Here is a 71886-nt window from a genome sequence, read left to right on the forward strand (position 1 = left end):
CAATCGGATGACGACTCGTCCTTGTATCGGGGTAAACTAGAGGAGGATGTTTGAATGTGCTGACAGTCGTAGCTGAAGAAAATACAGAAGAGGCCTGACACGCATCCCTGTGGGACACCAAAGGGGTGTGATGATGTGGGCCGGCTCATCAGAAGTGACACAAGCAGTTTGACATCATGCCCGATCTGCAGAGGTGCTTTCAGACGATACGGAGGTCAATGCAGATGGACGATCTCTTGGCTTGGTATTTGTACGCCTAGCCTAGGGAAAGTTGATGGAATCCCTGTAGACCCTGGCCAGTGGTAACTTTGTGATATTTTTATGCTTTTGTTGTGTTTGAATAGTTACATAAGGAGAAATGGTGCTTCATAAAGAGACAGTGCTTCTTTGTTTCAGCCCTCGGATGTTTCGCTTCGCTATTCACAGCGCTCCACGCCGACCTTTAGTCCAGTTAATCATGACTTTTGTTTTGCTGAATGTTCTCTAAACTTGGAAGAATAACAAATATTCAGCACGGGTTCATTATCACCGGTCTGGAATGTCGGCAGCCTTCTCTTTGTTCTGCTGGCTTCCTGGTGGAGTCGCAGTGAAAGTGTACTCCTGCAGAGGTCCGACTCACACAATGGACCGCCTTCCTGCCAGGAAGCTGCGCTGAAACCGTTTAAACCGCCAGACCATGTCAGAGGACTTTCTGTCCAAACCGCGTCCACACACAGTACAGTTCTACATGAAACATGAACTGATGATGAAAACTAATACATGTTCTCCTGTTGTATGTAGAAACATGTTAACCATGGTGGCTTCTCTGTCAGGGTTACCTAGGAGACAGCAAGGCCTTCATCGCCACTCAGGGTCCCATGGTGAACACCGTCAACGACTTCTGGCAGATGGTCTGGCAGGAGGAGGCGCCCGTCATCGTCATGATCACCAAACTGAAGGAGAAGAACGAGGTAAAGCTTTTCTGAAGCGGGACACCTGGAATCAGGAGTTGGGATGGACACAAATACGATTTATTTCCCGACAACATAAAACCATAACCAGATATTTCATCAGCTTCCTTTTGTTTGTCATGAATCAGATCTGCAACAACCAGCGCATTAAAACAGGACAAAATAAATTTGTTAGAAACAGCAGCAGAATGACAAAATAAAGCATAAAATTAAACTAAAATGACAAAATAAAGCATAAAATTCAACTAAAAATAGAATAAATTCTCATTTAAATAGTCAAAATGATGGAATCATCAGTTCCAATAAAAACAGGTTGAAGGGAAGGTTTTTGTTCTGGATTTTACCTCCAAAAAACAAAAAGTTTGTTTTGGTTGTAACTTTGGGAATAATAAGCTCCAAAAGGATCTCAGCCACGAGCCAGACCAGTAAACCCCCTAAAAACCAGTAAAAGAATCAGTAAAATCTCTTAAACTGATTTAAAGACGATACAGAAACATAAAAACTGGTCTTTAGTAGGGATGTGACGATATGCTTTTTGGGTGCCGATTCGATTTAAATTGTGATTTTCCCAATTCTTCAATAATTCTGATTTTTGTAGATTAAAACAAAAAAAAAACCTTTTTTGTCATTTTTCTTTATTTCGATTTGGATAAAACAACCCAGAAACCAGACCATCATTCTGCTGCTGTAACGCCCAAAAAGACGAGTAAAAAGATCAATGACAGGACTTTTATAATTATTTATATTTAATGTTTTAACAAAATTAAAATCGATTTTAAAATTGGGAAGCAAAAAATATTTGATATTTTTTTATTTGATTTCCCACCCCGAGTCTTAAGCCATAAACCCAGGTACGAACCTTGTCACAGGACCCCAATCCGGCCCCCTCGTTAGGTCCCGGAGCCCCGATCCGGCCCCTCGTTAGGTCCCGGAGCCCCGATCCGGCCCCTCGTTAGGTCCCGGAGCCCCGATCCGGCCCCTCGTTAGGTCCCGGAGCCCCGATCCGGCCCCTGGTTAAGTCCCGGAGCCCCGATCCGGCCCCTCGTTAGGTCCCGGAGCCCCGATCCGGCCCCTGGTTAAGTCCCGGAGCCCCGATCCGGCCCCTCGTTAGGTCCCGGAGCCCCGATCCGGCCCCTGGTTAAGTCCCGGAGCCCCGATCCGGCCCCTCGTTAGGTCCCGGAGCCCCGATCCGGCCCCTGGTTAAGTCCCGGAGCCCCGATCCGGCCCCTCGTTAGGTCCCGGAGCCCCGATCCGGCCCCTCGTTAGGTCCCGGAGCCCCGATCCGGCCCCCTCGTTAAGTCCCGGAGCCCCGATCCGGCCCCTCGTTAAGTCCCGGAGCCCCGATCCGGCCCCCGTAAACAAATCGATGCGACTTCTAGCCATTATTTCAGGACGTTACAGATGAGTGTTGGTAAAGTTGTCGGTTTCCACGCCGTCTGAGCCGCTCCTGACCCGCGGTTGTAACGTAACTAACGATGCGACTTCTAGCCGTTATTTCAGGACGTTACAGATGAGTGTTGGTAAAGTTGTCGGTTTCCACGCCGTCTGAGCCGCTCCTGACCCGCGGTTGTAACGTAAATAACGAGAAGTTACTGACGAGGAGTAAGTGGATAAATGAGGCCAGGACTTTGGGAAGCAGGAAGTCTCTGAAGGGACCTCTCTGTCTGTCCCTGCAGAAGTGTGTCCTGTACTGGCCGGAGAAGAGGGGCATCTACGGGAAGGTGGAGGTGTTGGTCACCAGCATCAGGGAGTGTGAACACTACACCACCCGCAGCCTCACACTGAAGGTAACGACTCCGATCTGCCCCCCCAGCTGGGGTTTTATCATCCATGAGAGTCCCGGGTCGGGACTGACGTCTCCTCCTCTGCCTGCAGTGTGGGAATCAAACCCGCACACTGCAGCACTACTGGTACACGTCGTGGCCCGACCACAAAACACCCGAGTTTGCACTGCCGCTGCTGCAGCTGATGGCCGACGTGGAGACGGACAGACGTGCTGCTGGTGTTGGACCAGTTATCGTCCACTGCAGGTACTGGTGGACGGACTGACGGCAGGATGGACGCGGCGGAGACGACTCCGTAACACATCTCTGTTTGCTCGCAGTGCTGGGATTGGCCGGACGGGGTGTTTCATCGCCACGACGATAGGCTGCCGACAGCTGCAGGTGGAGGGAGTGGTGGATGTCCTGGGCATCACCTGCCAGCTGCGGGCCGACAGGTAAGACCTGCTGGACCGGGCCGGAACCTGGACCTGGTCTCCAGGTGACACGTTGGATCTGTGAGCTGCTCTTGATTTTATGTCATCACATCAAGAGTTAAAAGTCCCCAGTTTGTCCACAAGATGTCCAGAAAGCTGCCGCAAGGCCACGAACAGGACTATCAGGGTCTACAGGTCCATGAGGTCCTGTCAGGGTCTACAGGTCCATGAGGTCCTGTCAGGGTCTACAGGTCCATGAGGTCCTGTCAGGGTCTACAGGTCCATGAGGTCATGTGATCAGGGTCTACAGGTCCATGAGGTCCTGTCAGGGTCTACAGGTCCATGAGGTCCTGTCAGGGTCTACAGGTCCATGAGGTCCTGTCAGGGTCTACAGGTCCTTGAGGTCCTGTCAGGGTCTACAGGTCCTTGAGGTCATGTGATCAGGGTCTACATGTCCATGAGGTCATGTGATCAGGGTCTACAGGTCCATGAGGTCATGTGATCAGGGTCTACAGGTCCATGAGGTCATGTGATCAGGGTCTACAGGTCCATGAGGTCATGTGATCAGGGTCTACAGGTCCATGAGGTCATGTGATCAGGGTCTACAGGTCCATGAGGTCCTGTCAGGGTCTACAGGTCCATGAGGTCATGTGATCAGGGTCTACAGGTCCATGAGGTCATGTGATCAGGGTCTACATGTCCATGAGGTCATGTGATCAGGGTCTACAGGTCCATGAGGTCCTGTCAGGGTCTACAGGTCCATGAGGTCATGTGATCAGGGTCTACAGGTCCATGAGGTCCTGTCAGGGTCTACAGGTCCATGAGGTCATGTGATCAGGGTCTACAGGTCCATGAGGTCATGTGATCAGGGTCTACAGGTCCATGAGGTCATGTGATCAGGGTCTACAGGTCCATGAGGTCCTGTCAGGGTCTACAGGTCCATGAGGTCATGTGATCAGGGTCTACAGGTCCATGAGGTCATGTGATCAGGGTCTACAGGTCCATGAGGTCATGTGATCAGGGTCTACAGGTCCATGAGGTCCTGTCAGGGTCTACAGGTCCATGAGGTCATGTGATCAGGGTCTACAGGTCCATGAGGTCCTGTCAGGGTCTACAGGTCCATGAGGTCATGTGATCAGGGTCTACAGGTCCATGAGGTCATGTGATCAGGGTCTACAGGTCCATGAGGTCATGTGATCAGGGTCTACATGTCCATGAGGTCATGTGATCAGGGTCTACAGGTCCATGAGGTCCTGTCAGGGTCTACAGGTCCATGAGGTCATGTGATCAGGGTCTACAGGTCCATGAGGTCATGTGATCAGGGTCTACAGGTCCATGAGGTCATGTGATCAGGGTCTACAGGTCCATGAGGTCATGTGATCAGGGTCTACAGGTCCATGAGGTCATGTGATCAGGGTCTACAGGTCCATGAGGTCCTGTGATCAGGGTCTACAGGTCCATGAGGTCCTGTCAGGGTCTACAGGTCCATGAGGTCCCGTCAGGGTCTACAGGTCCACGAGGTCCCGTCAGGGTCTACAGGTCCATGAGGTCATGTGATCAGGGTCTACAGGTCCATGAGGTCATGTGATCAGGGTCTACAGGTCCATGAGGTCATGTGATCAGGGTCTACAGGTCCATGAGGTCATGTGATCAGGGTCTACAGGTCCATGAGGTCATGTGATCAGGGTCTACAGGTCCATGAGGTCCCATCAGGGTCTACAGGTCCATGAGGTCCCATCAGGGTCTACAGGTCCATGAGGTCCCGTCAGGGTCTACAGGTCCATGAGGTCCCGTCAGGGTCTACAGGTCCATGAGGTCATGTGATCAGGGTCTACATGTCCATGAGGTCATGTGATCAGGGTCTACAGGTCCATGAGGTCATGTGATCAGGGTCTACAGGTCCATGAGGTCCCGTCAGGGTCTACATGTCCATGAGGTCATGTGATCAGGGTCTACAGGTCCATGAGGTCATGTGATCAGGGTCTACAGGTCCATGAGGTCATGTGATCAGGGTCTACAGGTCCATGAGGTCATGTGATCAGGGTCTACAGGTCCATGAGGTCCCGTCAGGGTCTACAGGTCCATGAGGTCCCGTCAGGGTCTACAGGTCCATGAGGTCATGTGATCAGGGTCTACAGGTCCATGAGGTCATGTGATCAGGGTCTACAGGTCCATGAGGTCATGTGATCAGGGTCTACAGGTCCATGAGGTCATGTGATCAGGGTCTACAGGTCCATGAGGTCATGTGATCAGGGTCTACAGGTCCATGAGGTCCCGTCAGGGTCTACAGGTCCATGAGGTCCCGTCAGGGTCTACAGGTCCACGAGGTCCCGTCAGGGTCTACAGGTCCATGAGGTCATGTGATCAGGGTCTACAGGTCCATGAGGTCATGTGATCAGGGTCTACAGGTCCATGAGGTCATGTGATCAGGGTCTACAGGTCCATGAGGTCATGTGATCAGGGTCTACAGGTCCATGAGGTCCTGTCAGGGTCTACAGGTCCATGAGGTCCCATCAGGGTCTACAGGTCCATGAGGTCCCGTCAGGGTCTACAGGTCCATGAGGTCCCGTCAGGGTCTACAGGTCCATGAGGTCATGTGATCAGGGTCTACATGTCCATGAGGTCATGTGATCAGGGTCTACATGTCCATGAGGTCATGTGATCAGGGTCTACAGGTCCATGAGGTCATGTGATCAGGGTCTACAGGTCCATGAGGTCATGTGATCAGGGTCTACAGGTCCATGAGGTCATGTGATCAGGGTCTACAGGTCCATGAGGTCATGTGATCAGGGTCTACAGGTCCATGAGGTCCTGTCAGGGTCTACAGGTCCATGAGGTCCCATCAGGGTCTACAGGTCCATGAGGTCCCGTCAGGGTCTACAGGTCCATGAGGTCCCGTCAGGGTCTACAGGTCCATGAGGTCATGTGATCAGGGTCTACATGTCCATGAGGTCATGTGATCAGGGTCTACATGTCCATGAGGTCATGTGATCAGGGTCTACAGGTCCATGAGGTCATGTGATCAGGGTCTACAGGTCCATGAGGTCATGTGATCAGGGTCTACAGGTCCATGAGGTCCTGTGATCAGGGTCTACAGGTCCATGAGGTCCTGTGATCAGGGTCTACAGGTCCATGAGGTCATGTGATCAGGGTCTACAGGTCCATGAGGTCATGTGATCAGGGTCTACAGGTCCATGAGGTTATGTGATCAGAACTGGTCCAGATTTGGTGTTATTGGTCACGTCGGTTGTCGTCTTGTTTCTGACCAGGTTTGGGGTTCTGTTGACTTTTCTTCTAGTCGTTTATAGACTGCAGATCTTTAGTCTGGGTGGAGCTCTGTAAAGGACGTTTTGTCTCCTCTCTCCGTTCAGAGGCGGGATGATCCAGACAGGTGAGCAGTACGAGTTCGTCCATCACGCCTTGAGTCTGTACGAGGCCCGCCTGTGTGTGGAAACGGGCCAATGAGCACTCGCCGCCGCAGGAGGCTTCGGCTTTAACTTGGACATGTGCGAACATGGCGTCCTCGGCAGGTATGGTCTGAGCTTTCGGGAGATCCTGGACCAGGTCTTTGAGTTTGATGAACAACCATTTTTGGATCGTTGTGGGCGGAGTCACCTGAAGGAAGGAGGAAAGGTAAATTTCTGCAAATGGAATGTATCCCTCCTCCTTCTTTTTGTCCTTTTCTTCTTCTTGCTGGCGGACGAGAGACGGAACTCGATGGACCGCTTCCCTTCTGTTTCCCAGCTGGCCGTCGGATCTGGTTTTAACCGAACTGGACTCTTCTGTCCGTCTGACTGGAACTGTGTGGAATAACTCTGTTTCTGTGTCTTAAATAATTCCAAAATGTGACGTTTCTGTTGGAAAATGACTGTTATCTGGTTGGTTAAGCGGTTTAAGCGACAGCTCCAGCATGCGTCGGATTACCTGTTGGTTAAATCAACCCTCCTCATCCTCACTAAAGTCAGGGAAACGCCACCGACACAGCAGGTTTTATATCCCATATATTTTGATGAATCTCATTGAAGTTCCTGAGATGTGCTCCAAATGTTCCCAAACTTTCAGGTCAGTTGTTTTCACTAAGAAGCTTCCTGTTTGGTTAACAATGTACGAGCGGAAAACGCCGAAGCTCCCGTTGGATTCACGTTTAATCCCGTTTTTCCTCTTGAACTCCTGGCAAAACGTCTGGAATCGCTACGTCTGCAAGGTGGGAACCAAACGGCTTCGTTCAGCAGAAAAACCAGCTCAACATGTTGGATCGGCAAACTTTGAAGAAATAAAAAGTTTTAGTGAAAGTCTTAGTTTTCCAGATCAAGTTGATTGGAAAAAAAAAAAAAAAAGGATAAATAACGAGTGTTCTTCATCATTTATCAGTCGGGCTTCGTCTTCCTCAACCAGCAGGTCTCAGATCAGCAGGATCTGCTCCAGTTTCCTCCAGAAACCAGAACTCTGATTCAGATCTGGTCTGTTTCTTGTCCAGCTCATGGAAATGGTTCCTGAAGGAAGATTCACCACCATCATCATCATCATCATCATTTAGCCTCGTTTTTAACTCCACATAACGACTGATCTTATCTGGTTGTCTTGTTAACTGGGGATGATGGGAGGATTACTGGGTTTTATTGGGGGAGATTTCAGCCTTCATCAGACTTATTAGAAACCTAGTCAGGTGTATTGATCAGTGCTGGACCCATTGCTGGTTTGACTGTTCTGAAGCATCCCAGATTTACTCTACCAGCTGATTTACTTTGATTACACTGGTTTACTGTTTGTACCAGCTGTTTGTGGTCTATACTGGGAGCTACTGTCCCTGAATGAGCTCTGCTGGGCTGTTCACTGGTGGGTCTAAAGACCATCCCAGTACAGAGCCAGTATACATATATGTACATATATCACATATATGATCATCCACAATAGGCACATCAGGAATCGAACTCCCAGTTTCCCAGTTACAAGCCGACTGCTCTTCCTCCTGAGCTACAACCGCGTGTCCTTTTGATTGACAGGTACCCGATCTCCCGCTTCAAGTCAGAAGAACGTAGAACCACCACGGTTTTTAGCCGGTTAACAACGTGACTTAGCTTTAGCCCGCTTACCTCCGTTAGCTGGTTAGCTCCTGTTAGCGCCGGGTTAGCTCGGTTAGCTCTTAGCTACAGAAAGCTTGGAGTTCGCTCGATGTCAATCATCCACCATGACGCTCACAGCCCCCCTCTCAGCTCCACCTCTTTGCCCATATTTGTATTTTCCGGGCGAGACGACAAGCATGCCCCTGCCAAGATGGTGACGGTAGGAACCGCCCACCGAGCTTCAATTCAGCTCTTCAGAAACCTACAGGTGACGTCACGGAGGCTCCGCCCATCTTTTCATGTACAGTCTATGGTCCTGATGCTTTGACGTCTTCCTCTGTCCACCTGCATGTCTCCCCTCATGTTTGTTCCTTCTCCAAACGTTTACCATGTTTTTCTGCTGGTTGGGACGACGTTTCCTGTCCTGCTCATAAAACTTGTCACCTGCAGGTTCATTTGCATATTACAAACAATTTCTTCTGTATTTTTCCTCGTCTTGATCTTGAAAATTTGCCATTCATTAAATCACTTTTTCTAAGTTGTTCAAAGATCCTTTTGCCAGACTGTTAACTCTGCCGTTCCTGATCTATTTTTTGATAGATCTGCAATCCCGTACTTTGCCAGGTGTTTAGAGCTGCTCGCTATGTAACGTGCTAAAAGCACCAAATCAAGCTAGATATCAGTAAGTTCCTCTTGTTTTTGTACAGAAAGCAGTTAGAGGCTGTTTTTAGCTTTAGTAGTTCGGTGTTAAACTGTATGCTTTCATGTTAATTACTCGCCATAATTAGCACGTTATGCTGTTGCAATATTTAGACTAAAAATCTACTAATCTGCTGCTAAGCTTGTAAAATAGTTTCTTTTTCTACGATGAAATAAGTGCAGCCCATAGAAGAAGTTATGCAAAATGTAAATGAAAAAACACTTATTTTTCCCCCAATGGGCCATCTTCAGGCAGTTGCATGATAAAAGGAATGAAAACTAAACAAAGCAAGCAACACGGTGATGGCAAATAATTAATACTAAGTAATAAAAACTCCTCCTTCTGCCTTGCAAAGGAGGTTTGATGCAGAGATGGAAACCAGAAGGAGACGTTGCAGACAGAAGAGGTCCACATGAACATAATATGGTTTCTTTAAAGCTTTTAGAAAAACTCATGAATCCAATAAAACCAGTTGTTTCCAGCCTTTCAACGTAGAATGAATGCATAGATCAGTTTACAAACAATACAATAAAAGCATTTTCTGCCGCTTACGGTTTACACTCGTTACCACGGTTAACTTTAGATTCCCTGCTTCTCTGATGAATTGCTTTTTACCAAAAATGTGAACTAATTTGTCTGAATGGTGCCGTCATCTCATGATGTGCTGTTGTATCCAGTGACTATGTTACTTTGGTGCATTGAAGTAATAATGACTTTATTTTTATACTGTTTTTACATGTTTTAGAGGTTTTTAGTAAAAAAAATGTCAATGTTCAGCTTGTATGAAAGGTTGTTCAGCTTCAGGGAGTTGGATTAAAAAACTGCTTCATCAGGATAATTAATGGACAGAAAATCAGAGAACAGTCTGTTTAAGGCCGTAGCCTCGGTATGGAAGCCTGTTTCTGCCAATAGGAAGATGAATATGTACGTTAAAATACTTCAATACCAAAAATGACAGTTTCTCACATTATTAGACTTTTTCTAAATTTGGAAGTTTATCTCAAAATCTTTTGTTTCTAAAACAAATCAGAAACTAATTCTAGATAATTATACAATGTTGAACATTGTAAATCAATGACTTCTGAAATTTCATGTAATTTTTCATAAATAGACCTCAAATCCCGAAATGAGATGTGAAATCTTTATTTTTGACGTAGTTTCGTGTTATAATGTTGCCCATCCCCCTGATGTTGGTGGAGATATCATGATTTGGTTTATAAATTAGCTTAAGTAAAGTCAGACCGTCTGACTGATTGCCCGTCTGTTTATACGGACTTCTGAAGGAAAATCGGAAAGTTCCGATGTACTTGGAGCAAAATGTGTCGTAAAACGGAAATTCTGAGGTGCTTTTGTTGTCGTTGAGATTTCAGAAGTAAAGCCACAAACGAAGAACATTTATTCCGCATCTGATCTGCCCTGAGTGAGACTGGAATCAGATTTGCAGACATGTGAAAGTGCATTTAAACCTGATGGTGGCGGTCGCATTTCGGATTCCTTGCTGCTAAACTGGGAGCATTGTGATTGGACCATACAGCGAAAGAAAAACAAAAAACACCCTTTTCTATGTACAGATTTATTTTCACTTCTACTTAACTCGTTTCACACTCGTGGGACCTGCAAGTTGGGACTCGAGCTGTTTATCTGCACGTCCAACATGCCTCCTAGGACAATCATTACCCATCATTCACTTCAGCTTATTCAGGAACTGGACAAAGACCCGGCGTTGTGTTTTTGTGCATTAAATGCTGTTTCAGTGGTGATGCACTATGTGTTTGGACTGAGTGACGTCACGGCGAGCTCGGCCGAGCGTCCATGCCGTCTGCAGCAGCTCGTACAACAACGCCCTGCCTCTGACGTAGTATTGTGTACGTACAGTAGGATGTGCTACATGTCCTGTACTTTCCTGGTTTGAATGTTGACTCAACTTTAAAGGGACCCTAAACGGCTTCAGATTCCTCGCGTCATGTAGGAAAAATGAGTTTTTATGATGTGATTTGATGCAGAAGAACAGCAATAGGAAGTTCTTCAGCAGGAAAGCAAACGACTCATCATGGTGGAAGATTTTCCTTCTTTTAGGTGAACATGATCCAAATTTCTTCGAGTATTTGCTTCCACACTGAGCTCTTGTTGAAAATATCTAAAAGTTATGAATCGTTTGGCTTTTAAAATGTGCTTGTAGCCTGGTTTCTTCTGAGTGGTTCGATTCAGAAGCTGCTGATTAGTCCAGCGTTCCTGCTGCAGGTTGGACTGCCACCAGGCACGCAGGGTTTCGGGTCCTGCGCTGCTGCCTTACGTACGTAAATGTGGACGTCCGTTTCAAACATTGAAAGACATCACTGTCCCCATGTAACAGCACAGCTTTGGTGGCTTGCCTTAAAGCTTTGCCTAAAACCCAGTCCTTTTGGACCAAAATCACATTTTCAGGTGTTTGTTTATTTATTTGTGTATAATTTACCCAAAAAGCTGTAATTGAAGGCAGCAAGACAACTTTTTTGGCCTCTCTTCTTCAGATCTAAACCGCCTTTTGGATAAGAGGCAAGAAAGTTTTCTAGAGACAAAAAGTGGTCCTGGTTTTTTCCGTTTCAGCTCTTAGGGTTACCATCATTGGTAAGAAACAAACATGATACTCAAACTGAGGGTCGGGGCCCTCAATGGGTCCATGATATCAATGCAAGGGGTCACTAGATAATTGTAAGCATTATGAAGCCAACACCTCTGGTAATAAGCTTTAGGACACTTTATCAAAAGGAATTTCTGTGTAAAGTAAACCAGTAATGCTGAGATTAGCGCCTCATTTTTTTTTTTTTTTTTCTTTTACACATTAACAGCAAATTTCGCACCATGCAGTAATGAAAATCTGAATCTGCCATTGTAACAGCAACGCATGTTAGCTGTGGAGTTGTGGCTCTAAGGGTTTGAGAACTATTACATTACAATAGCAGGGTATGATTTTATTTCTCCATCAGTACAGCCATTTTTTTTGTTTCAGTTCCAACTTGAGACATCGAGCTCTGCGGTGACTGGTCAGGAAGATTTAAACATGGTGGACAAAAAGGCAATCAAAAGAAAAGATTCTTTAAATAAAACCAATGATAAAATTTCAGTCTTTAAGACCCTCAATGATTGTTGCAACATGTTTGATTTGTGGTATTCACATGTGTATTCAATTTGTGACAGTCATTGAATTTTTAAAATAGATTATGGGAAAATACCAAGATACAAATATTCATCTGATTTATTAAGACATGTACAGAAACTAAAAATATTTTATTCCATTATTTTATTCCCTGTTTAACTAAGAACATTTAAGAAACAGAAAAATGACTTGATGCTATAATATACGTACAGGAAACGCAGCATCACTATGATGTGAAGAACTGCTAGCGGTTCATCAAATGTGAGAAAACCTGTCACTCATCATGTGAAACCTAAACCAAATAACCTTAATCTGATTCAAAAAGCTGCTTATTCATCTATGTTGCAAAAAAGATGAAAATATTTGGATTATTTTGTCAATTTTAGGTGCTATAAAAGCTAAATTACCGAAGCAGCTTTAGCTTGAATTGGCGGCTAACACTGGAGTCTTTAATGTATTCTGTTTGCATGCTAGTTTCACTTGCTAATATGGGAAGCCACATATTTTTAAAATGTATGGTATCGGCCTATTTGACAATAAATCGGTAAATTTGCTAAATTGTCTTTAATTTAATTTTTTAAGTTTAGCCGAAATTTAGAAACTAGTGAAGTGATGCTAGCTATATGCTAATAGTTATAGCTTTCATGCTAGCAGTATGTGTTAGTCAAAGCTGCTGCATTATAATATTCTTTGTTAAACTTACAATTTTTCAGTAAAAAAACTTGCATTTAAGGAAATAATAAATCCCATTAGGGTCCCTTTAAATTTGTACCGTGTGGACGATACAGGTTGAAGTACACTTGATGCTTATAGTGTACATATGGTCTAAATAGTATATGTATGATACATGCCTTTTTAATGTACTACTAACCAACATGAATGTTGTTATTGTCCAGAACATTAACCACCAAGTAGTGCTGTAACTGTGTACTCTATCTGCATTTTATGTGTATATATATATATATATATATATATATATATATATATATATATATATATATATATATATATATATAATATATTAATTCTTGAAAATATTGTTACCTGTAATCTGTGCATTAAATACCCTGAACATGAAAACTATGGGCTTGTGTTGTCTTGGCAACGTTCTCTTTCTCCTCCTTTAAATGTTTTACTACGGCACATGTAACAACACATGGCTGAAGATTCGGAAGATTCATCTTCAGTTGAGCTGATTATATCATTGTTGACAGTGAAGTTGAGTCATTTGGAGCTGAAAGTGTTCCTAGAAACTACTACAGGAGGGTGAAAGAGAGAGGAAGGGAACAGGAAGGAAGGAAAGAGGTGTGGATGGCAAAATGTGGCTCAGACCAACTGAAACAGAAGAAGTTCGGCCTTAAACCTGCAGCGGTGCTGAACACAAGCGTCAGCTTCAACCTTTTCTGGCTCAGGCTTGGTATCTACAGGCCGCCAAGATATCTGAGTGGTTGCCTTGTAATCATAAGGTTCTGCTATTTATAAGAGATGGGGTTAGTCATGAGGAAATGCTTAAAGCGTCTGGAATTAAAAGTCAATCTGTTGGGTGGATCCAAAATTGTATTTCCTTATAGTTTAATGTGTAAATTACTGAGCTGGATATTTAATATGAAGGTTTCTGAATATTTAACAGTTATATTCTCTGTTCTATTGGTAATTTTTTATCAAAATTAAACATATTTAAAATTTTTGTTTTATTCATTCATTCATTCATTTTCTAAACCGCTTAATCCAATTCAGGGTCGCGGGGAAGCTGGAGCCTATCCCAGCTGGCTTTGGGCGACAGGCAGGGTACACCCTGGACAGCTCGCCAGTCCATCGCAGGGCCACACAGAGAGACGAACAACCACACTCACACTAACACTCATTCCTAGGGGTAATTTAGAGTAACCAGTTAACCTAACATGCATGTGTTTGGACGGTGGGAGGAAGCCGGAGAACCCAGAGAGAACCCACGGGGAGAACATGCAGACTCCACACAGAAAGGCCACTGACCAAACCCCTCCCCAGCCAAGGATCGAACCAGTGACCTTCTTGCCACCGTGCAATTTTTTTCCCCTTTTTTTTTTTTTTTTTTTTTTTTTAAATTTTTTTAAAATATCGTTTTTGAAAATATGTCAATTTGTTTCTGTTCTGAATTTTTGCACTTTGAACGTCAGTGTTGGGCGGGGGTCATGAAGAATAAAAGAATAAAGATGGTGAATACTTAATTTTTACTTTTTTAAAAATTTATCAATCAACATTTAAATAAGAAATCAAAGCTTTTAAAGTTTGACAAGGTGAAAGATCATCAGTGAAAAACTTACCTGGTTTCTATAGTGACCACTTTTCATCATATTTATCACAAACAGGCATAAAGAATCACTTTATCTGTAAATAACATTACATTTAAATGAGAAAAGCTGATGTTTATAGAAGTAATCTGAATAAATCCGATTCACACGACTTGTAACAGTAAAACTGAGGAAAAAAGATGCTTTAAACATGTTAAACTTTCTGTTCTAAACATGTTGGCGTGACGTTGTGAGATTTCTGTCATCTGTTTCTTCTCCTCCGATGGAAGGATGAATAAAATCTCTGGTGAAGGAGCTAAAAGGCGACGCTGCCACATGAAAGCAGCACTTTTCTCTCTTCCAAAGATCCAGTTTGAAAGGGACCGGATCAAAGCCGGCTCTATTTTTACCGTCTACCTCTGCTGTGGATGCAGCTAGGTGTGCTGCCGTCGCAGCTTCGGGCCTATTTATAGCCTCCATCCAGGCTGTTTGCAGTGACTCAGAGCTGCTGGCGTTGAGGAGGAAGTCCGTGAGCGATTCTCGAACCGACGGGCAGGAAGAGAGACGTACAGCTCAGAGGAAACAGAGGAAAGACTCAGTCTGGGGATGGACACGAGACAGACAAGCCACGACGGACAAAAGAAAGGGAATTTTGCTGGAAACTAAGGAATTATTTTATAACTAAACATCTTCAGTTCTTCCACACAAACTTCCTGAAAGAGGAAACAAAGGAGAGAAAACTTCACATCAGGCTTTAAAGAAGGAAACACTAAACAACTTCTTCACCTCTGGCTCAGGATTATGGTGGAGCCTGACCTGTCTGAGGATCTGAAGGATCAACATGCTGAGATGTAAAGTTTACGGTTTCTTCAGCTGCCTGTGGGTCACGTCTGTGCTGCTGCTGCAGGTCAGTACCGTCGCCCCGCAGAGCGCCGAGGACGGCGCGTAAAGCTCCTACTCTGCTCCGAAATGAGCAGAATGAAACCTTCCTCTGCTGTAGCTGCAGATGTTTCAGGTCTTATTTAAATGAAACTACTGTCTCATGCTGTCTGGACAGGGCATGAAGGCTCTGGATTGTTGTTGCTTTAGCTCGGAACAACAAGGTCCGTACCGACGTCACATCCAGATGTTGGTCAAGTGGCATTTTCTTCATTTAATCCATTAAGTCTGAACATACACTTTCCCAGGACCGCAGAAAATGTAGCCAGAGTCGTACTTCGGCTGTGTACCGTGTGAAAACTAGTAGATTAAACTCTGAAAGGACATGTAAACACATGAAATCAGTTTGACTGACAGGAACATCATCCGTTCCAGCCTTTTCTACGTTTTAGTGAACCTAAGACCTGTTTTTCTGTTTTCACGATGCACCCAAAGCTTCACCTTCACAGCTGCCAGACTGCATGTGTAATCCTGGTCTCTACAGAAGGATGTGACACATAGGACTCTGCAGACATGTGGATATCCACATGTGTGTTACTGTGTCAAAGTAAATTCTCCCGGAACACAGTTAAACATGTCAATGTTTATTTCCTCCCAAAGAAAAGCACATTAGTCAGTTAAACCCGGAAACTGTAGCTCAGCTCAACTAGGACAACTAAAGTAACCCTAGAACGAGTAAAGTAATCCCAGACTGAGTAAAGTAATCCCAGACTGAGTAAAGTAATCCCAGACTGAGTAAAGTAATCCCAGACTGAGTAAAGTAATCCAAGAACGAGTATAGTACTACTAGAACAAGTAAAGTAATCCTAGAACGAGTATAGTAATCCCAGACTGAGTAAAGTAATCCCAGACTGAGTAAAGTAATCCCAGACTGAGTAAAGTAATCCCAGACTGAGTAAAGTAATCCAAGAACGAGTATAGTACTACTAGAACAAGTAAAGTAATCCTAGAACAAGTAAAGTAACCCTAGAACGAGTAAAGTAATCCCAGACTGAGTAAAGTAATCCCAGACTGAGTAAAGTAATCCCAGACTGAGTAAAGTAATCCTCTGACTGAGTAAAGTAATCCAAGAACGAGTATAGTACTACTAGAACAAGTAAAGTAATCCTAGAACGAGTATAGTACTACTAGAACGAGTAAAGTAATCCCAGACTGAGTAAAGTAATCCCAGACTGAGTAAAGTAATCCCAGACTGAGTAAAGTAATCCCAGACTGAGTAAAGTAATCCAAGAACGAGTATAGTACTACTAGAACAAGTAAAGTAATCCTAGAACGAGTATAGTACTACTAGAACGAGTAAAGTAATCCCAGACTGAGTAAAGTAATCCCAGACTGAGTAAAGTAATCCCAGACTGAGTAAAGTAATCCCAGACTGAGTAAAGTAATCCAAGAACGAGTATAGTACTACTAGAACAAGTAAAGTAATCCCAGACTGAGTAAAGTAATCCCAGACTGAGTAAAGTAATCCCAGACTGAGTAAAGTAATCCCAGACTGAGTAAAGTAATCCTCTGACTGAGTAAAGTAATCCTAGAACGAGTATAGTACTCCTAGAACGAGTATAGTACTACTAGAACGAGTAAAGCACTCCTAGAACGAGTATAGTACTCCTAGAACGAGTATAGTACTCCTAGAACGAGTATAGTACTCCTAGAACGAGTAAAGCACTCCTAGAACGAGTATAGTACTACTAGAACGAGTAAAGCACTCCTAGAACGAGTATAGTACTACTAGAACGAGTATAGTACTCCTAGAACGAGTATAGTACTACTAGAACGAGTAAAGCACTCCTAGAACGAGTATAGTACTCCTAGAACGAGTATAGTACTCCTAGAACGAGTATAGTACTCCTAGAACGAGTATAGTACTACTAGAACGAGTAAAGCACTCCTAGAACGAGTAAAGCACTCCTAGAACGAGTATAGTACTACTAGAACGAGTAAAGCACTCCTAGAACGAGTATAGTACTCCTAGAACGAGTAAAGCACTCCTAGAACGAGTAAAGCACTCCTAGAACGAGTAAAGCACTCCTAGAACGAGTATAGTACTACTAGAACGAGTAAAGCACTCCTAGAACGAGTATAGTACTCCTAGAACGAGTATAGTACTCCTAGAACGAGTAAAGCACTCCTAGAACGAGTAAAGTACTCCTAGAACGAGTATAGTACTACTAGAACGAGTAAAGCACTCCTAGAACGAGTAAAGCACTCCTAGAACGAGTAAAGCACTCCTAGAACGAGTAAAGCACTCCTAGAACGAGTAAAGTACTCCTAGAACGAGTATAGTACTCCTAGAACGAGTATAGTACTCCTAGAACGAGTATAGTACTCCTAGGAACGCTGCTAGCTCGCAGATGGACATTCAGCTCCATCTGAAGGATTTAGTGTTATCTGGACGAAACGACATTCCCGTCGTGTCTCCTGTTCTGTTCAGGATCTCTCGTTCTGGTCCTCAGGACCTTCTGTCCTGCACGTCTCCGATGTTACCCGACCCCAGAACATCGATTCACCTCAACTGACCTCATCGAAGTGTGTTAAAGTAGGAAAACCTGTGAAGCATGCAACACTGAGCTAGAGTACAGTGATGGACATGGAGCCAGTAGTCCTCATGATGGAGAAACATGATTCTGGTCTGGTTCTGATGCTCGGCTCCCCTCGTGTTGTTTCTCTTTACTAACCAGGTAAACCATTAAGAACAGATTTATGTTTACCATGTTGGCCTGACCAGCAACAATAACACTGACTTTTACTGGTTGGAGAGGTCTCAGAGGAGAGACGGGATGAAGACCATGCTGGATTAGCCGTTGTTAGGGGAGATCAGACAGTCGAGACCAGAGATCCCCAACCCTGGTCCTGTAGGACCAGAATCAGGTGTGTTCCCTGCTGCAACACACCTGATTCAGATCAATGTGTGAGTCTGAGTCAGGTGTGTTGCAGCAGGAACACCTGGACAACCTGCAGGACTCCGGTCCTCCAGGACCAGGGTTGGGGATCCCTGGTCTAGACCACCCACCTCCTTGTTTTGGACCCCTGTCCCGACCTTGAATCTGGCTGGAAAACCTCCCGGTTCCTTCGCCATGGAAACAGAAGTTGCAGGTTCAAACATTCCTGCATGACGCGTGGAAAACCGTCCCATTTTCCTCTGAATGCATCAGCTTGGTGGCAGGAAGACCTCCAGGCTCCTCTGAGACTCCAGCAGAGGAACGGAGGACTCCACGTCTGGTCCGGTTCACTGATCAGACTGCTGGTGTTCACAGCGTTCATGAAGCGCTGCTTCGCCTGCTTTAGGTTTACTCATGACTCATGCACTGCAAAAACTGAAATCTCAGTAAGATTAAAAATCTTAAATTGACGACACATATGCTTATTTTTTTTAAATGTAAGATAATTCTTAGTTTTTATGCCAGAGAATTCCTCTTGTTTTAAGAGTATTTTTTACTTGTTTTGGGAATTCTTGACAAGCTTGTTCTGTTGGCAGATAATTTATCTGATTTAAACAACATTTACCTCATTTTTGTATCATTTTTTCTTGTTTTTTAAGGCTGAGTTTTTGCAGTGTATCGTGTTGTACTGCAGTACTGTAGTAGTTTATAGTGTTTTGTGAATACTGTGACTTTAGCAGCTTAGACACGCCTTCCTTTTCTCTCTCTTCAACTTCTTCTTTTCCTCTTCCCCCTGCCAGGTCCATCCATATCAAGACTGATGATGATCACAATAAAACATAAGAATAATAAAAATATTCAGATTATCAAGAGCAGCTTTATACATGAGACGTCTGCCTTGACGGAGCAGATCTGTCTGGAGCTCAGATTGTTGTTCTGTCTGCTGAGACGCCGGACAGGAAAGACAAAGTTTTCCTCCTGTCTGAGGAGTGTGTGATGCTTCATGTTCCTGATGTTTGTGTTGCTCCTCCCGTCAGGATGTGGACGCCACCCCTCAGGACCACGCCCTCCCCTGTAACGTCTCCGTATCTGAACCAGAACCCAGCCTGGACTCGGTTTCGCTGACTGTGAGCACATCTGGACACGACTGCCGCTTCACTGTGACGTCTCCAGACGGAGAAGCTGCTGAATGTGGAAGGAGTGGCGGAGACGATGCCATGGAGCGGGGAGAGGATGAGGAGGAGAGGGAAACCATCCGGCTGCTTGGAGACGAGCGAGGAAACGGGAGCACCACGGAGGTCTTCAGCTGCGTGCTGGACCACCTGGAGCCTGGAACCGCCTACCAGCTGCAGGTCCGCCTGCAGGGAGGCGGGGAGGCTGCAGACGTCAGCGTGCACACCAGTATGTCCAGTAAAACCCAGTCAGACTGAAAACTCCCAGCATCTCATCTGCTCGTCATTCATTCACGTCTTCCTGCTACTATCTACCTGCTCTCCTCACTGCAGCACCTCCACCTCAGCTGCATCCCAAACCTCTTCCTGCTACTATCTACCTGCTGTCCTCACTGCAGCACCTCCACCTCAGCTGCATCCCAAACCTCTTCCTGCTACTATCTACCTGCTGTCCTCACTGCAGCACCTCCACCTCAGCTGCATCCCAAACCTCTTCCTGCTACTATCTACCTGCTGTCCTCACTGCAGCACCTCCACCTCAGCTGCATCCCAAACCTCTTCCTGCTACTATCTACCTGCTCTCCTCACTGCAGCACCTCCACCTCAGCTGCATCCCAAACCTCTTCCTGCTACTATCTACCTGCTGTCCTCACTGCAGCACCTCCACCTCAGCTGCATCCCAAACCTCTTCCTGCTACTATCTACCTGCTGTCCTCACTGCAGCACCTCCACCTCAGCTGCATCCCAAACCTCTTCCTGCTACTATCTACCTGCTCTCCTCACTGCAGCACCTCCACCTCAGCTGCATCCCAAACCTCTTCTTGGCTTTATTCCAGCCATAGAGGATCATTATTTTCCTGCTTTTCTCATCACTTGTTGATCTTTGGCTGCTCCTGATTGGACGTTACCGTCAGTTTAAGCTCTCTGATTGGTGGAAAGTCTGACAGGAAGTGTCTTCATCAGAGGTCTCTTAGCAACATGGTAGTGATGGTGATGAAGATGTGATAAATACTGGTTTAAGTTTATTTGAAAGCTTTTGTTTGCAGAAGTTTGTTTTGTGTTTAACTGTTGATCAGACGTGCAAAGCTTCAGCAGGGCTGCAGAGTTTCTCTGTTTGTCAGTGATGCAACGTTTACCTGCGGGAGCTTTCACAGCTGGACGTTAACCGATGGATTCGCCCTCTAAAATAATCCTCTCTTGTATCATAAGTTGTCATAAATGTGCAGAAAATATCAAGCAAGAAAAATATTTTTCTACTTTATTTTCTAAACCATCTTCAGTTCTAATCATAGATATTAAATGTAATTTTCTCACATTTTTACCCTGTAAATGACATGTTTTAGTCAAGGTGCCACTCAGGTTTATCGTTTTATAACAAATAGTTCCTGCAAACTGGATTATTGTTTGATATATGCAACCTGCTGTGTTAAAAACACCAAAAATCATTTAAATACCTCCTTTTCAGACATGTTCTCTAAAAGTTATCATTTTTATTTTCCAGAAATACTTCTCATAGTTTCCTAATTTCTACCCTAAACCCCCTCCTGTATGCATTCCCTCGCTCTGCTTTACATTTACCATGTAAATATAAAGTATAAATACACAGAGCAATCTAACAAAGTTTAAATAAACTAGAATAAATATATAAAAACATAAACCTATTACCTTTAGAATTAATAAATTCAGTCATCAAAAGGTAAAAAAAAAATGTAAAAATGATCACAAAGTACATACAAATAAATACAAATATACTGGAGTTTTGGTCAGTATAATTTCCTTTTACATTAAATAAATACTTATAAATGTATAATAAAGCAAAACATGAGATTTTTAGATGTTCTTCTATCTTTATATTCAGAAACCTTGTTGAGTATTTTCTTCTTCAGGAAGTTCCCTGCTTGTCTTGTCCAGGAGCGTGTTGAACCGTTTCCACATGTGGTCATCAGACAAAAATGAGCTTTTTAATCTGGTGATTAATTTAGTTTTTCTGTGATTGACGGATTTTCCTTTAAATCAACCCCAAAATACTTCCATAAAAACTTTGTTGACCAGAAGTAGTGAATAAAAGCCGGTTTGGGTTGGACATGTGTGAACGATGGCACCAGATTGGTGGGGGGGGGGGTAAACAGGTTTACCTGTTCTCGTTTTGCTTCACCTGTTTAAAGTTTTGGGAGGAAAAGTACAAAACATGGCAGGAATTCAACTCATAAAGCGGATAAATGATCTGAGGAGTAAACGGGGGGCAAGCCCAACTCCCTTCTTTTGTTTCCATCATCGTTTGAAGTGAACGAAGCCCCCCCCCCCCCATTGGTGTTTGTGTGTCTGGGAGTTAATGTCATGAAGCTTCCCTCTGCAGCTCTGTGATTAGCTACAGGAACCACTGCCCTGCTGAGGGAGCGCGATAGAGCTGTAGGACATGTGGTGTGTGTGTGTGTGTGTGTTGTGTCTCCACGCTGGCTGACCTCCAGAACAGAAGTTGGACCGTCACCATGTATTTCCACGGCGGGCAGAGCTCAGGGTTCAGCCATTTCCTGCCTCCATTGTTTCTTTGTTCTGTGGGAAGAACTGGGAAAGGGCGTGTGTGTGTGTGTGTGTGTGTGGCGTTGGGAGGAAACCGGGTGTTGCTGCGCCCATTGCAGTCCTGACGGTAACCTTCTCAGCAGCTACAAAACATTCGCAGTGGAGCGTTGCTGCGTTCTTATCGGCGGAGACTCGGTCCACCTTCTCCGCTCCGGAGTCCTTAAACCCGATCCGTGTTGCAGCCGTCATGTCTGACTCGCGGTCAGCAGGAAGGGAACGCCGTCAGGACGTCTGACACGCAGCAGACTCTGAAACACCAACAACTAAACATGCTCAGAATTCCCGTTTCTCTAAAATGGGATCAGAAGATGTGAATGAAGGAATTCCAGAATAAAAGTTCCTGCTGGACTGAAACTAAATCTGGATCATCTCATGTCTGTCCATGAGGGCCTGCAGGTTTTAGATGCTTCCTGCTCCAACACACCTGATTCAACACCTTACTTAAAGCTGATTTTAACTCCTGTTAAAAGGGAGTTTTTTCCTTCCCACTGTCGCCAGTGTGCTTGCTCAGGATGGGAGATTGAGTTGGACTCAACTCAATCTGTTGGTTTCCTTATATAGGCTGTTATGAATTGGCCTTCATTATGTTTTTTCCTGTCTGTAAAGCGTCTTGAGATGGCATTGCCATGATTTGACGCTATATAAATAAAGTTGAATTGAACATATCTCCTCTCCAGACATATTGAGCCATTAGTCTGGTTCAGGCTGGAGCTGGAAACCTGTAAAACCTGCTGTTCCCACCGGTCCAGGAACTGGAAGTGGGCAGGCTGCTTTAAATCTAAACTCCTCGTTGATCATCTATATACTTTATTTTTAAGTTTATCAATAAATATTTGTTGGTTTTTACAAACAAAAATTGTTTGCTGATTGAAAAAAAAAAAATGGTTTCAACCAAGTGGCAACCTCCAGCGGTTAAAAGTGAAGTCTATGTGGAAGTGTATAAAACTGCAGTTCCCCCTTCATCCACTAGGGGCTGCAAAATAGAGCAAATCCCCATAGACTCCCATGTTAAAAAGACCAACTTCACAGCAGAAATAAACATGTTTACAGCCTGGTTCAAAAATCCATTTTAGGTTTAATAGATCAAGTTTACCTTCATAACAACTGTGGGGAGAGTGAATTTATTTCTAACTCACCCGTTTTAAAATAATTTAATCTCGAAGTTTGGCATATTTAGGGGCGTGTCCTTTTGATTGACAGGTACCGATCTCTGGCTTCAAGTCAGATTTTTAGCCAGTTAACAACGTGACTTAGCTTTAGCCCGCTTACCTCCGTTAGCAGGTTAGCTCCCATTATCTTGGGGTTAGCTTGTTAGCTTTTAGCTACAGAACGCTTGGAGTTCGCTCGATGTCAATCATCCACCATGACGCTCACAGCCCCCCTCTCAGCTCCACCTCTTTGCCCATATTAGTATTTTCCAGGCGAGACGACACACATGCCCCTGCCAAGATGGCGATGGTAGGAACCGCCCACCGAGCTTCAGTTTAGCTCTTCAGAAACCTACGGGTGACGTCATGGAGGCTCCGCCCATCTTTATATACAGTCTATGGTATCAACCAAAGTTTTGATTTATTTTTGCCAAGAAGAAGAGAAGCACGTTTCCCACGATGCATCACCACATCGAACCGCGCCGCCTGGAGACCGGACCTCTCCAGGCCGACTCGGGTTCCTCGCAGTCCGTCCTGCAGATCCTAAGTCCTGCGGTTTTTGACTAAAGTGTGTTGTTCCAGATAAAAGCAGCTGTTCTGCCAAATGTTTTAGTCGTAGCATCTGCTGCCGAGGACAGCGCGACTTCAGAGGGGAATTCTGTACAGCTGCTTACTGTTCTGTAAAGATGCTTACACATCTTTATCCTGGAAGGGTTTTGACCAATCCCGTGCCCATTTTGTGTGTTGCGCCATCCTCAGCTGGTAGTTTGGTTGGATGGCTGGTGTCTCTGTCCAGTGAATTCAGGCCAATCAGAGGGATCTGCTGAAGCGTATGTGACCATACGCTGACTTACAACGGGTTGATCTCGGACCGCCTGCTTGATTTTATCAGGAATCTGACATTGGACCTGAAACAGGTGGATGAAAAGTTTCCTGATGAATAAACAAACTGCAGGTCCATGTTAGCATAGCGGTTAGCTTAGCTTTGTAACTGGGAGCTGAACATGCAGTAAAACAGTGGGACTGTTCCTTTAAAGTGATTTAAATGTTTTGAAGCTGAAGTTCAGGAAGACTGTAGCAGGAACAGGATCCGTCGCCTCCATCTGTGGCCTTGCTGTCACAACGAGAGCACAGTGGGAGGTGTTTTCTCACAGTACCTCCCACTGTGGGCTGACAGGTGTGTTTGTTCCCTGCTTCAGACTCTGGTCAGACGATATTATCAGAATGCAACTTTTCCATTTCCAGAGCCTCACCGGGACAAATCCACTGGGACAAACCCACCGGGGACAAACCCACCGGGGAAAAACCCACCGGGGACAAACCCACCGGGACGAATCCACCGGGACGAATCCACCGGGACGAATCCACTGGGACGAATCCACTGGGACAAATCCACCGGGACAAACCCACCGGAACAAATCCACTGGCGGAACAAATCCACTGGGACGAACCCAACGGGACTAACACACTGGGACAAACCTACCGGGGACAAACCTACCGGGGACAAACCCACCGGGGACAAACCCACCGGGGAAAAACCCACCGGGGACAAACCCACCGGGACGAATCCACCGGGACGAATCCACCGGGACGAATCCACTGGGACGAATCCACTGGGACGAATCCACTGGGACAAATCCACCGGGACAAACCCACCGGAACAAATCCACTGGCGGAACAAATCCACTGGGACGAACCCAACGGGACTAACACACTGGGACAAACCTACCAGGGACAAACCTACCGGGGACAAACCCACTGGGACAAACCCACTGGGACAAACCCACTGGGACAAATCCACTGAGACAAACCCACCGAGACAAGCCCCACCGAGACGAATCCACCGAGACAAGCCCCACCGAGACGAATCCACTGGGACAAACCCCACCGGGACAAATCCACTGGGACAAATCCACTGGGACTAACACACTGGGACGAACCCACTGGGACGAACCCACTGGGACAAACCTATTGGGAAAAATCCACTGGAACAAACCTACCGGGACAAACCCATTGGGTCAAACCCCACCAGGACGGATCCATTGGGACGGATCCATTGGGACGGATCCATTGGGACGGATCCATTGGGACGAATCCACTGGGACGAATCCACTGGGACAAATCCACTGGGACAAATCCACTGGGACAAACCCACTGGGACAAACCCATTGGGACAAATCCACTGGGACAAACCCACTGGGCAGAACTCACTGGGACAAACCCACCGGGACAAATCCACTGAGACAAACCCACTGGGACTAACACACTGGGACGAACCACTGGGACAAACCTACCAGGACAAACCCACCGGGACAAACCCCACCGGGACGAATACACTGGGACAAATCCACTGGGAAAAACCCACTGGGACTAACACACTGGGACAAATCCACTGGGACAAATCCACTGGGACGAATCCACTGGGACAAACCCATTGGGACAAACCCATTGGGACAAACCCACTGGGACAAATCCACTGAGACAAACCCACCGAGACAAGCCCCACCGAGACAAATCCACTGGGACAAACCCACCAGGACTAACACACTGGGACGAACACACTGGGACGAACCCACTGGGACAAACCCATTGGGAAAAATCCACTGGGACAAACCCACTGGGACAAACCTACCGGGACAAACCCACTGGGTCAAACCCCACCGGGACGGATCCACTGGGACGAATCCACTGGGACAAATCCACTGAGACAAATCCACTGGGATAAACACACTGGGACAAATCCACTGGGACAAATCCACTGGGACAAACCCACTGGGACAAATCCACTGGGACAAACCCACTGGGACTAACACACTGGGACGAACCACTGGGACAAATCTACCAGGACAAACTCACCGGGACAAACCCCACCGGGACGAATACACTGGGACAAATCCACTGGGAAAGACCCACTGGGACGAACCCACTGGGACGAACCCACTGGGACGAACCCACTGGGACAAACCCACTGGGACAAACCCCACCGGGACAAATCCACCGGGACAAATCCACCGGGACAAACCCACTGGGATAAACACACTGGGACAAACCCACTGGGACAAACCCACTGGGACAAAACCCACTGGGACAAACCCCACCGGGACAAATCCACCGGGACAAACCCACTGGGATAAACACACTGGGACAAATCCACTGGGACAAACCTAACGGGACAAACCCCACCGGGATGAATCCACTGAGACAAACCCACCGGTCTCCGCCGAGCCACATCTCTTCTGTCATCAGGTTGTCAGGAACGATGCTGTGTAACTTGGTGGGGTAGATTTTGATGGAAATCTTACCATTTAGGTGATCTCTGGAACTTTTCCAGGCGTTTATATCCCGTCCAGCAGGTTTATAACTCAGTTACATGCAGTCCAATCCACTTTACGTTTATAAAATGTGCTATATAAATATATACAATACAAAATGCTGCACATATTAAAACACAAAAAAAAGGTTGCATTACTAAAATATCAATAAATACAAAGTAATAAGCTTAAAATTAATCATAATAACTGGGTAAAAACCAATAAATAAGTGAATAAAATTAAATAAAATCAAAGACACAGAGGACCACAGTGTCAGAAGCCAGAGAATAAAAATGAGTCTTACGATGAGACTCAAAACACTCCAGGGTGGGGGCCGTTTTGACATGGGGGAGCGGGGCATTCTACAGTTTCTGAGGCCCCGTCCCCCGAGTTTTAAGCCTCGTCTTCAGGACCATAAGCTGGAGCTGGCCTTCTGACCTCAGAGTTCAGCGGAGTATAAATCTGGATAAGGTCAGAAATGTATTTAGGGTCCTGTCCGTTCAACGCCTTAAAAACAAATAAAACCTTGAAATCAGCTCTGAAACCAACAGGAAGGCAGTGCAGAGACGAAGAATCAGGGAGATGTGCTCATGTGTTTTGGTTAAGAGGCGCAGCAGCATTCTGGACTAACTGCAGTCGATAAACTGCTCTGTGATTAATTCCAGAATAAAGTGCGTTGCAGCAGTCCAGAAGCAAGGAAACAAAGATTTAACTTTAGCTAAAAGGATAAAAACTACATTTACAACTGCATTAACTTGTCAAGTTTAAGACCTGAGTCCATCATCATGCCCAGGTTGGTGGTTATGGGTCTGAGCGAGCGGGCCGGGTCAGACATGTGTAGTGTTCCACCAATCAGAGAGCTTTATGTCAGGGGAAAACACTGATGGTTGTGTTGGTAATAAATCTGTTTCTTCCCCTGGTTGGTGTTTGTGCTGCTCTATCTGCTGACATATTCATTCTACATGATTTCCTCCTGATAATCTGACGGCTGAGGCGGTTCTGAACTGGTTCTGAACCGAAACGGGCTGAGACGGCTTGAAGTTTTAAGGGTCAGCAGGTTGTTTCTGATGGATCGTGTGTTTCCTCAGAGCCGTCAGCGGTGGTCGGCCTGGCTGTGACGTCCAGGACCTGCAGCAGCCTCGGCCTGTCCTGGCAGGCCGGGTCCGGCAGGACGCAACGCTTCAGGCTGCAGCTGTCGGACCAGTCCGGTACGTCATCGGCCTGAAACGTTGAAACTGAAGTAACTCTGCAGGTCGTGTGACCTTTTCCTCTTCACCTCCGTGTCTGCAGGTCTGCTGAAAAACGCGACATTGGAAAGCACAACAACGCAACACTCACTGACCGGCCTGACGCCGGGGCGGCTGTACAACGTTACCGTGGTGACGGAGGCCGGCGAGCTGCAGAACAGGAGGACGATCGAGGCTCAGACAGGTAGAGAGCAATGAAACAATAAAAGGAGGGTTCTTGTTGTTTTTCTCACTGCGTCGCTGTTTTATGCTGAAAATTCCCGCTGGGAATAACGAAGCGTTTCTGCGAAGGAACGACTGGTTTGGAGCAGAGAAAGGCAAGGAGAGTGAGGAAGAGAGTGTCACAAGGCTCTGTTTTCTCTCTAGCGCCCTCTACTGTTTCCAACATCACCACCGACAACAACAGCACGAGCCTGTGGTTGTCATGGCAACATCCTGAAGGCGACGTGGACTCGCTCATCGTCACCTGCTCCCTCAGTGCAACGAAGGTCTGGGAGATGACTCTGCCTCCGGACGCCACAGACGTCTCCATCCACCAGCTCACTCCCGGCTCAGCCTATCAGGTTGCAGTGACGTCCCGGAGTGGCAGCCTGACTAACCAATCAGAAATCACCGTCAGGAGAGGTGAGATGATGAGACCAGTCTCCTCTCCATTTTCTCTTTTATTTCTCTCATCTGGTCGATTGTCGCGTCTCCAGCGCCGGCGCCACCGTCTCGGCTGTCCTTGTCTCCCTCGTCGTCCGGCGGCCTTGTCCTGACCTGGTCGCCCCCTGCTGGCCGCTGGGAGAACTACAGAGTGTTCCTGTTTGACGGTTCCCAGCTGTTAGTCAGTACCGCTGTGGACCAGAAGGCTGAGAACTTCAGCTTTCCCGGGACGGAACTAACACCTGGAAGGCTGTACAGAGCAGTGCTGCGAGCGGAGAGTGGAGGTCTGACGGCCGAGAGCAGCTGCGGCGGATCAACAGGTGAGATCAGAAAACTGAGCAGATGTCGGGACTTTCCGCCAGTCGCTGTGCAGTTGCCTTTAGGTACAACATGCAGCCAGCTTCCGTCTGCTGTGACGGTGACGAGCCCAACATGTTTTAGATTCTGCAACCAGAGCTCAGTCTGTAAACCAGGAGGATCCAGAACCCAGCGAGGATTAAAGCTTTTAGGAACCAAAGAAACCAACTTTAAAAGGTTTGAGCTGCTTCCTGTCCTCAGTGTGACCCAGCTGGGTCTCGTCCGGTTTGAGTCCGAGTCCAGGATGAGCAGGTTGCTGGTGGGCAGCAGCATGACGCCCTGTCAGATACCTGCCGGCCTGAAATGGTCCAACAAGAAGTTTACCTGGAAACATCCAGTTTCTAACCAAATACCTGCCTGTAGAATAAAACTCATCTTTCCGCAGCACCTGCGCCGGTCTCTGACCTCCACATTCGCCACACCGACGAGACCTCGCTCAGCGCTATGTGGAGCCACGCCCCCTCCGGGTCACGTGACAGCTACTTCCTCACCATTCGCCATGGTAACGCCAGGACTTTGTTTTAACGTGTAACAACTTGAAATCAAGAAAGGATGATGTATTTTCCTCTGATTCCTACCATCTCTAAGGAAACATCACCGTGGATACCAGAGAGGTGGAGCCGAACATGAGGGAGTGCACTTTCAACGTTCTCACACCTGGGAGACTGTACAGCATCACCGTGACGACCAGGAGTGGAAACCTGAACACGTCTGTGTCTGTGGAGGGGAGGACAGGTGAGCGGAAGAGCGGAACCTCTGGGAGGGAAACTGGAGCAGATTCCTGACGTTCCTGTCACACGTTTCAGTTCCAGAGACACTGAGAATCATCAAAATGAGCAGCTCGGGAGTGGACAGCCTGCAGGCATCATGGGAAAAACCGCCGGGAGACGTGGACTCGTACACGATGACCCTGCTGAGAGACGGGTGAGTCTCGAACCCTTTTCTGTCTGCATCTCTAAACCTGGCTTCTCTTCGAGGGTTCAGACCATAGACTGTATATAAAAGATGGACGGAGCCTCCGTGACGTCACCTGTAGGTTTCTGAAGAGCTGAGTTGAAGTTTGGTGGGCGGTTCCTACCATCACCATCTTGGCAGGGGCATGTGTGTTGTCTCGCCCGGAAAATACAAATATGGGCAAAGAGGTGGAGCTGAGAGGAGGGCTGTGAGCGTCATGGTGGATGATTGACATCAAGCGAACTCCGAGCTTTCTGTAGCTAAGAGCTAACCGAGCTAACCCGGAGATAACAGGAGCTAACCAGCTAACGGAGGTAAGCGGGCTAAAGCTAAGTCATGTTGTTAACCGGCTAAAAACCGCGGTTGTTCTACGTTCTTCTGACTTGAAGTGGGAGATCAAGTACCTGTCAATCAAAAGGACCCGCCCCTAAATATGCTGAACTTTGAGATTAAATTACTTTAAAACGGGTGAGTTAGAAAAAAATTCACTCCCCCCACAGTTGTCATGAAGATAAACCTGACCTATTGAACATAAAATGGATTTTTGAACCAGGTTGTAAACATGTTTATTTCTGCTGTGAGGTTGGTCTTTTTAACATGGGAGTCTATGGGGATTTGCTCTGTTTTGCAGCCCCTAGTGGATGAAGGGGGAACTGCAGTTTTATACACTTCCACATAGGCTTCACTTTTAACCGCTGGAGGCTCCGTTCATCTTTCATATACCGTCTATGGTTCAGACTGACATGCGATCATCAGAAGCTAAACTTTCTGTTTCCTGGATTTATTTATGTTCTCGGCTAATTTACAAAACATTTCCTGTAAACGTGAAGAAAATACAGGATGGTTATTAGTTGTTTTCTTTCACAGTGTTGTGGTTCAGAACCACAGCGTTGCTGCTTCTTCTTCTTCTCTGCTGCTGGTCGGTTTGACACCTGGCGCCCTCTACAGGCTGCAGGCAGCCACAGTCAGCGGGGATCTGCCGTCCAAAGCCGTCAGTCTGGAGGCTCGTACAGGTGAGACGAGTCTCAACTCCTACTTTGTTCCCATACAGCTTTCTCTATGTGTGTTATAAGACAGAAAATGAACTCACGAACAAATAAAGGTTGTTTTCCAGCAGAGGAACTTATTGTTCAGGCAGCGAGAAAAAAATCAGAAGACGTAAAACAAACAAACCTAGACAGACAAACTTATTTATGTAACGGGGTTTGATTGCCGGTCAGTTGGGATTTGATTGTGTCTGTAGAATATTCCCATGCTGGACTTCCATGTCGAACACAATCAGCGTCTGTGACAGGAAACTCAGTGAAGCAGTCGACCAAACAACCAGCAGAACACATCACAACATTTCCTCCTCTGCTGATGATCTGCTGGAACGCGATGCTTACTGGAAATATACCTTTGTTTTTGTGACTGATGCAGTTTTTATTAAGTCTGTATAATATCTGATAATAAACATTTCACGGTGTTTACGTCACTGCAGTTCAGAGCTTCATAAACAAACAATAAATATAAAATATGCTTTGTTTTCTAAGTTCAGTTTTTACTGGAATGAATTCAGTTATAAAGGAAACTAAATCCTCTTTCAATACATAGGCTTAATGTACGTGTGTTTATATTCATTCATTTACTATCCTAACCGCTGAGTCCGATTAAGGGTCGCAGGGAAGCTGGAGCCTATCCCAGCAGTCTTTGGGCAAAAAGCAGGGTACACCCTGGACAGCTCGCCAGTACATCGCAGGGCCACACAGAGACAACCACTCACACTCACTCCTATGGGCAATTTAGAGTACCCAATCAACCCAACATCATGTCTTTGGATGGTGGGAGGAAGCCGGAGTACCCGCAGAGAACCCACGCATACACGGGGAGAACATGCAAACTCCACACAGAAAGGCCACTGTCCAAACCTCGCCCCAGCCGAGGATCAAACCAGCAACCTGCTTGCTGTAGATATGGCTCCTCTTCAGTATCTTAGCTGTTCCTAGGACTGTGCTTTTCTGGACGGAGATGTCTGATGTCTCACCAGATATCTGTTGGAGCCACTTCTCCAATGTGGGGGACACGGCCCCCAGTGCTCCGATCACTATGGGTACTACTGTTGCTTTCACCCTCCAGGCCTTCTCCAGGTCTTCCTTGAGTTCTTGGTACTTCTCCAGTTTCTCCTTTTTCCTGATATTTCCATCATTGCGGATGGATCCATCAATCACTACGACTTTCCTCTGCTGCTTATCCATGATCACTATGTCCGCTTGGTTGGCCACATCCATTTTATCTGTCTGGTTCTGGAAGTCCCAGAGGATCTTAGCCCACTCTTTCTCCACCACCTTGGGGGGAGTTTCTTACTGGGACTTAGGGGTCTCCAGTCCATATTTTGCACAGATGTTCCTGTACACTGTGCCAGCTACTTGGTTATGGCGCTCCATATATTCTTTGCCTGCCAGCATCTTGCATCCTGCTGTGAGGTACTGGATTGTTTCAGGGGCTCCCTTGCATAGTCTGCAGCTGGGATCCTGCCTGGTATGGTAGATCTGGGCCTCGATCGCTCTGGTGTTCAGGGCCTGCTACTGTGCTGCCATGATTAGTGCCTCTGTGCTGTCCTTCAGTCCAGCCCTCTCCAGCCATGGATAGGACTTGTTTATATCGGCCACTTCGGTGATCTGCCGGTGGTACATCCCATGCAGGGGCTTTTCCTCCCATGATGGTTCTTCCATCTCGTGTTCCTCCAGACTCCATTGTCTGAGACATTCACTAAGTGCTTCATCCCTCGGTGCCCTCTTCCTAATGTATTTGTGGAGCTTGGATGTTTCATCTTGGACAGTGGCCTTGATGCTCACTAGTCCCTGAACACCTTCTTTGCGCATAGTGTATAGTCGCTGGACACTGGACTTAGGGTGGTACCCTCCATGCATGGTGAGAAGCTTCCGTGTTTTACCATCCGTGTTATGAGCTTCTTCCTTTGGCCAGCTTATTATCCCAGCAGGGTATCTGATCACTGGCAGGGCATAGCTGCTAATTGCCAGGCTCTTGTTCTTGCCATTGGGCTGACTTCTCAGTACTTGCCTCACTCGTTGCAGGTATTTAGCTGTGGCCATTCGCCTGTGGTATGCCTAGGTACTTGTATCTTGTACTGTGTTATTCTGCTCTCTAGGAGTGCATTGCCCTCCGTATGGATTACCTTCCCTCTCTTAGTGATCATTCGTCCACATTTCTCCAGTCTGAATGACATTCCGATGTCCCTGCTGTTGATCCTGGTGGTGTGGATCAGTGAGTCGATGTCCCGCTCACACTTAGCGTACAGCTTGATGTCGTCCATGGAGGTGGCTGGTGGTGGCCCCATTCCTGAGTCTGTATCCATAGCCAGTCTTGTTGATTAGTTGGCTGAGGGGGTTCAGGCCTATACAGAACAGCAGTGGGGACAGGGCATCTCCTTGATATATATTCCACATTTGATGGAGACTTGTGCAATTGGCTTGAAGTTGGCCTCCAGGGTGGTCTGCCACAGCCTCACTGAGTTTATGGTTATGGTGCTCCGTGTATTCTTTGCCTGCCAGTATCTTGCACCCTGCTGTGAGGTGCTACATATATATAATGTATGTATAATATGAATATAATATGAATATAAAAAGGGTGGGACTCTATTTAGAATTTAATCTAAATAATAACAAGCTTTGTAATTACTTAACTATGATTAATCGCATTTTAGTGGCATAGCATTTAAAAAAAAAAAAAAGCAAAGTTTTTCAATTTAAATGTGTTTTGGTGGATAATTTGCACATTAAACATAGATATTTGCAATGAGTGGATGTAACTCATGTGGACACCAAAGTGTGTTTGAGTCAGATGTGAGTCCAGCTATGTGATGCATCAAACTCGTCTGAAACTGTCGGACGCAACTGGACAATGATTCCAAGCACAACACCTTCAAAACAAAACAAAACAAAAACAAACAGGATCTGATTTTCTTTCTCTTCTCCAAACTGCTGTAGATAAATCCTTTAAAAATCCTTGTTTTTTAAATTTGTCCGTTTACATCATAAACATGGATGTAAAATGAGCTTTTATTTTCGTCCTCAGCCCATCTGACGTGCGTTTGGTTTGTTTGTTTACCAGTTATAGTAAATAGTATGAGATCAAGTACAACAAGACCCAAACTGGTGAAATACTTGTAAATATTCTGCACATTCGACGGTTGTTGAAGACATATGTTTGGTAATATTTTGAAAGTAAACAATGTTTCCTCGTTTTCAGTTTGGGGTACATATGAGGAGTCTGTTTGGTGACTGGTTTTAATGGTTTTTCCCATTTTATATAGTTAAAGGTCAGATATTTATTTGTAATGATGATGGCAACGGGCCAGCGTCCTCACAAAGACACCAAAAGCAAGTGTGTGATGTGATAACATCAAGCGCTTTATAGAACAATGACTCAAATGCCAAAAAAGAAAGTCTGGAATGTTCCATGCAGACAAAGGCATTCCCAGGACACACGGGTTTCTTGCACTCACCCACCCACCCACACACACACACACACAGTGTGGCACCTCAACCATTTCAAACGCATTATTTTCACCTGGACCCTCAGATCATGTCTGAACCCTGAAACATGACGACCGGCTCGGTGAGGCTTCATCAGACACATCCTCAGTTTCGTCCTCAGAAAAATGAATGTGTAAACACACTCTCACACGTCCTGCTCACACCACCTATTGTGTTCCCATAACATGTCTGAATTATACTCAAGATGTGTGTGAGTGTGTGTGTTGTTCTGCTGCCTCAGATGACCTGAGCAAACACCGTTGGAAAACCTCCCTTTTTGCTCAATTTCTCTTTATTTTTTAGCTTTGATTGTTTTTTAAGTGAAGTAAATTGTGACAAACAGAAAATTGTTGTGTTGTAACTGTAACCATGTTTTGTTCGTAGCCCCGGCAGCCGTCTCCGAGGTGTCCGTTGCTCATGGTGGTAAGTCAGATGTTCTGCAGGTGTCATGGCGTCCTGCAGTGGGCGTGGTGGACAGCTACCTGGTCCATCTTCAGGAAGGGAAGCGAACCGTTCACACGCTGGCTGTGTCCAGGTCTTCACCGCCCCAGTGCTCCTTTAGCTCGCTGGTCGCTGGACGGCTTTACTCAGTCGTCATAGTAACGAGGAGCAAAGACCTGGAAAACACCACCGTGGTTCAGGCGCGAACACGTAAGAATCTGCCTGTTTGCTGTGACAGAACGCACATCAGTATTTTTTTTGTGCATTTTTTTGATAAAAAAAGTTTTTTATTGTGATTTGCAGAACCGGCGACTGTGCAAAACCCAACAGCTGTTCACTCTGCGAGAGACGACTTCCTGAAGGTGCGCCGCAGACGATACTCCCGTCTGTTTTCAGTTTAACGTTGTCTCGTTGGACGTGTAGTTCAGTAGCAAGGTGCTATGGCATTTGGCTGAAATTCCTGTTGCTTCATATCAACTACTAGCTAAAAGCTAACATAGCGTTCTTCCACACTAACGCAGTGACAACAAAAGCAAAGCTGAACTGGACCCAGCAAATCCACACCAGTAAAAAAAAAAAACTTAGTTTAACTGAATAAAACGCAGTTTGAGATTCCAACAAAAGTCAGTTTACTGGAAATGAAAATGGGCTGAATTACAAACCCTGAGGGACGCCAGAAGCAGCTTGTAATGATCAGCCTGTTTATCATTTAATGGAACAAATGATGATTATTTTAGCTGATGGTTCAGGTGTTGTGTCTTCAGGTGTACTGGCGCCACGCCGCTGGAGATCTGGACCACTACGTTGTTCTGATCAGCTACAACCACAGCATGCTGCAGAACAAAAGTGTCTCTGCTGGACACAACGAGTGCGTCTTCTCGTCACTGACACCAGGGAGGCTCTACACCGTCACTGTGGAAACGTGGAGTGGAGACTACGTCAGCAGCGTCTCCACTGACGGTCGAACCCGTGAGTCTGAGATAAATTTAAAAAACAGTGTTTTTTCTTTGTTTTAGTTTGTTTACTTACTGATTGTTTATGTTGTAGTTCCAGCAGCTGTAAGCAACCTGTTGCTAGGCAATGCAGGAACATCTGATCTGAACATCACCTGGAGACCTGCCTCTGGAGACGTGGACCACTATGAGGTAAGCAAACTGGATCCAGCACGCATGACTACATGTTTGTCTGGAGGTCATTGTGCATTCACAAGCGCGATACTGATTTTCACCACTAGTTGTCAATAAATCTTTGAACCCCTGAAGCTCCTTCCCAGCCAAAGTTCTCCTGCAGTATCCTGATTTTGCGTCTCCAGGTCACGGTGCTCTTCAACGACACTCGGGTTTTTCCTCCAGTGACGTTGGGAAGCGAGATCCGACACCACCTGATCACCTCACTGACTCCCGGGCGGCTTTATAAGATCCTGGTGTCAACGTTCAGCGGTCAGTACCAGAAGGCCCGGTTCCTGGAGGGGCGAACAGGTAGGACATCTGGTCACAAACAGAATCACAAATCCAGTCCAGGTTTGGTAAATCCACATCCAAACTGTTGCTTCCAGTTCCCAGTGCTGTAAGGAACCTGCGTATGGTTCCTCAGCCCGGTCTGACAGACGCTGTAGGTGGACTGCTGGTGTCCTGGACGACTGGAGATGGAGACCTGGACATGTACGTCGTGTCTCTGTTGACCACGGTGAGCTACAGATCATTTAACATGAAGCTCTTTAAAAAGAAACGAGTTCACTGTATGGAAGGGATTAAAGATGGAGCGTCTTTCTTTAGGACGGGGTTGCTATTGACACTCGTATTGTTCCCAAACACGTAACCTCTCTGGACTATTTGGAGCTGATCCCAGGCCACGCCTACACCGTCACTGTCCAATCACTGAGCGGGACACTGACCAATAGCAACGCAGCCAGAGGCAGAACAGGTTCGACCTGCCATGTCTGAATCGATCAATAAACATGTGGATCAGCCCGGATTTATCACAGGTTTTACTGTTTACATCCCTGCAGCTCCTGCCAGAGTAACTGCCTTGCAGGCCGACAACGACCACACCACCCACAGCCTGACCGTCAGCTGGGAGCGGCCAGTGGGCGAGTACGACGGCTACCGCCTGCAGCTGCTGGACCAAGCTGGCGTCGCTCTGATCAATCGATCGGTCGCAGTGGATGCTCGCAGCGAGCGAATGGAGGGTCTGACCTCTGGGAAATGGTATCACGTGAAGGTTGTGACACTAAGCGGCGGCGTGGCTTCGCTGGACGTCGCCACAGCTGATGGTCAAACACGTGAGTCTTTTTTACAAGACGATGCTGACTGATGGAGAAAGTTGAGCTTTTAAAGACGGTGGTTTGTTTCTGGCTCAGGTCCGGCTGCGGTCAGTAATCTGACCGTCACATGGGTCAACACTTCATCTCTCAGATTCTCCTGGCGTCCCTCAGACGGCCACGTCGACATCTATGATCTGTCCCTGTACAGCGCCGCCGAGGCAACAGCAGGTCGCAGGAACGAGCACCAGGTGGGCGGACAGTCCAGCTTTTCTGCTGCTGATGTGACGGATTGTTTCAGCCTGTTGCGACAGACGTCAGGATGAATGTTCGGTTTGTTTCGGCTACGTGTCGTCGACAGGCTGCAGGTGAGCTGGTGGACCGGAAGAAAGTCGCTCCAGATGCAGACAGCTATGTGTTCTCCAACCTGCAAGCAGGGAGTCTGTACAGGCTGCAGGTTGTGAGCAGGAGCAGAAGCATGAGCAGCGACTCGTCTGTACTGGCGCGAACCGGTCAGTTGACGTGTTCCGTTATGTTTTTCTGTTTTTTGACATATAAATGTCCCCTATGATCTGACTTTGTGACTTCATTGTTGCTTTTTGTTTCTTGTGCAGTCCCGTCTCCGGTCTCGTCTCTGCAGATCCAGAGTTCAGGCCGGACGGACAGACTGACAGCCAGCTGGCAGCAGGGGGAGGGAAGCTGGAGCAACTACCAGGTAAACCAGCTGGTTTTTATATGACTGAAAGATTAAAAATCATGTTCTTTGATAAATCACAATTAAAACCTTCAGTAGATGGCAAGAAGAAGAAAAATATTAACTTTGTGTTCATGAGCACAGCAGGTGGTGAAAACGATTGTGGGATTGTTCTGTGTCTCATTGGGCAGTTTTGGGTGGTGTTGGATGTTGTTGGATGATGTTGGATGCTGATAGGTGGTAGTAAATCTTGTATGGTTTTGGGCGTTAATTCTGTTGGTTGATTTGGGTGGTGTTAAACGGATAGTTATGAATGGTAAACATTGGATGGCTTTTCGGTGGTGTCAAACGTTGGATGTTTCTGGGTGGTGTTAAATGTTGGATTCTATTCTATTCTACAGTCATTTAGCTGACGCTTTTATCCAAAGCGACTTACATATGGATGGTTTTTGGGTGGTGGTAAACGTTGGATGGCTTTCGGGTGGTGATAAACGTTGGATGGCTTTTGGGTGGTGGTAAACATTGGATGGTTTTCGGGTGGTGGTAAACATTGGATGGTTTTTGGGTGGTGGTAAACGTTGGATGGCTTTTGGGTGGTGGTAAACATTGGATGGTTTTTGGGTGGTGGTAAACATTGGATGGTTTTTGGGTGGTGGTAAACATTGGATGGTTTTTGGGTGGTGGTAAACATTGGATGGTTTTTGGGTGGTGGTAAACATTGGATGGTTTTCGGGTGGTGGTAAACATTGGATGGTTTTTGGGTGGTGGTAAACTTTGGATGGTTTTTGGGTGGTGGTAAACGTTGGATGGCTTTTGGGTGGTGGTAAACATTGGATGGTTTTTGGGTGGTGGTAAACGTTGGATGGCTTTTGGGTGGTGGTAAACATTGGATGGTTTTTGGGTGGTGGTAAACGTTGGATGGCTTTTGGGTGGTGGTAAACATTGGATGGTTTTTGGGTGGTGGTAAACGTTGCATGGCTTTTGGGTGGTGGTAAACATTGGATGGTTTTCGGGTGGTGGTAAACATTGGATGGTTTTTGGGTGGTGGTAAACATTGGATAGTTTTTGGGTGGTGGTAAACATTGGATGGCTTTTGGGTGGTGGTAAACATTGGATGGTTTTTGGGTGGTGGTAAACGTTGCAAGGCTTTTGGGTGGTGGTAAACATTGGATGGTTTTCGGGTGGTGGTAAACATTGGATGGTTTTTGGGTGGTGGTAAACATTGGATGGTTTTTGGGTGGTGGTAAACATTGGATGGTTTTCGGGTGGTGGTAAACATTCGATGGTTTTCGGGTGGTGGTAAACATTGGATGGTTTTTGGGTGGTGGTAAACATTGGATGGTTTTTGGGTGGTGGTAAACATTGGATGGTTTTTGGGGGGTATTAAACGTTGAATTGTTTTTGGGTGGTGGTAAACGTTGGATGTTTTTAGGTGGTGTTGTATGATGCTGCTGGAACCACTGTGCGAGAGCAAACATTGGGTGCGGAGCACAGAAGCCACACCTTTCTCGAGCTGACTCCTGGTAAACTGTATCGTGCTGAGGTCATCACACACAGTGGAGAACTGACCAATAAGGTTGCAGCATCTGGACGCACCTGTAAGTCTGTTTAAAAATAACTCCGACAAGCTTTGGCTGTAGCCTGGACTCTAGTTTTACACTTGTTTTTCCAGCTCCAGAACCACCAACACGCCTGTCCATCAAACCAGGCCCAACCAATGACACGATAGAGCTGTCATGGTCTGGCCCCGCCTCCGGAGACTACGACAACTTCAGTCTGCAATGGACTCCTGCAGATCACCTGACCATCACACACAGTCACCCGACCATGCAGGTCGTTACTGGCATGTTTCCAGGGCGACAGTACAACTTCACGTTGAGGACCATCAGTGGGGGCGGAGCCATGGGTGGTCCCACAGTCAGCAGCCAGCCAATCCAGAAGAACATCAGGATAAGTAGGTGGAGCCAAAGAACAAAACATGAATCCATGAATCAAAATTAAAATATGAGTCAACATTTAAGATAAAAAATATGACCAATTTGAAACAGTCCCCATATTTGGGAGATTTAATAATGTATAGGTCTAAAACTGAAACGCATTCACTACACACACACACACACACACACACACACACACACACGAACTACTTCTACTTTTTATTTCTAGCTATAAAAAATCCCGAGACAAGTTGGAAGCAGTCACAGTAATCAGTCGTAATGAATGATTAAAGTACACAGTGGGATGTACGACGTGATGCAACCCAACAGTCTGGTTTGTTACATCGTTATCAGCAGAGATGGATCAATGCCGGTACGGCGTCCTCGGCCCGACACTGTTCTCATTTTCTGTGTTCACTGAAATATTCCAAAGCTACAGAACGGGCATCAATGTAAAAAACAATCATACTCAATGCAAAGAAATTGATCTTTTTTTTTTCCAAATTTCATAATAAAATTCTCCTTTTAAGGAGGCAAAAACAGCTGAACATTTTATCAGTTTTACAGCTCTTATCAACCTCAGTCATATTTTTATACAAATCTTTCATTTGTATGTATTTTTCTTTGTATTTATTAATCTTATTTTCATATATTAGTATTTTATTTGTGTTTTTCCTTTGTGGCAAGCCCTTGTGAAAGGGACAAAGCTGAACTGCGAGGATAACTAAATAAATAAATAAATTCAGGTGTTAAGAACTTAAAGTTGTTCAGCTTTTTTTTTATATTTGCCAAATCATCAAAAACAACCTAAAATAAACATAAACATAAAATAATAATGCATAAAAACTAAAAGATGAATGAAGTGGAGGCTGTTTTCCAGCCAGTTGACCACTAGATGGCAGCAGAACAACAAAGACGTCTGCTTCCCTGCCGTTGATCCATTTTTAATCACTTTGTTTGAGCAGTTTTGGCTGCAAGGATCGGAGCGGATCGCCGTGAGGAATAAAATAAATCCAGGCCACGTCTCCAGTATTTATAAGAACGACCTTGTTTCTGTGCGACCAAACAGGCGGTCTGCAGATGCATCCTGTAACAGAAAAGCTGCTGGCGTTCAGCAGGGCGACGCTCAGAGCTGCTGCAGGGATGAAAACACAACTTGTTCCAGGTTTATCTTCAGCTTGACCACACTACATGACAAATGCATCGTCCTCCACGCCTGTTTCTCTGTCCTCGCTGGGCTGCCTTCATCGTCTCTTAAACCGAGACGTTCATCATCACCAAGCAGCTCTGAATAAACAAACGCAGCGACTTTATTTCTCTTTACAAGGTCAAATAAAAGCCAAACTAACAGGAAGTAAACACTCCTCGTCTCCTTCAGGTCCGTCTCCTCTGAAGTCCATCCACTGCTTCCCCCTCTCCTCCTCCTCCCTCTCCTGCTCCTGGTCGCCTCCGCTGGCGGACTTCGACTCCTATGAGGTTGAATGTCGTCGTCATGACGACGGAGAGATGACTTCTGCGCTGAGGCTGGCGGGAGGCGTCACCGCGGTAACGCTCAACCACCTGGACGCCTTCAGGAAGTACTCTGTGATGGTGAGAGTGTCGTCAGCCGGACAGACGAGCCCACCGGCGACACACACCACCGTCACCATGATCGACCGTGAGTGTCCACACACACACACACACACACACACACACACACACACACACACACACACACACACACACACACACACACGCATCATTTCCATGATAAATGAATCCCCAAGGTCTGAGCCTCCACCGGCTCTCTGATCTTCCAACAAGGCCTAAAGTATTCCTGCTCCTCACACACACACCGGCACACACACTCCATGAGCTTCTCCAGCACAGTGAAAGCTGTGTGTAAAGAGGTGTGCTCACCTGAGACGCCAGCAGGACTCGTCAGTTCATCCTGCGGGTCGTCTGAAGCTCCGCAGACACATGGGGTTCCTCAGGAACCAGACGTTCCAGCAGCAACGCTGCTCTGCAGGACCAGTCCTGCTGGTCTGGATTACAGAAGCTTCTGCTGGGATTATTGTCAGATAATCAGGATTATTCTGCCTTCACTTATTTCCCAACTTTATGAAAACAAATCAGATGAAACGTGCATGAGTGTTCCCTAACTGGGCCAATCTGCAGCTGCAGTCGACTCCCGGTGCAGCCTGGAACTTTTTCACAAGCAGAAACATCCTCCACCTTTAATGCGTCATTTTATTTGTCCTTTTAGAGAAGTCGCCGTGACCCAAAACGGCTTCTTTTTCTCTCTTTGTTCCCCTCGGCTCGTCTTCCAGCCAGCCTCTGCCTTCGTTACATCGTAAATCATCCTGACACAACCAGACTGGGAACGTAGAGTCAGGATAAAACAGAAGGAGATGACACCGGAAGATTCCCAGCCCGGAGGAGAAATAACCTCTCAGAGATGGGATGGATGGAAGGTCTCAGTTCATAAAATACTCCATAAATACTTTGACCTTATATGGTCGAAGCTGGATCCATGTTGGACTCGGCGTCAGAACCAGAACCTCGTGTGGTCCAGCAGGAGTTCAGCACGGTACGGCAGGCCGGAAAGTTCTGGAAGGACTACAGCAGGGGGTCGAGCTCCGGTCCTCAAGGTCCGCTATCCTGCAGGGTTTCCATGTATCCCTGCTCCAACACACTTCACTCAAACTAATCACTCAGTGTTGCTGTTGGATCCATTTAATGGAAGCCAGGTGTGTTGGAGCAGTTGGAGCAGGGATTCATGGAAAACCGTGAGGACCGACTTTGTGGCCCCTGGATGACAGGATCTGTGGGAGCAGATGATTTCTCTCCCATTTCATCTCCCACCACTCTAAATGTGTCAAATCTGCCCGGCAGAGATCAGTATGCGGAACTAAGGTGTTCATTTGCATTAAAGTAAAAACAGCACAATTATTATCGACACGGTTCATCTGGGTTCGGCTTCATCCGGGTGGGAAACCACTTCATCCAGCATGATCCCTGATGGAAACATGGTAAACTGTGTGGAAGCAAGAGGCAGAATATCCTGTTGTCTCTGCAGAACGCGAGGCGTGATCAACCACGTAGCTCCACAACATCCTGGAGCTTTGAGCGGTCCAGCTGGAGCAGGACGATAAAGACGATAAAGCTGTCTCCTGGCATTCATAAAGTCATCAAACTGGTTGGTGAGAAAAGGCCTTCCCAGTGAGCAAGGCGGCCATTTGCATCTGAGGACCAACAAGCGGTGGAGTCCTCCATCCTGTTCTTGGTTTTATGCTTCGTTCGCTGCTTCTCATCATTCTGGTTGCTTCCTGTTTTACAAAAGCCAAGTTAATGGATGCTCAAGCTGTAGACAAACGAGTATCTTTTCATTTTTCACCATGGATGCAGGACCAGTCCAACGTTTGGACACTTTCCCATTAAATCCAGTGAAATCAAGACGCCCGTTCTGCATGAACCAAACCTCCAAAAGGTGATGGGTTTGATGTATGTTGCACTTTCCTGGTCAAGTTGAGTCCATTTTTCATCCACTCTGTGATGGGAACCCACGTGCAGCCATGACGGCGGAAACGCAGCAGCCAGCGTGAACCAGTGACCGCCACCACTCTGCGAGGACGTGACGTTAATGTTATCATGTCATCCCGGAACAGTTGAAGCCTCGCAGATCTCATCGGCTCTTTGGGGGACCTGTTGAGGCGTCAAACTCCAGTCCTAGAGGGCCGGTATCCGGCAGGTTTTTGTTGTTTCTCTCCACCAGCACAGCTGGTTCACATCAAATGGATCCAGCAGCTTTTGTCGACCTATGTATGAATGTTGGTCGGGTGTGTTGGAGCATGGAGACAACAAAAACCTGCAGGATAGCGGCCCTCCAGGACTGGAGTCTGACACCTGTGTGCTGGAGGTTGATGAAACCTGACCTGTAGCAGTTCAGGTGGCTTCGGCTAACGGCAGTGGAAGCTTTAGCGACGTAGCATTCTGTAGAAAACGTCTGGACTTCCGATCCTTCTGAGGGGCTTCTCTGGTGGGGTGTCTCCATGGTGACCATGGTGTTCGACTCTGAACGAGGTTTACGGCTGAGAGCTTGAGATCATCTTCTCTTCCTTCCGAGCTTTCCTGTTTCATCATCATCTCTGTATGTTCCTCCACGTTCTTCCTCGTCGAGCGGAGCTGTTTTAGTCACGATTCACTTCACAGTTCGAGTTTCACGGCTTCTGCCGGGATTTTCCTCTAGAAGAACCCAAACAAAGAGAAAGTTTCCCGTTTGAAAGTCTCCGTCTGGAGCGGGTTGGACTTTGTTTACAGGCAGAAAAACACCGGGACTGTGGAAAAGTCCTGATTGCCACCAGCTCCGCTACCAACGTCACCTACAAGCCTTTTCTGGTTGATTGACAGCTGCTGTAAACCAGTTAATGTCCTCTCAGGTCCTCCGGTCCCGCCTCCCAGCGTGCACGTCAGCGAGAAGTCGTCCAAAGTGACGTCGTCGTCCATCTTTTTCCGCTTCAACTGCTCCTGGTTCAGCGACTCCAACGGAGCCGTGCGATTCTTCACCGTCGTCGTGGCGGAGTCCGACGGTACCACACACACACACACACACACACACTAGCAGTTGCGTTAAAATAAGACTTTTTTTCTACAAATATGGAAAAACAATCTGAACGCCACTTTGTCCTCCAACAGCCAGTGAGATTCTGCAGCCAGAGCAGCGCCACCCGCTGCCCTCCTACCGCGACTACATCAGCAACGCCTCCATCCGGGCGTACCAGACCGCCTACTTCCCCAGCCGATGTCCTCAGGACGCCGAGTCAGGCGCTGGACAGGTAACAACACCCACAGTAAACTATGGTGGCCTGGAAGGACCAAACACCTCCACATCACAGAACCCATGTTTACGTCTACAAAACAAAAATACAACGAATGGCTTGAACAAACGACTAAACAACTTTTCTTTTGCTGCGCTTCCGCATTTCAAAATAAAAGCAGTAAATCTGAAGTCCTCTCCAGGCGTTTCCAGTGAACAGTGTAACTGGTAGTACTGGTAAAATCTCGTCCTGTGAGACTCCACTTTGAGGAGGATGGAGATGCGTTTCACGTTTTGGAACAAATATTTAGTTTCCACCCCGGCTGTCCTCATCAGGAGATGAAGGAAGTCGTCCAGAAGCATCTTGACCTGAAATGAACCAGTTAATATGCAGCGTAGAGATAACAAAAAACATGTTTATTACACCTTTCCAACACATTTCTAAATGGACACGTTCTCATGAGAGCGTAAAACCTTTTCAGCGATATTTGAGATGTTTTTCTGAATGTCGTGTTTCCTGTCGCAGTTTTTTATTTTGCTTTTATTGTACCTAGTGTTATTCACATGAAATGTCATGATTTTACATCTATGCAGACGTGGAAATGAGGAGGGGACAAGACGCTGTGAACAGGAATCTACCCAGTTAGCGCACGTTTTACCCGTTTTGTGGACTTTCTCGCCGATCTGGAGGTCTGGTCGGCAGCTTTATGGGTTACCTTCATTTGGTATTTCAACGAAGGCCACACACGCAGAGTGTTGACATGATGGAAAGGCGTCTCATTGTCGTCTTGTCTTCACGGAGCTAAAGGAACCATTCGACCACAGTGGAAATGTTCGCCTGCATTTGACTGGAACTTCGTGGACCAGAACGCTTGTTTGGCTGCAGGTGCTCCGCTAGAAACTTCAACTTCGTCATCTTTCATGACCTGCAAAGTCATTGGACCTTGTGTAGCCTTTCATCGCGTGTCGCCGTGTCTGCAGTCGCCACAGAATAGAAAAATATCTTGCTCGATGGTTTCCCGTTTGAACCATCTCGTCCCCAAAACTCCCAAAGTCCCAAAGACTGTAACAGTGTTTAGAGTCAATATGAAGTTGCTTTTTGTGGGTGAAAGTGTTTAAAACAGTAAACTGACTGAGATCACCTGGTCTGGACGTGAAGAATTCCCCTCTAAAAGAGAAATATTTTTCATAGATTTGTATTTTTCAGATGTTTTTAGTAACCGTTGTTTAGAGGAAGCTGCTTCATCGTCACAGCGTTACTAAACTGATCAATAACTGATCAGGTGGTGGAGGTGAACCTCGGTGCCGGAGGAGACCGGCTTGGTGGGACGTGTGACCGTTACCATGACGATGACCTCTACCTGAGCGACAGCTATGGCGACTTCTGCGACGGGCCACTAAAAGCCAAAACCTCCTACAGGTAAACTAAACACACACACACACATACACACACACACACACAGCAGCACAGGTGTGTAACCAGATGTGTGTGTGTGCGCGCAGGCTGAGTGTGCGAGCCTTCACCAAACTGTTTGATGAAAACCACAGAGAGTTCACGCAGCCGCTCTTCAGCGACACCTACCTGTCGGCGCCGCTCAGGACTCACGCAGGTGAGAAACCCAACGCTGAACACCTGAACGTCAGAGTTTACAGATGACTCTAGAAACTAATGATCATTTAAATCAATTTACCAACCGATCAGCTGGAAATGTCACACCAGAAAACCTGTTTATGTCAATACTGTCCTGGACAGAACAGGGTCTGGACAGACAGCCATGACCATGTGTGTCTTTGATCAGTTTGAGTCAGTGTTGCCATGGTAACTCTGAAGCAGTTCAGCGGATGAGACCGACCGACTCTCCTCTGGACTTCATTCCCTCCAAGATGCAGAAACAGACCCGAGACACCACTGGTCCACGTTTCCTGACCTTCGTTAGCTGTAGTTCAGGTTCTGACCCATCTGAACCCGTTTTTAAAACCCGTTTTAGGTTCTGCTGTCTTCTCTCATTTTACTCCTGTTTCCCATTTTAGTCCAAAGTTCTGAAGAAGACTTTTGTCCCGTCACAATCTTCTAGAAAAAAACTGAAAAATTCTGGTCTGGTATTTGCAGGGCCGGATTAAAAGTGCAAGGTCCCTGAGCCTTCCAGGGGCCCCCTTCCCCACCGCAACACTGTGAAAATTGTGAATGATACACTGAGAAACTACATTTCTAACATCTCTCAGCCAATGGTACCAGTAGCAACACATGAGACATTGTAGTGTAACTTTCTGGCTTTTATTTACATTTTGTTTTAGGTCCAAACTGCTGGGGTTTGCCCTACATGGGCCCCAAGTGGGCGTGGGCCCCTGGGCCTGTGCCCATAATGCCCACTGGATAATCCACCTTGGGTATTTGTCTTCCTGTCCCTTGATTTTCCTCCCCAAAAAACCTGTTTCGCTTTGACCCCAGCATAGCTTTGCACACTTTGGACCATCCAGTCCCATTGCTGGTCTGGCTCAGCAGACCTTCAGGTCTGGACTGGTTGCAGTCAAACCTCGGCGTACCACAGGGATCCATCCTGGAGCCCAGACTGTTCTCATTAGAAATGCTGCCTTCAGGACCAGTAACTGCACGCCGTAAACGCGATGGTTCGTCTGTATGCAGATGACTTGCAGATCTCTGTGCCAGTCAGTCAAGTCAGGCTGCTTGTCTTTTAACCAGCACTGGTTTCCAGTTGGGTCCCAGTTTGAACAGTTGCTGAGTGTTTTTGGAAACTGTGGCGCCTCCTTATCTGCCTGAACTTCTGAAAACCCAGCAGTGTTATGTTCTGCTGGGCCTGGATTGTAACGTAGGACAAACGGGACTAAACTGGACGTTTCCCGTCGCAGCTGCTGGTTTTGTAACATGTAAACTCTGTGCTGATGCTCGCCGCTCTGCCTCAGAGCCGCTAGGTGGCGTGGTGGAGGGTCTGAGCGCTGGCATGTTCCTCATCGGGATGATGGTGGCCGTCGTGTCTCTGCTGGTGTACAGACAGAGGTTGCGTAAAGTGTGAGTACACACATCTTCATCAGTCCAGCATGATCACCAGTTATTTTTATTCATGTTTCAGGATCCAAGCTTCAACACGTCATGCTAACGTTTCAATAAGCCAATTAGCCGTTAGCTTGTCTGTTAGCTCACATGGTGTTATGTCCTGTGCAGCGCCGTGCAGGAGAACCCGGTGGTCAGGATGAGCATGTGGAAGGAAGTTCCCAGCTCTGGGATGTACATGGGTGTGAGGAGGTAAGTGTGTGAAATGTTACTTTCCAATAAAAGCTGCCTCTGTCCAGCAGACGACCTCATCCCTCAGCCAGCAGTCAACGCCAACAGCTAAACACTCTGTGTGTGTGTGTGTGTGTGTGTGTGTGTGTGTGTGTGTGTGTGTGTGTGTGTGTGTGTGTGTGTGTGTGTGTGTGTGTGTGTGCGCGCATGTGTGCATGAGCTCATTAAGTAGCAGTCTGATGGTAAAACGTCTGATCAATCATAAAAACACAGAAGCAGTTTTATTATCAATTAAAATATTCATGAGAGCCACATAAAGGACCTTTTAGCTTCACCACTGTTTAAAGTGTCACCCCCACTGGAAGGGACCTGTTTATATAGACATGAAATAATATTAAATATAAGTTAATAAAACTTTATTTATACACCGACAGGACTTCCTGAAGTTAGCCAATCAGAGAAGCCGAAACACAAAAACACAGGAGGATGGTTAGTTACTCTGTTCTGGTAACGTCTTTCTACTGTTTGGGGTAAATTTCACCTTATTTCAGTAGAAACTAGAAAATACTTTTTTCTTAAAAGCCTAAAACAGGAGAATTCTCTATAGACTGTTTTCATTTGCACTGAAATTACAGATGTCTGCACAGAAAAATGCTAAATATTCCAAATAAAGGAATTAGAAACAACATTTGAGTCATAAACAGAAACCTTGTTTTAGAGGGGCGTTGAGTAAAAATGTCTCCCATCTAACACAAATCGTGTATCGCATTCACCTTTTCCAGGACCTGTAAAAACAACGGTGGCCGCTGTGGATCAAAAAGCCTTGAAACTGATAAAACCATCTCTCAACATAATCTATAGAGAGGTTTGGTGCATGAACAGAACAAATTCATAGCAGATGACTCAAACATAACTCCAACCTATCCAACAAGTACCCGGACCATTGCATCTGCTTCTCCTCTGGTGGAACGGCATGTTTACATGGTTTCAGTAGCGTTCATAGTGGCGGTAAAGCCGGACTAAAGCCTGCATTTCATGCAACAAAAACCTGCCGTTTACACCACCTTTGAAAGCTTCTGAAACCATGTAAACGTTGAGGCGGTTGTGTTTTAGCTGGATCCACTGTTATGCTAACTATGCTAAGAAACTACCCGCTTAGGCCTGTCGCAATCAGTCAATTAATCACACAATAATAAAAAATGTGAGCAATAAGTTTGTTGGACGCAATAATTTTCATTATTGCGTCTTTTTCTCGTACCATGTTTAAGACATTTTAACTAAACACGGCAATGCAACAAGTTTCCTTCTGCACCTAAAACACAACCATCAGCTGCAGTTTTCCCACCTGGGAAAAAAAAAGACCTTAACAAACAGGCTAGCTCCATTTTCCTGACAGTCTAAGATCGCTGAGGTGTTTCACCCACAGATTAAACACCAACAGGACAGTACAACATGGTGTGCACTCAGACCATATAGTTGGTAAAGCCATTCTGCCCTTTAATGTTGATGAAAAGGCGACAATTTGAAAAATCTTGCAAAGATCAAATTGCCATTAAAAAAAAAAAAAAAAAAATTCACAGCCAGTATGAATTGTCTGGATGAACATACATGTTACAAACAGCATTTCCACAACTTTATAATCACATGAAAAATAACAGTTTACTGAAAGCGATCAAAGACATTCAATTTTACTGTTCCACCTCTGGTCAAGTCCAAACATGCCCCATTATAATAGCTCTACCATAGACTGTATCACTGCTGCCTGGACCCTGAACTCCCAGTGTTTACAGACCACATGTCTGTTTTAGCAGACTGGATTAGCATTAATTACTCTGCACATCAAGCTAAATGTTCTTTAGAAATTAAAGTATGTTGATCTTTGAAAGGGTGTACATGCATTATTATGAAATTATTGTTATTTTAGTTGAAAATGGTCTCAAAATGACAATGACACAATGTAGAAACAAAGCAAGCAGTAAATGGTACACCGTGTCACATTAAGCCATTACTGTATTTTATGCAAAGTTACTGTAACAGGAACAGGCAGAGGTGGAAATAAAACCTGATGCAACAAAATCTCTGCCATCACTGACGTTTTCTTGTTGTTTCTCTGCAGCAATCGTCGAGTCACCAGGTGAGTTCTGCTTCTCAGAAACTGTTTTAACAGCTGATCGGGTAAAACTTTACATGTTTGTTGATTTCTGTGTTCAGTCCCATCAAAGCGTGCCACTTCGAGACCCATCTGTCCAAACTGCAGGCCGACTCCAACTACCTGCTGTCTGAAGAGTTTGAGGTAATTCTGATGAGAGAAATTACTTCAATCTGTTTCTCTATCTCAGTTTATACACATTTACATATGTATATTATGTATACATATGTAAATGTATATATTTATATATACATATATTAGGGCTGGGACCCGATTTAAAAAGAAAAAAACCCTAATATATATAAATATATGTATGATATAACCACCAGTACAGACGACTGTCCTGCTGACTTCAGGTTGTTACCGCTCAGAACTGATAACATTCAGAAGTAAATGTGGTTCATGCAGGATCTGAAGGATGTGGGCCGAAACCAGACGATGGATGTCGCCAGACTGCCAGAAAACCGAGGAAAGAACCGTTACAACAACATCCTGCCATGTTAGTATCACTTTAACTCGTATCTCCAAGAGAAAACTCACAAAGAAGCCAGAAAACTGGCATCTGTAGCATGTCTCCATGGCAACAATAGGATCTCCGTAGGTGGTTCTTTGTTAATCTTTCCCTTTACCTCATTTTTGTGAAATCTATTCATAAAGCAAGTTTTCCAAATATAAAATAGATTTTTATTCCTCAAAGCAGACAAACCTCAGATTCGCTGATGATGATTTAGAGCCTGCTTGTTTTCCGCCCAACAGTTTAAGTAAAGATGTTGTCAGTCAAGTGGAACTGCTGAAAATGTCCTTTTTATCAGTCTGACTCTGTGCCTGGAGGTTGTTTGTTCAACCAGAAGCTCAGCTGTCAACACAAACATGAGAAAAGTAATCCTTGAAAAGGTAATCATAGTTTGACTCTAGTAATCCTTGGCAATGAGTAAAGCAATCCTAGAATGACTCAAGTAATCCTAGGAAGGAGTAAAGTCATCCTAGGTAGAAGTAAAGTAATCTTAGGTAAAAGTAAAGTAATCTTAGGTAAAAGTAAAGTAATCCTAGGAAGGAGTAAAGTTATCCTAGGTAGAAGTAAAGTAATCCTAGGAAGGTGTAAAGTTATCCTAGGAAGGAGTAAAGTTATCCTAGGTAAAAGTAAAGTAATCCTAGGAAGGAGTAAAGTAATCCTAGGAAGGAGTAAAGTAATCCTAGGAAGGAGTAAAGTTATCCTAGGTAGAAGTAAAGTAATCCTAGGAAGGAGTAAAGTATTCCTAGGAAGGAGTAAAGTTGTCCTAGGTAAAAGTAAAGTAATCCTAGGAAGGAGTAAAGTAATCCTAGGAAGGAGTAAAGTAATCCTAGGTAGAAGTAAAGTTATCCTAGGTAGAAATAAAGTAATCCTAGGTAGAAGTAAAGTAATCCTAGGTAGAAGTAAAGTTATCCTAGGTAGAAGTAAAGTAATCCTAGGTAGAAGTAAAGTAATCCTAGGAAGGAGTAAAGTAATCCTAGGAAGGAGTAAAGTTATCCTAGGTAGAAGTAAAGTAATCCTGGGAAGGGGTAAAGTAATCCTGAGAATGAGTAAAGTATTCCTAGGAATGACTTAAGTAATGCTAGGAAGGAGTAAAGAACTGATGATGGACACCATCAGGAGAATGCAGGTTTCGACCCCACATTCACCTCAGAAACTCCACGAGGGTCCAGAAAGACGTGAGGACCAGGACAGTTTATGACAGAAGAGAGAACACTTCACTATGAAACCTCCCTTCATCTCGATGGAAACCAGCAGGGCCTTCGTTGCCATGGAAACCAGCAGGTCCTTCATTGCTATGGAAACGAGCGGGATCTCCATGAAAGGCAGAGTTACAGGAGACACATTAGCAGATGTTTAGTTTTAGCTGAGCTAAATCTTTTCATCAGTAAACATCAGAATCTTCCTGCAACGAGTCGTGTGAAGCTTCCTGTCCGACAGCTTCTCCATCAGGACTCATAAAGTTTGTGTTTTCCAGACGATTCCACCAGAGTGAAGCTGTCATACCTGGAGGACGACCCCTGCTCCGACTACATCAATGCCAGCTACATTCCCGTACGAACACACACACACACTGATGCAGAAGATGACACACACCCGTGCGTCCCCAGGCTGACGTGTTCCGTGTTTGCAGGGTAATAACTACCGCAGGGAGTACATCGCAACTCAGGGGCCGCTGCCCGGCACCAAGGATGATTTCTGGCGGATGGTGTGGGAATACGGCGTCTACAACGTCGTCATGGTGACGCAGTGTGTAGAGAAAGGACGGGTGAGTTTTTGTGGGATTTGTCCACCAACTCCACCATTACCTTGTTTTGGACATTAATATTTAGATAGAAATGTTGGTTTTCCTGCTCCGGTGTGTCCGGCTCTGGGAGCAGGAAGTAGAAATCTCCAACTGAAACCAGTCAGACATTCGGCTTTTCTGCATCTGGTCCACCACAGTGGACGTCTGTCTGAAAGCTGCTGCTTAGTTTATTTAAAAGGGCTGCAATCGAGACGGTTTTCACTGTTTTTCTGCTCCAACACACCTGATTTAAATGTACGAGATGCTGCTGGATCCAGCCTGATTCAGGTGCGTTGGAGTAGAGAACCAAAGCGAAGCTGCCAGATCACGGCCCTCCAGGACTGAAGTTGGAGACCCCTGCTGGACGGTGTATTTAGAAGTTAGCCGCTGACGGGATTCGAAGATTTTTATGTTCTTAAAAATTATTTTTAACTTTATTTGCTGTTTTGTTAAATTGCATAAAGTTTAAAATGTCATTTAAAATAACCTGATCATCTGAGGCGTGTTACTTGACGTGTGCAACATGTTTAAAGCTAGTGGTTAACCGGCGCTACGCTGCGCTAACTGCGCTCCCTGCCTGTAAACACGTGTTGCGCTTCCAGGTGAAATGTGATCAGTACTGGCCTGCAGACAGAGAGCCGCTCTACTACGGTGACCTGGTCATTCAGATGCTGTCGGAGTCCGTCCTCCCTGAGTGGACCATCCGGGAGTTCAAGATCACTTCGGTACCTGGTGTCCTCCGTCACATCAACAGTAGAAGCTCTGAGACGTTCGAGTCCAATAGAAAGTCATTCGTGTTGTTTCCAGGAGAGCAGCTGCGGTTACCCTCGGGTTCTTCGCCACTTCCACTACACCGTGTGGCCGGATCACGGCGTCCCCGAGAGCACCCAGTCCCTGATCCAGTTTGTCAGGACGGTCCGAGACTACATTGACCGATCACCGAGTACCGGAGCCACCGTTGTACACTGCAGGTGGGTCAGACGCCAGTTTGATTAGCCAGATGGTCCACGGTCTGTCATCTGGACCCAGTTTTGGTCCTAATCTGGATCTGGTGTTTGTGTGTCAGTGCTGGAGTCGGGCGCACAGGAACCTTTATGGCGCTGGATCGGGTTCTGCAGCAGCTGGACTCCAAAGAAACCATCGACCTGTATGGCTGCGTCTTTGACCTCCGCCTGCACCGTCAGCACATGGTCCAGACCGAGGTAGTCCCCGCCCGTCCTGTTGGCCCAGGACGCGGTGTTGGCCAAACGTCTGACCGACATCCTCGTGTGTTTCAGTGCCAGTACGCCTTCCTGCATCAGTGTGTGCGTGACGTCCTGAGGGCCAGGAAGCATCGTAGCGAGCAGGAGAACCCGCTGTACCCCATCTACGAGAACTTCAACCCAGAGTACTGCCATGGTGGGTCCATGTCCGGTCCAGTCTTCATCGGTCCCTCTTACCCCCTAGGTCCCCCATTTTTTCAGCTTATTTTTAAACTTTGTGACCATTTCAGCCATGTTGCTTCTGTTTCTTTTACATCCAGGGTTTTTTCCTGTTCTGCTGATAAATCTCGTATCTCTGTACCCTCATGTGTCCAAAAACTGCAGAAAAATTCTTAAAAATCATCTATTTTCCTTTTTTTTTGTTTATACATTATTCATACAAGTTCCACCTGGACAAAAATACCAAACATTTAAACCTGTTTAGGATATTTAACCTTTAAAAATCCTTTAAATGTGAATTTTCTGCCTCGTTCCACAGAAACAGTTAGTTTCTATATCAGGGGTCACCAACTCTGGTCCTGATTGGCTACCATCCTGCAGGTTTTATTGTTTTTCAGGTACAACACACCTGACCCAAACCAATGGCTCATTAACAGGCAGGTGTAGAAGATGACAACAAGTTCTTGGAGAACCTTTTCACTTGGATCAAATGTGTTGTACCAGGGAAACACTAAAACCTGCAGGATGGTAGCCCTCAAGGACTGGAGTTGGTGACCCCTGTTCTATATGCTGGATGTCAGGAGGACGAGTGTTTAAGCTCCGTCTCACCGGTCTCTGCTGTGTCTCCTCAGATTTTATTTTTTCTGGGCGCTAAGTCAACCGTTGTGGTCTTCCAATCAGGAGAGAGGATTCTGGTGTCCCGCTGCCTTCTGAAACCAGACCAGAAGGATCTCAGTCTGGAGATTTTCCGGAACTTCTGATGTTCTTAAAGCACTTCAGACTGTTTCTAAAAGTCAGATCTTCCTGGAAAGTAAAACGGCAAAACTGAAAATGATATTTTTCCTTATGATACTGACCAAAAGGTTGAAACACCATTTCAGGTCACACACCTCCTTTAGCCCGGTTCAGTTTCGGATCAAATCTGTGAAAAGAAAAAAAATAGTAAAACAGCTGGTGATGAGTCACAGATTATTGATCAGGATAATATTATTGATCAGGGACAGCATCTCAAAGCTAAAGGCTTTTCCTCGCCTCATCGGAGGTTTCCTCATTTCCTCCTCATGACTGATCACATCCAACATCGGCCGGAAAAACCTGATCAGATTGTGCACCAGGGAAGCAAAGCCATGTATTTTTATAACCTCTAGAACACTGTATGTTCTCACTCTGCTACATATAAGCTGTTTATTTAAAGAATTCCACATAATGCTGAATGTAAATATTGATGTAATACTCCTTTTTTATTTTATTTTTTTTTAAATTTTTTTTTTTTTACAGTATAATGAATTTATGTCATGTTTTCAAGCTGCCTTCATACTTTCTATTAATTTTAATCTGAAAACTAAAAACTGAGAAAATAACTTCAAACAGGAGGTTTTCCCTCCCATTTTATAAAATAAACTTCCAAACTTCCTGCATGAGCTGAAGAAATAGTTTAAACCCTCTACTGTGCTTTTTAGATGATTTCTGCCAAATAGGATGAATTTTTAAACCTTTTTAGGAAATTATAGGTCAAAAAATGATGAACTGGTTGTAGAAACAGTAAGGGTGGGACTTTAACGCGTTAAAAAATGTGAATGTTTAACCACAGAACACTTCACCATTTTCTGGTACACAGATTACACTGATGCACACAAAGCTGACTTCTGAAACGCAACACTTTAGCGCCATATTTTGCCATTTTTACCCTTAGTGACTCTACTAGAAGATGGTGAGTAACGTGAAAGCCCGTATCCTCTACTGCTTTCTGGAGCAGCTGCTGCTGCGTAGGTCCTCGCTCGTCCAGAGAAACTTTCTAGAAGCCGCGGAAGCCCCTCCCCGTCCTGAAGAACTCTCTAGAAGCTGCGTAAGCCCCTCCCCCATCCCGAAGAACTCTCTAGAAGCTGCGTAAGCCCCTCCCCGTCCTGAAGAACTTTCTAGAAGCTGCGTAAGCCCCTCCCCGTCCTGAAGAACTTTCTAGAAGCTGCGGAAGCCCCTCCCCGTCCTGAAGAACTTTCTAGAAGCTGCGTAAGCCCCTCCCCGTCCTGAAGAACTTTCTAGAAGCTGCGTAAGCCCCTCCCCGTCCTGAAGAACTCTCTAGAAGCTGCGTAAGCCCCTCCCCGTCCTGAAGAACTCTCTAGAAGCTGCGTAAGCCCCTCCCCCGTCCCGAAAAACTTTCTAGAAGCCGCGGAAGCCCCTCCCCGTCCTGAAGAACTTTCTAGAAGCTGCGTAAGCCCCTCCCCGTCCTGAAGAACTTTCTAGAAGCTGCGTAAGCCCCTCCCCGTCCCGAAAAACTTTCTAGAAGCTGCGTAAGCCCCTCCCCGTCCCGAAGAACTCTCTAGAAGCTGCGTAAGCCCCTCCCCGTCCTGAAGAACTTTCTAGAAGCTGCGTAAGCCCCTCCCCGTCCTGAAGAACTTTCTAGAACCTGCGTAAGCCCCTCCCCGTCCCGAAGAACTCTCTAGAAGCTGCGTAAGCCCCTCCCCGTCCCGAAGAACTCTCTAGAAGCTGCGTAAGCCCCTCCCCGTCCCGAAGAACTCTCTAAAATCTGCGTAAGCCCCTCCCCGTCCCGAAGAACTCTCTAGAAGCTGCGTAAGCCCCTCCCCGTCCCGAAGAACTCTCTAGAAGCTGCGTAAGCCCCTCCCCGTCCCGAAGAACTCTCTAAAATCTGCGTAAGCCCCTCCCCGTCCCGAAGAACTCTCTAAAATCTGCGTAAGCCCCTCCCCGTCCCGAAGAACTCTCTAAAATCTGCGTAAGCCCCTCCCCGTCCCGAAGAACTCTCTAGAAGCTGCGTAAGCCGCTCCCCATCCCGAAGAACTCTCTAGAAGCTGCGTAAGCCCCTCCCCGTCCCGAAGAACTCTCTAGAAGCTGCGTAAGCCCCTCCCCGTCCCGAAGAACTCTCTAGAAGCTGCGTAAGCCCCTCCCCATCCCGAAGAACTCTCTAAAATCTGCGTAAGCCCCTCCCCGTCCCGAAGAACTCTCTAAAATCTGCGTAAGCCCCTCCCCGTCCCGAAGAACTCTCTAAAATCTGCGTAAGCCCCTCCCCGTCCCGAAGAACTCTCTAGAAGCTGCGTAAGCCGCTCCCCGTCCCGAAGAACTCTCTAGAAGCTGCGTAAGCCGCTCCCCGTCCCGAAGAACTCTCTAGAAGCTGCGTAAGCCCCTCCCCGTCCCGAAGAACTCTCTAGAAGCTGCGTAAGCCCCTCCCCATCCCGAAGAACTCTCTAAAATCTGCGTAAGCCCCTCCCCGTCCCGAAGAACTCTCTAGAAGCTGCGTAAGCCCCTCCCCGTCCCGAAGAACTCTCTAGAAGCTGCGTAAGCCCCTCCCCATCCCGAAGAACTCTCTAGAAGCTGCGTAAGCCCCTCCCCGTCCCGAAGAACTCTCTAGAAGCTGCGTAAGCCCCTCCCCATCCCGAAGAACTCTCTAAAATCTGCGTAAGCCCCTCCCCGTCCCGAAGAACTCTCTAAAATCTGTGTAAGCCCCTCCCCGTCCCGAAGAACTCTCTAGAAGCTGCGTAAGCCCCTCCCCATCCCGAAGAACTCTCTAGAAGCTGCGTAAGCCCCTCCCCATCCCGAAGAACTCTCTAGAAGCTGCGTAAGCCCCTCCCCGTCCCGAAGAACTCTCTAAAATCTGCGTAAGCCCCTCCCCGTCCCGAAGAACTCTCTAGAAGCTGCGTAAGCCCCTCCCCATCCCGAAGAACTCTCTAGAAGCTGCGTAAGCCCCTCCCCATCCCGAAGAACTCTCTAGAAGCTGCGTAAGCCCCTCCCCATCCCGAAGAACTCTCTAGAAGCTGCGTAAGCCCCTCCCCGTCCCGAAGAACTCTCTAAAATCTGCGTAAGCCCCTCCCCGTCCCGAAGAACTCTCTAAAATCTGCGTAAGCCCCTCCCCGTCCCGAAGAACTCTCTAGAAGCTGCGTAAGCCCCTCCCCGTCCCGAAGAACTCTCTAGAAGCTGCGTAAGCCCCTCCCCGTCCCGAAGAACTCTCTAGAAGCTCAGTCCTCCTGCAGCATCCAACTTCGAGCTGCAGTGAAGTGATCAACTCTGCTGCAGGACCAGACTGAAGCCCAGTCTGTTTACTGCCACATGTTAATGTCTGGTAATAAATTGTGTGGACTAAAACATGGAAAATCACTGGAAAATGTCGAAAAATGCTGGTTAAAATACTGAAAATGACATTTTCATGTTCGGTCTGTTCAGTTTTTGCCAGAGATATTTTATATTTTTTAACTACTGTTTTGAATAAAATTTAAGTATTTTTCCAGACAATAGTCATCTGATTGTGAATTTACAGTATTAATGTGTGTCTCTGTTATTTTAGCCATCCACAAAATCTATTTAAATTATAAAAATGTTGCTTTTTTTGGGCAAATATATGCAATTAAAATATGGTTTATTAATTTCAAAGCCTGTAATTTATTAGATAAACATTTTAATCAAGTCCCAATAAATACATTTCTAAAGATTGTGTACAAAAAATCACAATCTGGTGACTGAAAGTTTAAACGTGTTGGATTTATTTCTGCTGTCAGATCACTGGAACTGGATTATAATGTCTTCAATAAACGTAGCTGCACATTGATTTATGTCTCTTTCTTTCCTGAAATCATCGAACAGATGCTTGACGCAGCAGATTGAGGGTGCACATACAGTCCACTAGACTGTCCGATTGTATAGGGGTGGATCTATGCACACTGAGATCCTCATTCCCACCAAAAGTGGCACTAGTACACTACAAGTGCACTAGTAAAAGGGGGGGCGTTCCCAGGCCAGCCGAGAGATATAATCCCTCCAGCGTGTCCTGGGTCTTCCCCGGGGCCTCCTCCCAGAGGGACGTGCCTGGAACACCTCACCAGGGAGGTCCAGGAGGCATCCTGACCAGATGCCCGAGCCACCTCAACTGGTTCCTCTCGATGCGGAGGAGCAGCGGCTCTACTCTGATCTCCTCCCGGATGACCGAGCTCCTCACCCTATCTCTAAGGGAGAGCCCGGCCACCCTGCGGAGGAAACTCATTTCAGCCGCCTGTATACGAGATCTGGTTCTTTCGGTCCCGACCCACAGCTCATGACCATAGGTGAGGGTAGGAACGTAGATCGACTGGTAAATCGAGAGCTTCGCCTTCTGGCTCAGCTCCTTCTTCACCACGACAGACCGGCGCAGAGTCCGCATTACTGCAGACGCCGCACCGATCCATCTGTCGATCTCGCGCTCCATCCTTCCCTCACTTGTGAACAAGACCCCGAGATATTTAAACTCCTCCACTTGAGGCAGGACCTGACTCCCGACCCGGAGAGGGCAATCCACCCTATTCCGGCTGTGTTGAGTTGTGTATCTGACTCACAACCAGAGGAAAGAACAAACCAGGGGACGGGAAGATTACAATGAAGAAACGTCAAATAAAAAGCACCTGAAGATGCAGAAAGGAGTCGTAAAGAAAACTGGTTGTATACTACTACTACTTCTGGTGTTTCTGGAAGATTATAAACTATTTAATTGCGGTGCATTGTTGAACCATGTTTACGTGAACTCTGAACTAACCGTGGCAACGGACGTCTCCACATACAAGCATAAGGGCAGGTAAAGGTAAACCAGCAGGAAGGAGCCTTAAATCTGTCAACATAAACCTGGAACACCATGAAGAGATGCACATCATCCCACCAGAGGACAGCATGGAGCTAGCATTGGGCTGTACAGGTGGGATAAGCTGTTTTGATGCAGACTTGGGTTTGAAGACTTGATTTGAAAGTGATGTGTGGATATTAGAAATGAATGAACACAACAGGCTGAGCTGCTGCACCCAGTCGGTGATGTGCACCATCAATGACACAAACTCGTCCACCGACAAAAGTGTGAGCGTGCTTCAACTCAACCAGATCGAGCAGGGCAGCCCAAGTCCGGGCCTCAAGATCTACCATCCTGCAGCTTTCAGATGCATTGCTTCTCCATCACACCTTCTGTCCACCAGCTCTGCAGAAACCTGGCAAACACTTACATTCGAGTCTGTTGGAGAAGGGATGCATCATGAAGAAGAGGATCACAACCCATGGCATTCTGGGAAAACAAGACTAAAACACACTAACCTGTAGAACGGCAGCCTGGAGAAAAAATGTCTCATCTTAGAAAAATGCATCGAGTGTCCTGATGGAAACCGGATCAGCTCAGCATCGCTGGCATGTGACGCGTTCTGATGGAAACGCATCACCCCCCCTGAGAATCATGATGTGCCTTCAGAAGACACAAGTTTTATGACTTATGAGAAGTTTAGGATGAATTAAGCATCAACGTAGGAATAAAAACGCCAAACATTCGTTAGGAACAAGATGAATCAGCTGATTACAGACGACAAAAGTTAAAGAGGAAAACCAAATGAAGGAAGAGAGGGAAGGTTGCTGGTTCTAATCCCTCTCTGGTGAAGATTCAGTGTTTTAACTGCATTTCTTCTTTTTCACGAAACTAAAGCAATATTTCTGCACTGAAGGTGGGAGTTGTTCTAAACAGAACAAATTGTTTGTTTCTGCTGAACGGCGTTTGCTCATAAGCTGTAATTCTGGTTGTATTTGGTGCCGCAAGACGCCATGTTGAGGAGGATGGAGAAACTAAACAGTTTTCACTCAGAGCAGATGTTCCAGTTCAGCGACTCGATGTCGACGTCCTCATCAGAAGATGAAGTCATCCTGAAGTGAATGGGTCATGTGATCACTACGTCACGTCCAATGACGTATGAAGGAGAAGAGTTTACATTCCACTTTATGCGTCTGAAAAACCACCTCCTGACAGGGTGAAGAGTTTTTACTGATAGCTGAGAGGTTTACTGTCCTTCTGTAGGCGTGATGGAGATGCAGCTCCTCACAGCTTTTCTATCCTGAACTTCCTCCTCACTTTAGGTTTGTCATCGTGGTCGGTCGACCGGCTCCATCTGACGCAGCACATGCTAAACATGTGGCTACAAACTGAATCTTTTTATACATAAAGATGAGACGTGAACGCCTCCATAAAACCTGAACTGCCTGTCAGGAACTCGTCCTGAAATCAAATCAAATCAAATCAAATCAAACTTTATTTGTATAGCACTTTTCGTGCTTAAAAACAATACAAAGTGCTTTACATTATAAAACAATTTACATCAAAATAGATAAAACACTAACACACATACACCCACCCACAACCACCCTCACCCATGCCCTGTTTGCCCTGTAACAGTTAAAAGAAGATGAATGAATGGCCGGGTGCATTTGCACCAGATGTGCACCAGATAAGGAAACGGTATTCTCAGGGAGCCTCTACACAAAGGGCTGTCCCCAACCAAGACCACCCAGGCCATCACCATGGGGGCCACCCGGGTCCGGGCAGAAGAGCCAGCGAGAAAAACTCTCAGAGCCAGCGAGAAAAGGCAGAGCGGCGCTCCGGCTACATCAGCTGATTCACAAACATCTTATTTCCATATTGATCTAGGGCGCTGAGGCCAGAACAGAACTGGGTGACCCACTTACAGCAGCAGAGGACCCCTGCCAGGAAAGCCAAGCTGGGCCTGAATCCCTCTGGTGCAAACATCCAGCTCAGCCTCCCACCTCTCAGTCAGCTGGCACAACATGACAGCAGTTATCATCATCATCATCATCATCATCATCATCCATCAATCATCAAGGGTGCAAACACTAAGCTAAAGACCTCTGCTTCATCCTTCAACATGAGACGTTCTACCAGACTCTGTCATCGTCTCGCTTTAATCTTTCTCATCTCTGGGTCTTCAGCAGCACTTCCACACACCACACCTTCATCTTCTGCTCCTGTCTGTGTTTATAAAGTTTTTAATGTCATTCGCAGCTTGACTTATAAAACATTTCATCCCAAAAACAAGGAGAACAGGAGCTTTTTCTGATTATTGATGATATTGTCTGAATTAAATGATGTCCTCTGTAAAAACGTTAAACTTCAAGTTTGCCTCAACTCCGTATGAAGATTTTCCCTCACAAGTTTATGCACATTAAGGATTTTTTGTCTATAAAATACCTTTATGCAAATGGGAAACTGGATGGACTCTCTGGAGTGACTCTTAACTGTTTCAGATCCCACTCAGAAGGCTGGACTTTCTCATTGGCAGCTTGAATCTGAGTAACCATCAGTTCCCCAGGGGTCAGTTCCTCAGACCACTTCTGTAAATAAATGAAAGAAAGAAAAAAAAAGATATATATATACCTTTGGTACTAATATGACAGAAATTTACAGAAATTTAATATGAATTCTTACAGTAATGCAGCTGATACACATCTTTATGTGTCTTTGTCAGATGACTGCTGTCCAGTTGACTTACTGTCAGTATTTGTACATTGAATGTGCTACACAAATAAACTTGCCTTCCTGAAATTTGTAATATAAAAAAAATAAAAGTTTAATTTGCATAAAGAAACAGGAAACTTTCATGGTGATACCAGACTTCCCCTTATTTACCCATAAACACGCAACATTTCTATCATGACCACAAGCTTTAAAGAAATGTGGAAAATGAGGCAGTACTGGACCAGACTAGATGCAGACTGGTTTCCACAGAAACATGCCAGATTTGAATTATGAGCCAGGAATTGAGCTGTCGTGCTAAAGCCCAGAGATGACCTTTTTCAGCCTGCGCTTTCAAAAACTGACATTTTACATCTTCATTAGGAAACAGGCTCAGACAAAACAAGCAAGAAAGAGAAAGAGAGAGAGAGAAAAGAGGAGAAACCCTTCTCTGTCCTCTATATGTCCAGATATCTGCATATCCATCCATCATCTATCATCCATCTATACATCCATCAACATCCATCCATCATCCATCCTCATTTACCATCATTTATCATCATTTATCCATCCATCCATCCATCCATCCTCGTTTGTCATCATCCATCATCATCCATCCATCCTCATTTATCATCATCCATCCATCATCCATACAAGTGTCCATCCATCCATCTATTCATCTATACATCCATCCATCCATCCATCCTCATTTATCATCATCCATCCATCATCCATCCATCATCAATTCATCCATCCATCCATCCATCCTCATTTGTCATCATCCATCATCATTCATCCATCCTCATTTATCATCATCCATCCATCATCCATCCATCATCAATTCATCTATCCATTCATCCATACATCCATCATCCATACATCCATCAATCAATAATCCATCCATCCTCCATCCATCCATCATCCATCCATCATCAATTCATCTATCCATTCATCCATACATCCATCATCCATACATCCATCATCCATACATCCATCAATCAAAAATCCATCCATCCTCCATCCATCTATCATCATCCATCCATCCATCTATCCATCCATCCATCCATCCATTCATCATCATCCATCCATCCATCTGTTTTCTTAACCTGCTGTAGTGAAACCAACCCTAACCCTTGGGGTTAATGTTTTCATTCTGTCATAAATCCTAACTGCAGTGCTCGTGCTGCTAGAAGCCCGTCTATGGAGTTTGTTCATTTTTGCATATATAGGATTATGACCTGTTTGGTTTTTGTTTTTTGTTTTTTTTTGGTAAAAAAAAACCCCAAAAGTTGCCTGTATGTTGGTGTTTTTTCTGTGCACACCAGCTGGTCTATGTGACAGTGGGGCAGAAACACATCTTCAGATGTAAAGCAGTGATAGAATTCCAGATGCGGAGATGAGTTGAGTATTGAGGATTCATTATGTTATCTATATATTTGTTAACTGCCATCTTTGTCAGCAACAGATTAGCTCAGTGGCTGGATCAATAAAGTGTTTGCTCTGACCTTTTTCTCTGTTATATTGTGATCATTAAAATAACACATCTGTCAGAAATCATCTTCTCTGGTCAAAGTAAGGAAACCCTTTTTGTTTCTTATCCAGCATAGTTAGTAACGTAACTGTCCCAAGTTGTCTGATCAAGTTTGTTTTTAGAAAACCTTTGTGGTCTCAGCCCAGTGTGATGGAGAACTGCCTGCTGATCGACAAGCTACAGGTTCCCTTTTCTCTTCAAACATTTCACTATCTTCTTCAGAGACAAACTGAAAGCAACCAGTCAAAACGATGCCAGTTGAGGCATCATGTACCTGGGTGAACAGCTCAGGTTGCTTGGATGAAGCTCTGACATCAGGAGGACATGGGTTCAAACCCTGCTGTTGGTTCCACACATGACTGGTGTCCTTTGTTGGTTTGTCACTATCCCCTCCATCAGAGGAACATTCATCTTGTCTATGTTCCACACTACACAGTCAGTGTGTTGTAGAGCTGCAAGAGATAGATAGCTCTCTTCAAAGCTCTTCTGCTCCTCGCATGGGACATGACAGTTCACATACACAAACTTACATGTCATATCATTGATCCTCTGGAAAGGACCTGGGTAACAGAGTCCCCACAAAGCCAAGTTCCTCCTGACAGTCTTCCTTGTGTAGAAGTCCCTTGTTTTCCAAGTTTCTTCATCTTTAGTCATATCAAAGTAAGGAGTGAAGGCGTTCATAGTGAAGGTGTAGTATGTCTGAAAGATTAGCTCAGGCTGGTAGCACACAGTTCTGTGGTGTGGATGACCTGAAATTAAACCTTATGATCAGCACATCAGTTTTCAGGCCCAGTGCCCAGAATGAAGAAGATAAAAGCACCAGGAGAAGGTTGCCAAGTGTGAAGGGTCCTTGGTGGTGTGTTGGAATAAGCAAAGGGCCAGATGTCAGTGGGGCACTGCCTGTTGCTAGTACCTGCATCAGAATGCCTTCCTGTAGGTAGTGGCTCCTTTGGAGGAGTCTGCAGAAGGGTTTGTGGTTGGAGTATTGCTGTCTCCACAAGCACTTATATAAAAACTGTTTTTTATCTGGTTCTAACTGATGGTCCCAGATTGCTGGTTCCTACCCTTCTTTTGGTCTTTTATGATCCAGGTAATGGACCACTGGTAACTTCAGCTTCTCTGCTGACCACATGCAGGATGACGCTTGTGATGTAAATGAAAGAGTGAGAACTTGTCCAAAGGCAGCAGAGCAGTGCGAGAGGATAGCTCAGTGTGATAGACAACTGCCTCTAAGCTGCTGGTTCCATTCCCTCTTCACATTATACATCCATATATTTCACTTTCTTCTTCAGAGAGACTACCTGAAAGGAACCAGTCAAAAAGGCACCAATAAAGGCATCATGATTGTTTGGAAAGTGGTCCACCTGTGTTCCATTTCCTCAGAAATGATGTGTTATTGTTTGTTGGCCCTGCAACAGACCGGTCCCCAGGTGTACCCGACGAGTGCTGGGATAGACTCCAGCTTCCCCACGACCCTGAACTGGACTAAGCACCATAGAACATGAATAAATGCTTTAAAGTCTGTTTTCCTTGAACAGCTTCATGTAAGAGGAACACTCATATGTTCACCTGGTTCTACCTGTTTTTTTTTTTTTATCAGACTCCACTTGGTTCTACCTGATTCCACTTGGTTTCGCCTTGTTTTACCCGTTTACACTTAGTTCTACTTGGTTTCGCCTTGTTTTACCCATTTACACTTGATTCTACTTGGTTCTTTTTGGTTTCACCTTTTTTTTTTTTTTTTTTTTTTTTTTTTTTTTTTTTTTTTTTTACCTGTTTATACTTGATTCTACCTGAGTTAGACTTGTTTTACCTGTTTAGAGCCAGCATATTGTAGAGTTTGGCCAGCAGATGGATAGCTCACTTAGAAGCTCATCTGCTCCCCTTACGGGACACGCTGGTTCGCTTCTGCCTTAAGGCCTAGTAGTAGAGTGTACAGCTATGAACATAGGTAGATGCAGAGTAAGAGTTCTAGCTAGTAGACACAGGCAGTAGATAGACTGGGATGGGCAGAGAGTGGTGGTGGATGGACAGGGCAGGGAGTGGGGGATGGATAGGGAATGGGAGACAGAGTGTGGTGGTGGTGGATGGACAGGACAGGGAATGGGAGATGGACTGGTATAGGCAGGGAGTGGGGGATGGATAGGGACTGGGAGTGGTGGTGGATGGACAGGACAGGGAATGGGAGACAGGCTGGAAGTGGGGGATGGATAGGGAATGGGAGACAGGCTGGAAGTGGGTGATGGATAGGGAATGGGAGACAGGCTGGAAGTGGGGGATGGATAGGGAATGGGAGACAGGCTGGAAGTGGGTGATGGATAGGGAATGGGAGACAGGCTGGGAGTGGGTGATGGATAGGGAATGGGAGACAGGCTGGGAGTGGGTGATGGATAGGGAATGGGAGACAGGCTGGGAGTGGGGGATGGATAGGGAATGGGAGACAGGATAGGTGTGTGGGGGATAAGCAGGGAAGACAACACCCAGCATAGCTGGGGGTGGGATTCCTCTCTTCCAATCTGGTATTCTACCACCCACCTACTCTTCCCTGTCCATCCATTCTCATACCACTTTCCTAGCTGCTCTAGCCTATGTAGATCTTATCCAGAGCTCTATTTCTTGCCATGCTACATACAATCCTCTACTAAAGTCCAACTTCTACTCTGTATCTACTCCAACATCTAGCATCTAACCCAGAGTAGCTCTACTCTAAATCCTACCTCTACTATGTATCTACTCCAACCACTACTCCTATATCTAGCTCCCTAATTATACTCCCTACCCCAGAGTAGCCCAACTCTAAGGTGGAATCGAACCAACGCATCCCATAAGAGGAGCAGATGAGCTTCTAAGTGAGCTATCTATCTGCTGATGAAGCACTACAACATGCTGACTATGAAACATACCATTAAGACACAAAGAGATGATTGGGGAGCATTAAAGACTCCTTCAGAGGGACCGAGGGCAGAAGCGAACCAGTATCTCTCATTCGTGGAGCAGATGAGTTTCTAAGTGAGCTATCCATCTGTTGGTGGAGCTCTACAACGTGCTGGCTATGTTGTGTAGGATGACGATTTAGGACCGTAAGAGATCTGCCTCCCTGATGGGAGCACATAAAGATTATGCAGTTTCGTGACAGGATGCTGAGCTATTCACCCTGACAGATGATACCTTCGCTGTCATAATTTTGATAGATTCCTTTCAGTTTGTCTCTCTGAAGTGGAAAGAAAGTGAAATGTATGGACACATGATGCAAAGAGGGAATTGAACCAACAGTTTGTGGATTGGTAGGCAGTTGTCCATCACTCTGAGCTATCCTCTCACACAGCTTTGCTGCCTCTGGACCAGTTCTCACAGTTGGATCTCAGCTGTTTATGAGTTGATGGCCTTCATCTCAGTTCTGTTCACCAAAGCAGTAACATCCAAAGTTGGATGATGCTTGGTCAGAGCATTTCCTTGTTCCAGCCAAAAAAGTAACAACGCCTTGAAACAGATTCTAAGTGATCACGGAACACCTGTGTTTTGATGAAAGACACCCGTAAGGAGTGTGGTAAAAAAGGACAAGTTAGCTGCTATCTCCAGCATCTGGCGACACTCGTCTTGCAACACAAGCATGAAATCAAACAGTAGAGGACATCATAGGAAGGTGCTGGTGGACGCCGGTCTTGACATGTAGTGCTACAGGCTTTTTTGTTTTGCTTGTTTGTTTTTTCCCCACTCACAATATTTCCCATGGTAAAATACAAGGAATAAATACCATAACATTTGTTGCAAAGAACTGGGCTAAATTCTCCAACTCCTCTGACAAATAGAGTTAAACGAAGTGGAGAAGTGCTCCTTGAAGAGCTTAGTCTTCAGCTGCTCTTAAAAGTAGACAAGGACTCTGCAGATCGGACAGAGTTTGGCAGGTTGTTCCACCACCATGGAACAACAGAGGAATAGAGTCTGGCTTGTTATTTAATCCCACATAGTCATGGTAACGCTAGGTGTCTTTCACTGGTTGAGCATAACTGTGGAGAGGGATTGTAGCTCTGGATGAAGGAGTGAAGGTAGACAAGAGACTTATTGTTTTGTAAACCAGAAGGAAAGCTTTGTATTTGATGCTCTGCAACTGGAAACGTGTGACGTGTGATTAGCACTGGAGGTACATGCGCTGGACTGGGCTGGTTAAAGACCAGACTTACTGCTGCGTTCTGGATCATCTGCAGAGGTTAAACCAGCATGCAGGCAGACCAGCCAGAAGGGAACTGCAGTAATCGATGTGTGAAATGACCAGAGCCTGAACCAAAAGCTGAGTCATGTGTTCTGTCAGGTATGTCTGATTCTCTTGATGTTGTAGAGAGCATATCGGCAGATACGGGCAACCGAGGCAACATGGACCTTAAAGGTCAACTGGTCATGACACCAAGATTACAGACCGCAGATGTAGAAGCAAGTGTGATAGAGTGGAGCTTCACACGTATCTACGGAGGTACGGAAGGAATGGCTGGGCTCTCCCATAACAAACCATTTATGTAAAAGGGCAGACCGCTAAGCTGCCTTGTCACGTTACTGCAATCTGCTGATCAAATCAAACTTTATTTCTTGAGCACTTTTCATGCAACGGGCAACACAAAGTCTTTTACAAGATAAAATCAAGTCATAAGGATTAAAACAAACAGTGGATAAAAAGGCATTTAAAAATAATAGACACAAGCTCTTTCCACACACACACACACACACACACACACACACACACACACAAGGACATAGAGCAAGAAAGACTGTCAGGAGAAACTTGGCTGTGTAGGGACTTGGTAACCCAGGACCTTGCCAGAGGATCAATGATATGACATGTAAGCTTGTGTATGTGAACCGTCATGTCCCATACGAGGAGCAGAAGAGCCTCGAAGAGAGCTATCTATCTGCTGCAGCTCTACAACATTATTCTAGAGATCCTGCTGAACTTTCTGAAAGTCTTTTACTCTTTATTTTTTATTATTATTATTATTTTTTATTCTTTATTTTATGCTGTTGACCTCAAAAATAACCCTTGGCCCATAAAAGCCTGATACGAGTAGGAACTGAACCAGATAGGTTTGCTTCCAGTTGTAGCACATCTTCCTTTGCACATCTTCAGGAACAGCTGAATTGCTTAGTCAAACATCAGATCAATCCATCTTCTCACAGCTTTTTTAATGACTTTTTCAGTCCCAAACAGAACTGATGTTTTTGGGACTTGAACATAAGTTTTGCCACCATGAGGCTCAGTGTTTCCAAAGCTTTCTTGGTGGATATTGAACTGGGAATTACTAGTATGGGAATGAAAACCATCATGTTGAAACATCTTAAATATGATTTCCTCCCAAGAAAATCTTTGTCTCCTGCATCCAGCAAAGAGACAAAAATTAAAAGCTTGACTTCATTGACAACACCAACTTTATATCAGGAACCCACCACTGGTGTGATGGAAGAAATCTGACTGAAAATTAAGTTTATTATCAGGTCAGCTGAATCTTCTTACCACCCATTACAGTGGTCTGGACAACTCAACAGGTTGCCTCCTAGTGGCAGGGACCACCCATTACAGTGGTCTGGACAACTTAACAGGTTGCCCTCTAGTGGCAGGGACCACCCATTACAGTGGTCTGACCACTCAAAAGGTTGTACTCTTGTGGCAGGGACCACCCATTAACAGTGGTCTGGATAACTTAACAGGTTGCCTCCTAGTGGCAGGGACCACCCATTACAGTGGTCTGGATAACTCAACAGGTTGCCTCCTAGTGGCAAGGACCACCCATGACAGTGGTCTGGACAACTTGATAGGTTGCCTCCTAGTGGCAGGGACCACCCATTACAGTGGTCTGGACAACTCAAAAGGTTGCCTCCTAGTGGCAGGGACCAACCATTAACAGTGGTCTGGACAACTTAACAGGTTGCCCCCTAGTGGCAAGGACCACCCATTACAGTGGTCTGACCACTCAAAAGGTTGTCCACCTGGTGGCAGGGACCAACTATTAACAGTCGGTCTGGACAATTTAACAGGTTGCCCCCTAGTGGCAGGGACCACCCATTACAGTGGTCTGGACAGCTCAACAGGTTGCCTCCTAGTGGCAGGGACCACCCATTACAGTGGTCTGGACAGCTCAACAGGTTGCCTCCTAGTGGCAGGGACCACCCATTACAGTGGTCTGGACAACTCAACAGGTTGCCTCCTAGTGGCAGGGACCACCCATTACAGTGGTCTGGACCACTCAACAGGTTGCCTCCTAGTGGCAGGGACCACCCATTACAGTGGTCTGGACCACTCAACAGGTTGCCTCCTAGTGGCAGGGACCACCCATTACAGTGGTCTGGACCACTCAACAGGTTGCCTCCTAGTGGCAGGGACCACCCATTACAGTGGTCTGGACAACTCAACAGGTTGCCTCCTAGTGGCAGGGACCACCCATTACAGTGGTCTGGACAACTCAACAGGTTGCCTCCTAGTGGCAGGGACCACCCATTACAGTGGTCTGGACAGCTCAACAGGTTGCCTCCTAGTGGCAGGGACCACCCATTACAGTGGTCTGGACCACTCAACAGGTTGCCTCCTAGTGGCAGGGACCACCCATTACAGTGATCTGGACCACTCAACAGGTTGCCTCCTAGTGGCAGGGACCACCCATTACAGTGGTCTGGACAGCTCAACAGGTTGCCTCCTAGTGGCAGGGACCACCCATTACAGTGGTCTGGACAACTCAACAGGTTGCCTCCTAGTGGCAGGGACCACCCATTACAGTGGTCTGGACCACTCAACAGGTTGCCTCCTAGTGGCAGGGACCACCCATTACAGTGGTCTGGACCACTCAACAGGTTGCCTCCTAGTGGCAGGGACCACCCATTACAGTGGTCTGGACCACTCAACAGGTTGCCTCCTAGTGGCAGGGACCACCCATTACAGTGGTCTGGACAACTCAACAGGTTGCCTCCTAGTGGCAGGGACCACCCATTACAGTGGTCTGGACAACTCAACAGGTTGCCTCCTAGTGGCAGGGACCACCCATTACAGTGGTCTGGACAGCTCAACAGGTTGCCTCCTAGTGGCAGGGACCACCCATTACAGTGGTCTGGACCACTCAACAGGTTGCCTCCTAGTGGCAGGGACCACCCATTACAGTGGTCTGGACCACTCAACAGGTTGCCTCCTAGTGGCAGGGACCACCCATTACAGTGGTCTGGACCACTCAACAGGTTGCCTCCTAGTGGCAGGGACCACCCATTACAGTGGTCTGGACAACTCAACAGGTTGCCTCCTAGTGGCAGGGACCACCCATTACAGTGGTCTGGACAACTCAACAGGTTGCCTCCTAGTGGCAGGGACCACCCATTACAGTGGTCTGGACAGCTCAACAGGTTGCCTCCTAGTGGCAGGGACCACCCATTACAGTGGTCTGGACCACTCAACAGGTTGCCTCCTAGTGGCAGGGACCACCCATTACAGTGATCTGGACCACTCAACAGGTTGCCCCCCAAGAACTAAATTTAATTAACAAAGAAATTTGAAAACTGCTGTGATGGACTGGTGAGCTGTCCAGGGTACACCCTGTCTTTCACCCAAAGACAGCTGGGATAGGCTCCAGCTTCCCCGCGACTTTTGTATATGTATATATATATATATATATAGACTTGGTCTCTCAGGTCAGCTGACCAGCTACTTCTGTCTGTACAGAGGACGAAACAGAAGCTCAGAGCGGACCAGGCCTTTGCCTAAACTGTGGAATGAGCTTCCTTTACACGTTAGACAGGCCTCCGCTATATCTGCTTTTAAATCTGGACTGAAGACCCGTTTGTTTAAGATGGCTTTCTGCACAATAAGTTGACTTTTTAGATCTGATTTCATTTCGATTGTTTTAATTTGATTGCTTTTTCTTTTTTTTTTTTTTTTTTTTAAATTTTATTGTTTTTAGATGTCTGTAATTTTTTAAAAGTTGTCCTAATGTATGTTATTTATTCGTTTTTTTTTTTTTTTTTTTTTTTTTTTTAACCCCCCACAATGTGGCTCTTTGGTCAACATTGTTTTTAAAGTGCTTATAAATAAAGTTGTATTGTATTATATTGTAATGTAAAATCTGTTTCAGAAAAGAATATTGAAAACCATCATGAAAGACAGTAAGCAGAAGTTTGATTTACTCACCTCAAGGAATTCCATTTTAGGAAAATAAAAAAAAATGAATTTAGTGGAAAATGTTGATGAAATATCTCCATTTATGTCCAAAAAGTCCATTACAAAGACAATGTCTCTTTCACACACCTATTATGTTTAAATTTGGGCTTCTTATTAGCAGTTATTATAATTATTATTATTATTATTACATAAAGTGGAAGCATGGGAAGAAAAGTTATGTGAACATATATAAAAAAGTTTTTTTTTTTTTTTTTTTTAACTAATTCATGTTAATGGGACCTACCAATGAACCAAAATCTAATTCTACTACTTCATTTTCTTTTACCAATTGTAATTTTTCTTATTGTTGATTCATTTTGTTCTTTCACAAAAATCTAAAATAAATAAATTCAGAAAAAAAAAAGAATTAGCTTTAAATTCCTTTACATTCTGGAGGATGTCCGTATGGGTATGGTGACATTTTCTGGTCAAGTGCAGAAAGTCTGAAGTCTAACCACCATGCAGATTTCTGAACCACAATCCTTTGCTTCCAGATGAGTCAAATGGGCCCAGTGCAGAAACCACCAAATTAAAAGCACCAGAAGAAGTTGAGAAAAGAAGTTCTTCTTTTTGTTCTTCTCCATTCGTTTGTTCTTTCACAAAAAGTTAA

The 71886-nt window shown here is 45.9% G+C and overlaps 2 protein-coding genes across 2 annotated transcripts in view; both read left to right on the top strand.

The window, feature by feature from the left end:
- Positions 1-6627, top strand: part of ptprr (protein tyrosine phosphatase receptor type R) — a gene marked incomplete at its 5' end in the record, with an annotated part of 57562 nt that extends 50935 nt beyond the window's left edge. The window contains 5 exons of the mRNA XM_079263428.1: positions 813-950; positions 2627-2737; positions 2826-2980; positions 3055-3168; positions 6519-6627. Coding sequence (XP_079119554.1) covers positions 813-950; positions 2627-2737; positions 2826-2980; positions 3055-3168; positions 6519-6612 — 612 coding nt within the window. The 3' untranslated portion in view covers positions 6613-6627. The remainder of the gene's footprint in view (positions 1-812; positions 951-2626; positions 2738-2825; positions 2981-3054; positions 3169-6518) is intronic.
- Positions 6628-14930: 8303 nt separating this feature from the next.
- On the top strand, positions 14931-57870 carry ptprb (protein tyrosine phosphatase receptor type b). Its single transcript, XM_079263461.1, has 40 exons — positions 14931-15223; positions 19172-19535; positions 27434-27553; positions 27636-27776; positions 27959-28216; positions 28291-28557; positions 28980-29096; positions 29183-29329; positions 29401-29518; positions 30416-30561; positions 34468-34734; positions 34828-34886; positions 35289-35493; positions 35572-35669; positions 35837-36002; positions 36080-36210; positions 36300-36447; positions 36533-36805; positions 36884-37035; positions 37146-37296; positions 37399-37499; positions 38911-39076; positions 39151-39432; positions 40794-41072; positions 43834-43983; positions 44090-44229; positions 45494-45630; positions 45714-45820; positions 47133-47238; positions 47392-47472; positions 49568-49585; positions 49663-49744; positions 50009-50099; positions 51589-51665; positions 51745-51879; positions 52500-52622; positions 52705-52868; positions 52964-53099; positions 53175-53295; positions 53951-57870. Exons 1-40 carry the CDS (start codon positions 15158-15160, stop codon positions 53971-53973), a joined length of 5913 nt encoding a protein of 1970 aa, XP_079119587.1. The 5' UTR covers positions 14931-15157; the 3' UTR covers positions 53974-57870.
- The last annotated feature ends 14016 nt before the right edge of the window (positions 57871-71886 follow it).

Source organism: Telmatherina bonti (genome assembly GCF_933228915.1).
Source record: "Telmatherina bonti genome assembly, chromosome: 23".
NCBI classification, from domain to species: domain Eukaryota; kingdom Metazoa; phylum Chordata; class Actinopteri; order Atheriniformes; family Telmatherinidae; genus Telmatherina; species Telmatherina bonti.

Bases quoted from the DNA above. Each gene is read 5' to 3' on its own strand.
- ptprb (XM_079263461.1), top strand. From the start codon at position 15,158: ATGCTGAGATGTAAAGTTTACGGTTTCTTCAGCTGCCTGTGGGTCACG. The intron at 34,887-35,288 runs GTGCGCCGCAGA...TTGTGTCTTCAG, and splicing joins CGAGAGACGACTTCCTGAAG to GTGTACTGGCGCCACGCCGC. The intron at 35,670-35,836 runs GTAAGCAAACTG...TTGCGTCTCCAG, and splicing joins GAGACGTGGACCACTATGAG to GTCACGGTGCTCTTCAACGA.